Source organism: Cupressus sempervirens, chromosome 3, assembly GCF_028749045.1.
Source record: "Cupressus sempervirens isolate cs-2001-9-10 chromosome 3, ASM2874904v1, whole genome shotgun sequence".
Taxonomy (NCBI): Eukaryota; Viridiplantae; Streptophyta; class Pinopsida; order Cupressales; family Cupressaceae; genus Cupressus; species Cupressus sempervirens.
The window spans coordinates 134,713,393-134,785,481 of record NC_143120.1 but is presented as its reverse complement, the minus strand read 5'-3'; the positions used below and the strand labels follow the sequence as shown (position 1 = coordinate 134,785,481).

Here is a 72,089-nt window from a genome sequence, read left to right as displayed (position 1 = left end):
CATAGTTGTAAGAGGTTTTAACATGGTAGCTAAATTAGGAATAAATCTCCTCACAAAATTTATTCTACCAAGAAAACTTTGGAGACCTCTCTTGTGGTTAGGAAGAGAGAGAGCAAGTATGGCTTTGGTTCTTTCTGGATCAATAGTCAAACCATCCTTGGATACAATGTGTCCTAATAGTTTCCCTTCGTTAGTGGCAAAGACATACTTGGTTGGATTCAAAGATACTCCATAATCTCTATGATTTATGAATACTTATCTAAGATGGCCAAAATGATCTATTACATTTTTTGAATACACTATGATATCATCAAGGTAGACCAACACAAACCTTTCAATCATGTTCTTGAAGGTCATCTCCATTGAATTTTGAAATGTGGCACCTACATTTGTTAGTCCAAAAGGCCTTTTACTATAGGCATAGATGCCCCATTTGGTGGTGAAAGCAATCTTGTATTTATCAGCCTCCTTGACCAACACTTGATTGTAACCAGAGAATCAATCCAAGAAAGAGAATCTCTCTAAACAACTAACCTTAGATAATGTTTGTTCCATGGAAGGGAGGGGATGATGATCCTTAAGGGAGGCTTGGTTAAGATCCCTAAAATCTACACATAGTCTGATTTCTCCACTCTTTTTCCTTACAAGGACAAGGTTAGCTACCCATGATGAGTGCTTGATAAGAAAGATGATATTGGCCTCAATTAATTTGGATAGTTATTTTCTCATTAATGGCTCAATCTTGGGATTCACTAGGCTTTTTTTTTTGCCTAATAGATTTGACATTATCAATTAAATCTATGGTGTGTTGAAATAGACCTGGTTCAAAACCTTTTAAATTATCATATGTCCAAGCAAATACATCATTAAGTTATTGGCATATATGAACAAAACTTTCTTGCTTGGCTTCAAAACATACCTTCCACATGTTTAGTGCCCTTCCATTAGCAATTGTAACTAGTATATGATCATCTTTTTTTGTATCAAGGTTCATGCCTCTATCTCTTGCTTGATTGTTAGGAGTGAAAGCACTTTCTAAGATAATCAAACCCTTAGGCAACTTGTTTGAGTTGAGCTTGATGATTTGATCCCCGAACTAATCATGTAGCCTTGATTGGTTTCTCCATGAGAACTCTACTTCATTCTACAAGAAACTTACAATTTGTGCATCAGATTCAAATACCTGCCAATTAACATTGTTATTAGGGATAACAGGTATAATCATCATCCTAATCTGTTGTCTTCTCTCATCTTCAACACTGCTTGGTACATCATAAGATGAACCAACTATTGCAAGTCTATTAGCATGTCTATTTTCTTTCCTAGGAATGCTTTGAATATTAATTGCATTGAAACCTTCAAGAAAATCCAACACTCTGTGTTTTTAAGACTTGAGCAAACTATTCTTAGTGATGTTTGGACTTTTCACTTGATGAACAATCAATTCACTATCTCCATGTACACTTAAGGCTTGAATTCCTCTTTTTTGAGAAAGCAAGAGGCCTTGAATCAATGCCTCATACTTAGCTACATTATTAATGCAACTAAATTGAAGCCTAAATGAGAAGTAGTACTTTTCTAGTGTAGGGAAGACCAACATCACACTAGCCCTTGATCCATTCTTATTCATTGATCCATCAAAGTACATGCTCCATATTCTACTAGTATATTCCTTGATTTTCATTAGGTTGGGAACAAGAGCATCCTTTTATGATATATAATATGTGCCAAGGCCTGTCTCAATGGCTTCTAATTTAGGGTCACGCTAATATGCACTAGCCCATTCATCTAAGAGGAAATTAGGTATCTATATTAGGGAAGTAGCAGGCTCATATACTATGTCTCCCTCCTCTTCTTCATAAATGGTGCAATTCATGTTGATGGGGTTGGGGGTATAGGGCTCAGTATGATGGAGGGCTAGAGGCTTTACTTTGATTGAAGCTTTAGTTCCATATCATGTTCTAAAAGACATGTATGACCAATCAGAGGAGATATAGCCATCTATTTGGGAAGTAAAGTCTCTAGAAAGACAGATAGAAAAGTGTAGTTTGACCTCAGCAATTGATATAACTTGAACTATAGTACAACCAGGGCATGCACATAGGGTCATTGCAAAATTCCTAAGGATTCATACAGTCTTGATAGTACTACCATCTAGCTACAATACATCCCTAATAATGAGCTCATATTTCATTCCTAGGATATCAACAACACACTTAGGCATCACTCAATTACTAGCTCCCAAATTCATCATACATTTGTGGACTAGTTATGTCGTAGGTGTTCCCTATATGAGTGTGAGGAGCTAAAATATGAATCTAACAATGGAAAGTCGTGCTCACAAAATGACTACCATTGAAACAACGTGAAGCATCGATCTACTTTCACTTTTTGGTTGTCCCTAGCACATGATGTACATTGACTAGCATATTAAATGATAAGGTATGAAAAAAGTCTAGGTGGAAAGCAGATTGGGAGGATGCATGTGTATGAAGGACGTGGCATAGGAAAAGTGAAAGTAAACAAACTCGACAACTTAGGGCGTGGGAGGGGAAAAGGAAAGGGGAAGGGAAAAGTGATTATTTATGATATTTTAGGGAAGGGAAGGATGGGATCCAAGGTGAGAGGGAGGTGCAAAAGTGCCCCTAAATGGTGGCTTCTTCATCTGCAACAATGGCAGTGTTCACGAAAGATTAATAATTGTGGCATACATTGGCATTACCACTTATCTTGAATGTTGTTAATTTCTTGATCTCACCTAATGTTCCCAATGTTTATTATCTATATGTGTACTCTTTTTGTGTAGTTCATTGTAAGTCACATTAATGGATGGATGACAGATGGGTTCCCAATGTTCTTTATGCACTTAGAATTGACAAAACATAAGCTTGTTATTGTTGGACGTCTACTTTAATTCAGTGGATAGAAACTATGTATTATTGCTCAATTTTTTACCAAATACAATAGGGATTATCTCTTCAGAGGATGTGGAAAGGCTAATGGAAATACCCAAAAGCCATATAACCCATTTTTTTGTATTTATAGGAGAATGCAAATAATGTGATTGGGTGTTCAATTCAATAATTGAATGCTTGTATTGCCAACAATGAGAATGAAAATCAGAGGAGATTCACATATAGTTTTGCAAAATATGGATATGAATATCTATGATAAGTGCAGGTGTATATCAGATGGGCGCGAAGTTTGAGAGAATTTGAAGGAGCCTAATGGGTGAATAACATGATAGAGGTTATAGAAGCCATGGCCAAATTGAAGAGGCGATGGCAATTTTTTTGTCAAATGTAGAGAAGAGTTGTTTCAGTAGACGAGTTTATGTTCCCTACAATCCTCCCAGCCTATGCCCACATGGAATGCTTGGAAGATGGTATGGAAATCCATCAAAGCATTATAAAAAAGGAGTGTTTGGCTAATGTTGTTGTCGTGAATAAATGATTGGAGAAAACTTAGAGAGGGCATTAAAAAGTTACCCTTTCAATAAATGTACATAACTAAACATACATACTTCATGAGACACACATTTTCAAAGCATAAAGTTGCCTATGGATATAAATGTATATTTCTTAGCAAAGTCCTGGTGTGTTACATAGATGAACAAATAAACCCATAGTTAAAAGCCTTGAGCCTTTGGAGTAATCCATTAATCTAGATGCAATAGCGGCTGCAAATTAGAAATTTTGGTTTTCTCATTGATTTAGGTGTCAAGCTCCATTATCATCTATGTTGACTCCTTAAAGAGCTCATGGTCAAGCTTGGGCATGGAGTGTGCCAACTCAGCTACCATTACCTATGTAATCGTTGTCATCCCTGTCACACAAGAAAATATATGATAATACAAGTCAAAGTAAATGACCTTTTTTATTTTACTAAAATTCCATCTTTAATATGATTTAGATAAGTATACATAGTTTTCTTAAAAACTTAGAATAATATATAAAAAGATTAGATTTAAATATAATATGCAAGAAATCTTAACTCATTATAAAGTAAAATAGAACAACGTTCATTACTTAACTCTTTCACTTCTTCTTGTATATTTCTAAACAACTAATATTTCTAGTGGATTGAATTGTCATTGACATCACTTCAACTATCGCAGCCAATGAAAACCAATAAACTTCAAATAAGGAAGACAACATTCTTGATTGTAATTTCTATTGTAAATGAAATAATGGATATCTAAAAAGGAAAATATACATATTTTTTAAAAATTAAAGAGAACATGGGGAGATTCCTTAAGCTATTTTAGAATATTTTTGTGTGTGTAAATATAGCATGGTAGGTGGGTCTAGCTCAAAAAAAAAATGACTATCAAGAAAACTAGATTAATAGTTATATGAGATATTATTTAATACATCTCATTTTAAATTATAATCTTTGAAGTTTATTTATTCTAGAATTTTAAACGTTAAGAGTTGAGTGTTGATATTTTTAATATGTTTAGTTTTTCATTTAAAAAATTAAAAAATTATTTCAGAATTAGACTTTTAATTTTTTAATTATAATATATGATAGCTACATATTTTAAATTGTTTATATTTAAAAATGCTTTAAAGATTTCGATAATTATTATATTATATTAAAAATATAATATAAATAATAAATTATGTGTATACAATATTTAGATTTTATTAACAATGGATTTGTTTTTCAACTAATAACTGTGTTAAAGGTTTGAACTAGAAGAAACTTGCATCAAAATTCATAGAATTCAGTCACCAACAAAGTAGTGTACACCACTTTCATCAAATCCCCATCATCTGATAGTGAATCATTGCCGAAAGATAGGGCCTTGGCCAAAAAAATTCACTCACTGATGAAATTCACTTCTTATGATAGGAACTTCATACTAGATACTTTGAAGCCACACAAGTATTCAAACATACACAAAAGATCGTCATTAAAACTTCCATTGAAGACAAATAATGACACATACAACTCCTCCAATTAAACCCTTGACATTTTAAGCTAGCGGGATGATTTACCCTCCTTACTACCTCAAATCCCTAAGAATGTACATTGAAACACACCAAATAAACAAAATTATAGAGGAACATCAAATGAAAAAAATCAATACAACAATTAATAAAAATAAAAATAAAAATAAATCAAGATCATCCTTTGAGAAAAAAACATCAATTTGAATATCCTTGCCTCCTTTCTCACCAAATATTTGACATTATTATTTCCACTGGATCACAACATCTCTAAAACAAATAATCATTAATTTATACAGTGAGATATATTAATAGGGAGATAGAAGGAAATATAGAGAGCGGTGAAAGGGAGATACATCAAGAAATAGAGACATGTATACAAAGTAGTAGAGATGGTGTGAATAGAAGAGGAGGGAGGGAATGCCATCAATAGATAGAGATATAAAGAGATGAAGATGAATAGAAGTGATAGAAATAGATAGAAAGGGATAGATAGAGTTAGAGAAATATAGATAGAAAAATATAGAGTGATACAACAATGGATAGAGGGATAGAGAGTGCATAAAGGTAGAACCAAATAAAGGTAGATAGAATTATTCGGCATACCCATTGCACACCAAGGTGCAATTGCTAGTATATCTCCTATAATCAAAGAAACATAGAAAGGAGGAGGTTTGGTTTTCTTACTTGTTCCTCCTATGCTTGGTTGCACTAGGCTTGTCACACTTTCTTCTCTAAGTAGTTGATCACTGAGTTCAATGCTTTCCAATTCTTGTTGTAGCAACCTCTTTTGTGATGGTATGGTAGCAACAACATCCCACATAGAAATATTCACATTGGTCTTCTTCATTTGATCTATTACATTGAATGATGTGTTAGGTGCTTTGGTAGAAACCTTAGGAGTTGCATGTGTAGAAGGTTGAGATGAAATAGCTTGAGGAACATCCACATCTCTCCTACTATCATTTTGCCTCTGCAGGTGAGAAGCATTAGTAGGTTGACTAGCATTGTGTTGCTGGTCAACTACTCGTACATGAGGTATTGAGCTCGATGTAAGGCCTGATTAGAAGGAGGAGGGGCAACATCTTCTACAACTCTTCTTTTGCTCCTAGTATTGCAAGCACAAGAATCCTGGTTTACATCACAAGGCTTTTCCACCTAATGGTTTATGAAGGAGCAACTACCTTATAGAGAAGCATCAACATGTTGATTAGCATTGTGTTGCTGATCAACTATTTACTCTAGTATAGCTAATGCCAAGTAAGATTTTTCCTTCTAACACATATAATACCCACAAGAGTAGTTACAAGAAGGACACAAATCTTGATCTTCAAGAAGATTGTTCTAAGGGACTAAAGCCCTATTTAGGTTGGTATTCATAGCATGGGGGGGGTGTTGGTTGTTATCGATGGGTCTATTCTAATTGTAACCCCCATTTAGGTTGGTATTCATGGCATGGGAGCTATTAATAGGTCTATTCTAATTGTAAGGGGCATGACTCTAGTTTGGGGATCTATGATGAATGGAGACCTTGATACTAGAGTTGGGGAGGCTTATTGTTTTGAGCTTGTTGCCTCTTCATAGTCACCAACTCATTACCCAACTTTTGCATCCTAAAACCTCTTGTCTATGTTCTACATCAATGTTTGCATCATGGTCTTGATCTTATCAACCCCATTAGATGAGGTGGAAGCTATTGGGATCACAACAAGGAGCTAACTTCTAGAGGGAGTAGGGATAGGGGCTATAACAAACCAATGATTGGGTATGTTAGGGAAGAAGGGCATTGGGGGCCTTGGAGCTAACTTCCCTTCCTATATCAAGATATTTTCTACCCTTATAGCTACCTCATATCCATTTTGTAAGGTATCCCCTCACATAGGCTATAGAGTGGTAGCAATATCACTGTTAAAGGCTCTGAGCTAGTAAAAAAATGCATCACCAGGGGAGGGCTATACTGTAATAGGTATCCTATCCCATGTCTTTTGAAACCCATAAATTATTCATACATTCATGGGGTGCCCTCTTGATGGTTGTCAACAACTCTAAAAGTGAAAGATACTCACTTTTATCCTCAAAATGTTTGCATAGGGCCACTCCTAACCCATCATAATCAACTATAGAGTTACGAGGTAACCCTCTATAGCATTGTAATGTCTTCCCCTTTAAGGATGAGGCTAGAAGCCTGACTACTACATCATAATGTGAAGTGATGTTAGACACCTCTTGAATATGCTCAACAGGGGAAATGGAGGTTTCACTAGTAAACTTAGGTATACTTTTAAGGGCTAACACCAAAATATCATGTCTTTGAGCCAAAAGGAGATGGCTTCCACCATTGAAGGTGGAAAAAGCATGTGCTCTAGTGATATCTATGAGTGGCCTATTAATATGAGTAGATGGTATCCTAGGTTGAGGTCTATCAACAGGTGGGGTAGAGATGGATCTTGCAGGTGTATGGACTTCCTCTGCACTCCTAACTAGTGATAGAGACAATCTAGCCTTCTTTCTTCTAAGATTTGAATACTGAAAATTACCTATAGAAGATGCCCTTGTGTGTGCTTTGGACATGAATCACAACAACTTTGGTTTGGAAACTAGATATGTTTGAAGCCTAGAGTCGCCATGTACTTGAACAAATGAGCCTCTTTTAGGCTTTAATACTAAAGGCAATACTATCTCCTCAGCATGAACATGAAATCTTTCTTTGATGCTAGTGAACTTAGAATGTTTAACGAGGTCCCACTAGGCATGCCAAAAATTGTTGTCACACAAGCTTACACCCTTGTCCAAAGTTCTTACCTAATGACAACCTTGTGAAACATGGAAACAACCTCCAAGTTATGGGACTTGAATAATGAGGTTGAGTCTCCAAAGGAGGCTAACTTCCTTTGCTATCAAGGTGCACCTAAACTATACTTGGAGAGGAAAAGGGAGGAGGAATGCATAAAAGCAAGCTACCTAATCTATTCTAAGGAGGTGATGCACCAAAATAGAGTGTTTAGACCAATATCTACCCATTCATGCATAGTACAACTATCATGACAATCCAAAGATATATAGACTTAGACTTGTTTTAACTCAATAACCATATGCAAATTAGACAACCAAATGAGTGACACAAGGAAGAAGAGATTCACTTTATATCATTCATAGGCTAGAAGAGATATAGGCATGCAGGTTATAGATATCTACAGTAAATCAAAGAGAGGCAAATACAGTTTGCATAGTACATCAATGGCTAAAAGAGATAAGATGGAATATCATATAATTCAGAGGCAAATGGGGATTTACAATAGTATGCTAGAGCAATACCAAAAAAATAGAGAAGATCTAACCCTAAGAAAGATTACAAAATTTTCTTTTATAGCATAAGCATAACTTAGATAGCTTCTACCCTAAGATAGAACATCAACAACCACATTCAGGCTTATAAAGAATAATTACTGCAAAATTGGAAAAGATCTAATCATAACACAAATCCAGATGTAGGAAGATCACTTACTCACCAAACAAATCTTTAAGAGGATAGGAATGATGATCACTAACCTTCTAACTAAGTGGATAGATCAACAATTGGCGATGGAGTGTTCCTCATACTTATCAGGTTTGGGGAATGATGAAAGTGGTTGTAGGAGATCAAAAGATTGGATTCCCCATCAAAGAGTTTCTTATTCCTTATTACCAATAAACCAAGTCAGATAAAAAATGTGGGTCAACAATATTTAACTATCACTTTGTACCTTTCGTGCTACCTAATTGGTCAAAGACTCTTCTTTTTCCAGCTCGACTGGTGAAGCTGCTTATATTTTGGTCAACACTAAAACTCATGATCCTATGATTGTCAACTATGGTTAAAGGCCTTCATGTCACCTTTTCTTCATAAACCTAACCTCTACAATCTTACGATCGCCTATACCTCATAGCATCAATCCCATCCTTCATTCTCCTTATGATCTTTCGGTAGCAACAAGACCTACGATCTCATGACATAATGATGGCATGATAACACTCTTTTTGTAAGGTCATGGTACCATTAAAATCTGGTTGTGATGTTACAGGCGCAATTGATTTGACCTTGACGATCTTACGATCATAGTCTATCATAACATCAATAGCTACAACAATAACCCCTACGATCCTATGATTGTGATTAACTAACTTTTTGTCATGACCTTGACAGTCTCCTCATTTTCACTTGTGACCTTATGATAGGGGAATATTATAAGATCGGAACACCCGATGTCCATTTGAAACTAGCCTCCACCCCTTCTCACCTCACAATATTATGATTCTAAGATCATAAGACTAACCTTCCCCTTCTTAGCATTGGAGACATGTGAAGTCAACTTCGTGACCCTGCAGAATCTCTGATGTTATGACAACCCAACACTACGCCAATAGGAACCTTGTAGCATCTTACTGCTGCTTGATTCGCTTGATGATCCTCCGATACAAGGGTTATCGTAAGATCAAGACCATGTTATCTTGTTGTAGATCCGAGACTTAAAATATAACATGAAATGACCCAAAACTTAGGGTCAAAGATAACCTAAGGTTATAATGTGCACCTGTGCACTGTTCAAATGTTGGATCTTTGAATATTGTATATTTGAATTCAATCTTTTGGCAGGGAGAGAACTTTTGACCAACAGATAGCTTTGAATATCTAAGAGGTAAAGTAGGGGCTATTCCCCTATTCAATATTCATTAAAGGAAGATGTGTTCTTAGAATCAATTCATCATGTTTCATTTTAAATATATGTCTAAGGAGTTGATGCAAGAGTTCACTCTTTAGGAACCATACTAGAGTTGTGAAAATGATTATAATGTAGCAGATGTGATTAGTACATGAAGGTAAATGGTATAACTATAGAAAAAACACAAGAGAAAGAAAAGAAAAAGTATAGTTACAAGGGGACCTACTACTAATGGAAGTTATTTTTCCTTTGGCCTTGTTGTCAAAGGGGGAGTGATTGCCTAAGAGTTTCCTATGAGAGAGATTATATTTTGGAGAGATTACCCATAGGGGGAGTAGAAGTGAGAAGTGGAGAATGAAAGGTAGTATAGATCAATGAAGATGGAATAAAATAGAGAACCTAATAAGACTAAGTTACATGATATAGAATCAAGCTTCAAAAAGACAAGATAATTATTTTCATTGATGATTATTGAAGGAAATTTAGATGTGTTTCTATAAGAAGTGTTTCTATAGAAGGAGAGATTGTATGATAAGAAGAATGTGTTGCCATTAATGCAAAAGGTTGAAATTGTTAGCCCCAACTAATCATGCTTGAAGATAAGGAAGATTGTTAGCCCCAATAATAGAACCATAATGTATGTGGAATAGTTAGATTAGTTGTTATGTTGTCATTAATGTCAAGCCTGAAAAGGTAAGAAATTATGCTAATTCAGTAAGGTGGAAAATCATTAGAAGGATGTAGTGTTAACTAATGAAGAAGTTGGAAAAGACAAAGTTCATTGAATAATGAGAAAAAAAATGGAATGGAAGAAGGTGTTGATAAGTACATGACATTTAATGGGAACTTGATGATTTATACTTTGGAAAGATAATATTGATTTGATTAAGTGTTTAGATGATACACAAACAATTTTCTTTGGTTGGAAAGGAAGAAAAGAAGTTATGAAGTGGAAAGATAAAGAAACAATGAGTTGTACTGAGCTAATTAATGAGGTTGATAAATGAAGAACTAATAGTCACCAAGAAATCACAATAGTCATCGATAACATGTTAAGTAAGAAAAGAATTGATGTAGGAGCATTGTGGATTTTCTTGGTGATTACTTATTGAGTTCATGGAAGGATGCATGCTAGTTGCTTCGAAGTGTTATTGGGTGTTCACCAAACATGTTCGGTCAAGCTTGAGTTCATGTTCAGTAGATGTTGCTTGGTTCTCAGTCGAGAGGTGTGTAGCTTCATCAAAAACTTGGTGGTTAAATGGACTTGACGATCCTGGTGGTACTTGTATATGAGAAATATGTTAGCAAGAAACACTAATCTATCAAGAGAACAAGGCATTAACTAGCATAAAAACCATAACATATATGAGAGACTAAAGAGGAAACCCCAATTGGAAATGTGAGCCAAATGAATGGACTCTCCCAATAGGATTTAGCTCCTTGCTTGGTAGATGGGTCTAAGGATTGGGATGTATGCTCAAGCTTAAAACTAGCTTCAATGGAGATTTTTGGGATTTTTGGTGTGGATGCATGCAAAAGTATGGATTTGGCTTCAAAATGGCATTATAACTTTACTTGATGGATTGTGATTGAAATGGCTTGGGAGGGGATTCAATTTATAGGCTAAGGGCTTGAGGGATGGAGGGCTAAGATGGAAGGAAAGATGAAAGCTTAAGGAGGGCTAGGATGCACTCAAAAGGGAGCACATGGATTGTGCTTGTTTAGCACCAATCAAGGAGTGACACATGTCACAAGGTGAGTGGATGGAGGAAAGGGGAAGGATGAGTCAACAAAGGAGGCTCAAAGGATAATATCTTCATAAAGACCCTTCATTATGGCTTGTAAGAGTCTTTATGGCTTTTGTAAGAGCATTCATTGTTGGGTGGTTGGGATATTTTGAGGGGAGTTGAGATTGTTGACTTTCTTTGGCTTAGGAAAGTCTTAAGCTTGCTTAGGGAATGTGACAACATTAGGGGGTGGATTACGCTTGGGTTTAGGATTAGATTAGGGATGTTAGAGATTTGCAAGTGGATGGCATTCATGAGGGTGGGTGAGTTAGTGGCTAAGCTTAGTTAGTATGGGTGGATGGGGTGGATTAGGCTAAAAAGAGGGTTTAGGAATAAGTTAGGGGCTTTTAGATTTGAGGGTTTTATTTATCAAATAGATTTATTTAATAAATGGGGATTTTGGATTTGGATAGAAGAATAGGATTTAATTGATAAATAATAGGTTATTTGATTTATCAATTAGGACTATAGATAATTAATTAAATTAATCAGCTAGGGGATGGCAAAGGATTAATTAAATAGGAATTTAATTAATGATGTCTTTAGAGATAACTAAATAGGATTACCAAAGCAATGTAATCAAATTTAGGTGTCTACAGTACTTGGTCACCGATGGTACTCAACATATATTGGGAGCTTGAATTATACTGCATGACTCAGTTATTCTTGGTTGTAATTTTTCCCAAGTGGCTCGGTCAATAAAGGGGCTTCATTGCAGGAGGACTCAACATGTGTTTGTTTCTCAATAATGATTGGGAGTTTGCTGACATTCAATATTGTGTTGGTGTCGACTAGAGTTCTTGGTACATTTAATTCATGTTGTGGGTGATCATGACATGGATCGATCTAAAACTGTGTGAGGACTTCTGTGTGGTCTTGGTTACCTCTCATATCTGCATTTAATCATCATTGTAAACTTGGGGGCTTGTCCTAAGTATTTTGTGCGGTGGTATCATAGGTTAACATTTCGTATTTAATGTTTGTTGTGAGCTGACTTGTGACTTAAATATGCATTTAATGCTAGGGTTTATTTAATTTGTCAATTGATAGCCTGACTTGTGGCTTAGTTGGGTATAAGTAGGGGTTTTAGGGGGAGTCTTCAGTCATTCATTCAAGGGAGTGGATTGTGAGTTCAACATAGAGTAGCTGAGAGGAGTAAAGTTTGGGCAAAGCTAGTAGTTATGGCTCAGGAAATAAGGAGATTGCTTGGTGGCTTACAAGTACAACTTTAGATCCTATGGAGGTTTCTACCAGAGTGTTGTTGTATTATATGTCTAGCTAGCTAGGGTTTGGGATTGGATCTTAAGGGATCTTGCAGAACTATTGTAATTGATTTATATTTATTTATAACCAAGAAGGCCTTATAGCCTAACACATTGCATGTAATCAATTATTTTATGAATAAGGAGTTGTGTTTGGTATCAGATCTTATATCTTGTGTCATGCTTCCATTGTGTGGTTATTTGTTGGGGGCTACGACATCTCTTTTAGGAATTTCTTTCCCTATCTTGTGTTAGGTGGTATCAGAGCACAAAGTTCCTAAGCATGTAGACAGATCACCAAAGTTGAGGCAATTTGTACCAGGCCCTTGGGTTGGGAGAAGTTGATTTCAGGAGATCTTGATTTGGTGATAATTTATATTGCAGATTTGTGTTCATGGACATGTGATTTACATTCTTGGTTATTCATGTGAGGTGGTAGGTTGCAATCTAACTTGCAAATAATTCAAGTTAGTCACAAGGTGCATGGGTAAGATTTGTTGTAGACGATTTGCAAAAATCTTGGAAGATGCGTTTGAGAAGATTGGACCCTAAGACGATTGTGAATCTCCATGATATAGTGGAGGGTAGGATTAATGAGATGATTTCTCATGTGGATGTTGTTGTGGATGCTACTTTTTCTAAAAGAGTTGAGAAAATGAAGAAGAAAGTTATATGCTATTAGAGTTGGAGTCTACTGATCCGAAAGTGAGTTTTCTGGCTGGTTGGTAGACTTGTTCGTGAATGAAGATGGAATGATAAGGTTGAGGAAGAGGCTGGTTTTGTTGATTAGTTTGAGGAGTCTAATGTGGAACATGCAGAGAAAATTGAGGTTATTGCTGAGGATATTCCTAACCTTGTTGATGTTGGACAAAATATTTGTTTACATGATTAGTTGGTTGTATCTGACATGAAAATTGTAGAGCATCTTATTGTGAGCAATGAGATTGTCGATGTTGTAAGTTTGGTACGTGTTGATGGAGATCTACAAATTGTTGCTCACATGGAGTACATGTTTGAGGATATTATCATTGCTAGTTGTGATTAGTTACATGATTTACATGTGATGCATTATGTTCAATTTGTTCCTAGAAGTGAGCATGTTGATTGGGTGGTTGAAATTTAGGCAATTCTGGTGTTTGATAGAATGATGCAAATGTGGGTGATTCATGTAGTTGTTCTATTGTCCCTGATGGAGTGGAAGCCTTTGGTGAAGATAAACATGCTTTTGGAACTTTCTTTGGGCATCAAAGTCTAGGACACACTTCTCTATTTACCTAGGGAGTCTGATTTAGGAGCATCATGGGTTTTCTCAGTGACTAATTTGGAGTTCATGGAAGGATGCTTGGTAGTTGCTTCAAAGTGTTATCAAGTGTTCACTGGTTGTGCTCAGGTCAAGCTTGAGTTCATGCTTAGTAGATGTTGCTTGGTTATCTCTTGGCAATTCTCAGTTGAAAGGCATGTAGCTTCACTAATGAAGTTGGTCGTTGAATGGACTAGGTGATCCTAATGGTACTTGGTCACTGATGGTACTCAACATATATTAGCAGCTTGACTTATACTTCATGGCTCAGTTACGCTTGGTTGTAGTTTTGCCCAAGTGGCATAGTCAATAAAGGAGTTGAGTTGCTGGAGAAATTGATAGTTATATTTTTTGACATGTGTTGGTTGCTTGGCAATGCTTGAGAGTTTGCTGACATTCGACAATGTGTTGATGTCGATTAGAGTTCTTGGTACATTTAATATGTGTTGTGGGTGATCCTAACACTGGTCAATTTGGAACTGTGTGAGGACCTATGTGTGCTCTTGGTTATCTCTCCTATGTGCATGTAATCATTATTGTAAACTTGGGGGCTTTTCCTAAGTATTTTGTGTGGTTGTATCACAGGTTAACATTTTGTATTTAATGTTTGCGATGAGCTAACTTGTGGCTTAAATATACATTTAATGCAAGGGTTTATTTAATTTTCAAATTGTTAGGCCAACTTGTGGCTTAGTTGGGTATAAGTAGGGGGTTTAGGGGGAGTCTTGAGTCATTCATTCAAGGGAACAGATCATAAGTTCAATGTGGAGTAGATGAGAGGAGCAAAGTCTGAGCAGAGCTAGTAGTAGCGGCTTGGAAAACAAGGAGATTTCTTAGTGGCTTGCAAGCATGAGTTTAGATCTTGTGGAGGTTTCTGCCAAAGTGTTGTGTTACTGATTTGGGTAGCTAGGGCTTGAGATTGGATCTTGAGGGATCTTGCAAAACTATTGTAATTGCTTTCTATTTGGTCAGAATTGGGAAGGCCTTACAACCTGATAGATTGCATGTAATCAATTATTTTATGAATAAAGAGTTGTGTTTGGTATTAGATTTTATATCTTGTGTTGTACTTCCAGACATATCCTTTGGGGATTCTCCTACCTTGCATTGCATCAAGAATGAATAGTATTACGCAAGAAAGTACAATGTTAATCGAGCTTAGTATTGACCAAGCGAGTATAGTATTAATTGAGCAAAGGAATGATGAACAATTTCTAGAAGAATCAATTTAAGGATGACATTTGGAGAAAATATGGATTGATCGAAAAGCTTCTAAGATAAGGATAAAGTAAATGAGAGAATTTAATAAAGGGATAAAATTAGTTATGATTTGATGGTGGAGATTTAATGATCAAAAGAGAAGTTCAAAGTTCAAGGACAAATTATGTTGACGAGTGTCTGAATTCAATATATCCAAGCTAGAAGATGATCAAACAGTTATGGTTAAGTGGAAAAATATTAGAGAATCTGATTAAGCAACAATAATTTGTCTATTTAAGGGATCAACGAGATGTTTATAGATGTTGATCATAGTCATTTGTGAAGGTGATAATGGAAGAGGATATTGAGAAGAACAATATTGCAATATCAAGCAAGTGAAGTGCGAATTTGATGTGTGTTAGTGGACCAACCAAAGAGGACTAAACTAGGACAATAGATGAGAAAAATAGAGATCTAAAACAACACATATAGTTACATTTTTAAATTAGATTATTTCACATTTACTCTCCAATAATCATAGCAGAAAATATCTTAACCAATTGGACTTAACAATCTTATTTCTAAATCCTTTTTAAGGTGACAGTCCATTGAATATTTGTAAGTCCTTTAAAGAAGGCCACTCAATTGAGGAGTGATAAGGTCTAGATGATCTTTGGCGTAAATCCCCTAACAAGGTCACATTGAACAATGTGCATGCAACCTTTACCAGGGTTGCCTCCTAACTGAGCTCACTTAAGAAGAGTGAACATTTTGGGTTATTGATCCCGAGTGGTTTTTCCCTTAACAAGAATTCCACATTAAAAATGATTGTGTCAAAATTTTGAGGATGATTGTGTTACATTTTATTTCATTCTTATGTGATGTTTATTGTTTAATGTTGTAATTCAATATATGAAATTTATATTGAATAGTTTACCGGTAAAGATTGAATTGGATATTATTGTGAAGTTTGGATCTAGTTACCAAGTTTATATATTGGAATTTTAAATTGACAGTTTGTTGAAAATAGGTAACAAGGGCACGAGGATAAGTGATTCACCCTCTTCTTAGTTATCTAACAAAACTAATATAAGCTAAACACCTTCACAACTAAGAAAAACTTCAAAATGTGGAGGATGGATACTAGATATATTGGAACAAATTAGTTGGTAGATAATGACAACATAACCTTGTTTCCATATGATGAAAGTCAATCTTCTTGAATAGATCCAAGGGCAAGAATGGGGAGAAATGAGCTATACTAGATTTTAATTTTCATTAGCATTTTGCATGAATTATGGAGGACTTGAGACTTTGTCTCCTTGTTGGAAGGATCGATGATAATCATAATGATAAGGAACTAGATTTATGTTAGACATAGTTGAATGATGAGTATTGTAAAGGTTTCAATGTTTGGTAAATGATTATAATAAAATATTTATTATATTATATTTAGAACAACTAGTGCAATTGATGTTTGCCAAATTGTCCTCAAACTTTATTTTTTAAATTACTTGCATAGAAATTATGTATTCCTTATGCATCCAATCTTTTAATTATCAATTTTAAAATAGACAAAAAAAAAAAAAAAAATCATAAACAAGTTTCACAATTATTAATAATTAATTGTTATTATAATTTTTGGGTTCATAATTGGTCCATTTGTATAGGACTACTACGACAATTATGTACACTAATGACACCTTTTGTGCATAATTACTCCAATTTTGAGGGCATAATTATTGGGGCATCTTTAAGTATGTATCAATCATCACTTTGAAATGGTCACTTTTCTACCCTTCAACACTTATCAAACTTTAGAATGAGCTTACTTAATAACCTGTTACTCGCCTATCTATCCATGTTAAAATGCCCATGTCTAGCAAAAATAGGATGTAATTAATGTTTTCATGCTTAATGTTTGATCTAAGTTTCTTTCTCTTTTTGGCATCTTCTCCTTTTTGACTTTTATGTACTTTACCTTTTTTGAACCAAAGGGTTGAACCTATACTCAAAGTTCAACAATTCATGGTTGAAAGTTTGCTCAACGCACATGGATGTTTCACAACTTTATGAAGCATCGACTATTGAACTTGAACCTTTGAACCTCTATTTGGATGGTTCAAGGTGTAAGGTTCATCTATGTTACAATATAAAGACTTGCATTAATTTTTTTATCTTACTATGTACCTAGCCATAGTGTCAATTGTCTTATGTTTTCTATGACTAGTTCAATATAGAAATGGTTTGACTATTATAGATTAATGGAACTTACAAACAAATCATATCTAATTTTGTACTAATATTTTTTTGTGTGATAACCACATCGGTTTTCATTTTTTCTTGCCATTTTCATTCTTGTTCCATAAAAATTGACATTATTATAATCATAAATTTTATTGAATTCTTATGTTTTAGCTTTACTTTTAATTAAAATAAAAAAAATGTTTACAAGTTATATAAACATATATATTAAATTGGCAAAGTTGTTCGAGTTAGTTATTAAATTTGAAATAAAAAAATTCAGCCCTTTAGATAAATTAAATTAGATATAGTAAAATTATAGGTGTCATTTCATAAATTTGTTCATCCACACAGAGAGAATTTTCAGAATGGTTTCATATAAGTTAGAAATGATGTTCTAACCCCCTTTTTGCTCATTAGATTCTCATAACCTACACATATGTGTACCTATTCATATATATCTATCATTTTATCTCTTTCTATTTCTATTCCTTTCAAGCCCTCTCTATCTCTTTCCCATCCCTCCAATCTCTTTATATTTCTTAATTATATCTATATTTAGATATTTTTTATCACCTCTCCATTGAGACTTTCATTACACAAGCACACTCCTTTGTTGAATGTACTAATGTGGTTTGACCTCATTCACCACACAAAAGCATGGAAAAAAAATCAAATTATTTCCTAAATGGATTTTCACATCTCTTCGACTTACCCAATGCTACACTAAGGTGCGATTGTTAGTTACTTCCAATTCAATTTGAAAAGTTATAATCAACATTAGCCATAGTCATTAACAACTTTACTCTTTTATGGAAAATGTCTAATTTGTGGGTGTGTGCTAGCTTGTGGGTCTCATAGCCTTATATTTGTTATTAAAATCATTCATTCATTCATTCAAATGAATGAATGAAAGATTTTAATAACATCTATGAGGCTATGAGACCCACAAGATGATTTATTCAAATGAACAAATGAAAGATTTAATAACATCTATGAGGCCATGAGACCCAAAAGATGGATGAATGAAATATTTTAACAACATCTATGAGGCTATGAGACCAACAAGCTAGCACACACCCACAAACAAGATGCCAAGAACTTAAACAAGTTGTAACCTATTAAGTAAATCTTATCTGGAATAATAAATGTTGATAGTTAACTAATTGCTCTTCTTCAACTAGGTGGTTTAAGCCACCTACCTCTCAAATATCCACATGACTATGTCATCCTCTATACATTTAATACAACATATTATTATTAAGCAGACCCCTTATCTCATTGAAAAGAACCCTTATTATCTTTCAAATACAACCCCAAACTAGTAGCAACAAAAGTGAAGTTGTTCGAGGACTTGCAAGTGATTAACAACATTGTTCTTTTATGGCAAATGTCTAATTAAATGCATGCTAGTAGGTAGTGAATTCATTTGAATGAATGAATGAAATATTTTAATAACATCTATGAGGCTATGGGTCCCACAAGCTAGCACACACCCACAAATAAGATGCCAAGAACTTAAACATGTTATAACCTATTAATTAAATCTTATCTGGAATAATAAATGTTGATAGTCAACTAATTGCTTTTCTTCAACTAGGTGGTTTAAGCCACCTACCTCTCAAATATCCACATAACTATGTCATCCTCTATACATTTAATACAACATATTATTATTAAGTGGACCCATTATCTCATTGAAAAGAACCCTTATTACCTTTCACATACAACCCCAAATTAGTGGCAACAAAAGTGAAGTTGTTCGAGGATGTTGTTGAGAACTTGCTAGTGATTAACAATAGTGTTCTTTTATGGCAAATGTCTAATTAAATGAATGCAAGTAGGTAGTGAATTCATTTGAATGAATGAATACATGATTTTAATAACATCTATGAGGCTATGTGACCCACAAGCTAGCACACACCCACACACAAGATGCCAAGAACTTAAACAAGTTGTAGTCTATTGCTTAAATCTTACCTAGAATAATAAATCTTGATAGGCAACTAATTGTTTTTCTTCAACTAGGTGGTTTAAGCCACCTACCTCTCAAATATCCACATAACTATGTCATCCTCTATATATTTAATACAACATGTTATTATTAAGCAAACCTCTTATCTCATTGAAAATAACCCTTATTACCTTTCACATACAACCCCAAACTAGTAGCAACAAAAGTGAAGCTGTTCAACGATGTTGTTGAGAACTTGTAAGTGATTCCAAATGGAGTGAGGTTCTGCTAGTAACCTATAGGCTCAAACTACACAATGAATATATGGCATAGGGGTAAGGAGCCCTTTACGAATGATCTCATTCTTGAACCTATTTTTCAAATGTATCTTGTGATAGGTGTAGTGGATAATAGGTTAAAAAATCGTATAATTTTCCTAGCAACCCAGATATTACAAAGGTTCCACCTTGTAAATGTTTAAATGATTGATCACTGTGTCATAAAAGAATGCTTGACCTCAACTACTTCCATGTTGCATAATAGAATGTCCCTTTCCCACTCTTCTTTTGCCACTAGTTATCTAACTAAGCTGAATTGCTCTACATTTAATATTGCTCCTAACTACGATTTTCTTCCTTGTGATCTACAATAAATTTAAATTCATGATATATTTGAAAAGCCGTTGATACTTTTAATTAATTAATTAATTAATTAATTTATTAAATCGTGATGATATTAATTTGAAATAGAGTTCTACTTCATTCGTCTCTCGTAGATCCTGTGATTCTGTCCCCTAGTTACCTACCTTTGCTGACTGCGGCAAATCTCAAAGTGTTTATGGCTATGGATAATGACATTCATATTCGCCTCAGGAAATTATTATGGCTTTGTCAACTTCTCTCGCTGCTTCTCCTCCTTCTCTGCAATGGAGGAGAACACCCACAGTGAACATCTTACCACAGCAAAGAAGAAGAAATGTTTCAGTTAAAGCCATAGCGGATCCATTTGTGCTAGAGCTTGCAGAGAAGCTGGAAGAATCGGTTCTCCAGAACGCTAAGCCCACCAAAACGCTTTCCAATCTCAGAGAAAAATGCACGCAAGAAGCACTATCCAGCAGATGGCCCTCTTCAAAGGATGAGCCTTTTCGATTCACGGACCTCAAATTTCTCAAAGAAGCCACAATACAGGTGGCCTCACAAGAGGAAACAGAAAACCTCGATTCAAACTATATAGAACAATCCCTGGACGCGAAATCACACAGAATCGTGTTCATAGACGGCGTCTTGAGTAAGTCCCTTTCGCACACGGCTGGATTGCCCGACGAAGTGTTTGTCGGAAACCTCTCGTCGCTGCCAGAAACGTTTTCACTGCCGCCGCTGGAGAACGATTGTGGCGACCTGTTTTCTTCGTTGAATGGGATTGGAACTCACGACCTGGGGATTATATTTGTTCCTGAGGGTTTGAAAGTCGAGCGGCCACTGTATATTGTTTATCTTTCGCGTCAAGGTAGTGATTTGCAGTCGGAGATCTGGGTTTCGAATCCCCGGCTTGTTGTGGTTTTGGGTAAAGGTGCGGAATTGGATATTGTGGAGGAATTTCGGGGAGGTGAAAAGAGATCTTACTGGACTAATTCTGTGTTACAAGTCAACTTGGAAGAGGAGGCCAAGCTCTGTCATTCTTTTGTTCAGTTGCAAAAGCCCGGAGCTGTGCATATCAAGTGGACTTTTGTGCAACAGGTAGGCAGCTTCAGATTTGCCTGTTTCGATTTTGTGTTTAGGCGTCCAGTTTATTTAGAGATTTTGTTTGAATTTTTTTTATTCGATTATATTTTTGAGAACATCATGAGTCTACAGGATCTTTTTCGAAATGAGAATTAAAGGTATAACTTTATTTCTTCGAAAGATAACTAAACGCAGAGTTGACTGTAGTCTAAGATTCATCAACACAATTTTTTGTCTCAATTTTCACTTTCAGATTCCTTTCTTCAACTCTATTCAGAAATGCAAATGAACTTATGTGAATTATATGTGTTTTGATTTTGTATTTAGGTAGGTGTGTAGTGTATTTTGAGATTTGTATTTGATATTATTATATTTTTAGAACATGATTACTCTACAAGATCTTATTTTAAATGAGAATTAAAGATGTACTTTTATTCCTTGGAACGATTACTAAACACAGAGTTGCCTGTATTCTTAAGATTCATCAACACCATTTTTTTGGTCTCAATTTTCACTTTCAGATTCCTTTCTTGAACTCTATTTGGAAATGAAAATGAACTTATTGCGAATTATGTGTTTTTATTAAGGAAGGAGAAGGTTTTGATGGGACCCTAGAGTCCATTACAATCAGATTTTGAGGGGGATCTGGAACCCCACTAAAATGAGACGCTACGATATTTACAGGACAGCAGCCAGCAAACAGACAACAACCTTAAGCTACCGACCATCTGAAGCACCAGCTGTTTAGAATAACCCCACAATGGGTCGGAGCCTTTCCTCAAAGAGCCAATCTCATAAGCAATGAGATCCAAAGGGTTTTGATGGTGCCCTAAACCACAATATTGGGTTTAACATGTCTCCCAAAGCCATAACCTGAAATTACCACAAAAGATGAGCATCTAAGAACCAAAGACCTTCCCAGTGGTTTTTAATATGGCTCCCAAAACCATTGTCATAGTGTGTTGTAAGTGATTGATCAACAAAACCCCTAATGAAACAATGGGGTAAAGAAAGGAATCCCCAACCAAACAGTGATAAGACTTGGAATCCACAGTTGTCTTGGGTTTTAGAATGGCTCCCATAACCATAAACATGAAAAGAAAGAATCTCAAACAGAGACAAGCGGCAAAAAGAAGAAGAAACGTTAAAAACTAGCTGCATCCAGGGGTTTAAAATGGACCCCCAAACCATCCTGGAATGGGCAACAGGAAATTCCCAGAAGAACCAAAACTCTCCCCCAACAATACTCCCCTCCACTTCAAGAGGAGGGGAATCCACTTCAATAGGATAGTGAGAGGAAGGAGCAGTTATCTTAGAAAACCACTTTTGAAACCACCCCCACTTCCAGCAGACTGTGACAGGAAAGAACGACTCTAAACTGCAATCCACATTATCCTCAAAACACATCACCATCTCCATAGATGACAGTTCCACCTCTATAGGAAATAAGAGCACAGAAAATAGCAGCAAAAAGTGTCCAGTCCCCCAACAAATCACAGAAAGGAACCTTATAGGAACAAGGGAAGACCTCACCTCTATAGAATTCTTGAGAGGAAGAGAGGAAAAACCAACCTCCATGAAAATCACCTCTGAAATCACCCCCTCCTCCCAACACCAACTGCAAGATAGAGCCACTTTCTGCTACCGTCATCCTATTGCAAATTATACGTTTTTTCCAACAAAATTTTAGATATAATATATTTTGATTATTTGCGTACAATAATAAGTAAATTTCAAATGTCAAATTCAACATTTTCCTGGATATGAATGTGCATATGTTTGTGCTGCTGAGTTTTTTCTTGTTGGAGAACTTGCTTTTTGAGAAATTCACAGAGAAAAGCAACACCAAAGGAAGTTTATTTAACAAACAGACTGTACTATTTTCTTTTTTTAAGTGAAAATAAACGTATATTCCCACAAATCAGAAAGAAACAAGTAAAAGTAGAAATCTTGTTTTTTAAAACTTTAAATGCCTGGCAACGTGTAGATAAAATTTACAATGTGCATTGGTTTTATTCTATAGGAAAGTTTTCGCAAACATTTGGAATACTTTTTCCAATTTCCTTAATGTTTCATATAGTTATTTATTTATATAATAAATGGAACTACAAGATCGAATAAGTTTGTTTTTATTCTTCTTATGTACTGCAGCGCTGAAATAAGAACTTAGAAATGTTTGAGAGAGTAGCAAGTAGATTTATCTGATAAAGGTGCCTGGGACAAAATGGGAGAAAGAATAAAATGTTCATATTTTAAAAGTTTTTATCACAGCTAATGATTCCCAGAAGCATGTAATGTCCTGTTCGTCAAACAGGATTTAAAGTAATAATAAATTAAAATATAAAAGAATAAAAATAAATAAAAATACATAAAAATAAATAAAATATATTTTAGAATTTAGTTTAAGCTTTATGAATGGTCAAAAAACATGACATGAAAAGCTGTGATTTTCTCAAACATGAGATAAAAAAGGGGTCAAGAAAACTTACATTTAAAAGGGAAGATAGGAACGAAGAAAGAATGGAGCAAAGAAATGAATGACGTATTAATGGAACAAGAGAGAAACGGGAAGAAGATAACGAAGTGACCCTTTTAAGGGGCAGCAATGATGAAGGGTTGTGACCCTTTTGAAGGGTGGTAATTGAAAAAGGTTGTGACCATTATGAAGAGGTGCAACTCTCCCCCACATTTGAGGAATTAAAGGGGAGGAGATTTCATTTGTGATTTGGACATCCAAGGGAGATCAATTTGGGAATAAATACATTATTATCACAGACAACATTGAAAAGTGGTGACTCAATCCTTATGAAAGTAGTGACCATTCCACCAATTGAGTATAAAGGAGGGTTCGTTCCAAACATTGAAGGGGACTTGCAATTATCACACATCCATACCTCAAGGCATCAATCAAGGAAGATCAAACCATTGAGCAACAACACTTATCCAAGAGAGAAGCAATCAGAATCCAAAGAGAGAAAGTCAGCAGACTTGATATTTACAAGGTGCTTGAGCAAGATTTAGGGCAATCTCAAAAACAGGACATTACAATTGGTATCAGAGCGTTGATCCTACCAGCCTGCAAGATAAAGATAAGATGATGGATAAAAATATTAAAGGATAGTCAAAACGATGTTTTAAACATTCATGAGAGTGCTATACGTGCTCTATAAGCCTAAATAATAGTGGATTATTGAAACAAATTCAGTAGACATGTAAAGACATTGGAGAGCATATGGAGAAAGGTTTACAAAAGTGAAATGCAAAGTAAAAACTTTAGGAAGACAAAGCACTATGATAGGTTTAGAAAATCATTGTAAAGCCAAGTGTGCAAAAAACAAAAAAAAGATTAAGAAGAGGATAGTTGGATAGAGGTTCACAGGGAAAGATAGCAGCCTGCATGAGTATGAGGACAATCATGTCCTTGTTTATGAAAAGTAAGGCCATATAATGTATGGAACAGATAATTGTTATGGAGTGGGAATATGAAGAATTGCTGTTGCATTTGCATCTTCAGGGTGTCAAGATATTCAAACCAATGGAACAGACCAATTACTTTCATTGTGTGTCATAATAGGCCTTGCTGCTGTTGTAGGTATGGTAATGAAGTTGTTGTTAGTTGTCATAACATTGTTGAAGTATATGGATCCTTTTGTGCATGTTGAAGTTACAGTTGTAAGAAAAGCATACAAATCCAAGAGTTAAGAGCAGATGTAAGAGGGTTATGAGGGAATAAAAAGGGCTTTCATAAGCAGAGACCCATGAAGCATATTAGAGCAAATATAGGGCAGTCCTAGAGTAGAGAAATATGCAGAGCATTTCAACCTTGTCTTGAAGCATATTGAAATGAATCTATGAGATATTTTGAAAAAATGTTGGAAGCATATTGGAGCAATTTTTCATGTATTTTTGGGCATTTGGGAGAAGAAAGGCAGGGTTAGGTTCACTCTTTGGCTCAAGATGGCTTATGAGCAGCAAGATGGGGTTAGGCCAAATTTTTGGCTTTAGATGGTCTATGAGAAGCATGTTGGGGATAGGCCCACTGTTTGGCTCTAAATGGCTTATGCACAACAAGATAGGGGTTAGGCTCATTTTCTTTCTCGAAATGGATTATGAGCAAAAAGATGGGGTTAGACCCACATTGTAGCTCAAAATGGAGTATGAGCAGCAAGATTGGGGTTAGACCCACTTTCTATCTCAAAATGGATTATGAGTAGAAAGATTGGATTAGGCCACTTTTTGGCTCGAATTAGATAATGAGTAGCAAGATTGGGATTAGGCCCACTTTTTGGCTCAAAATGGATTAGGAGTAGAAAGATGGGGTTGGGCCACTTTTTTGGCTTGAATTGGATTATGAGTAACAAGATTGGGTTTAGGCCCACTTTTTGGCTTAAAATGGATTACGAGTAGATAGATGGGGTTAGGTCCACTTTTTGGCTTGAATTGGATTACAAGCAACAAGATTGGGGTTAAGACCACTTTCCACAAAGAAATGGATTATGAACAAAATTATGAAATGGATTATAAGCAGCGAGATTGGGTTTAGGTTCCCTTTTTGATCGAAATGCATTGAGCAGAAAGATGGGGTTAGGCTCACTTTCTTGCTTGAAATAGATTATGAGCAGAGAGATGGGGTTAGGCCCACTTTTTGGCTCAAAATTGATTACGAGAAAAAAGATTGGGGTTAGGCCCACTTTTTGGTTCAAAATGGATTATGAGAAGAAAGATTGGGGTTAGCCCACTTTTTGGCTCGGAATAAGAAGGGATCTAGCAACACATGCACTTATGTGTATGCTCTATGTCCGCATATATTTATGTGTATACTTAGTGTTTTTATGTTTTTGCTTCATGCTGCATATTTACATGTGTATAATTCGTGTTAATATGTGTAGTCTCCTTGTTTGGTTCATACCTAACATGTTCTACATATGAGAAAATGTATTGATGTGGGAATAGTAGGGGAGCTGTAATAGGGTACCTTTAAATACATCCTTGACCCTAGGCCCAAGAGCAGAACTTTTACTGTCCTTTGCCTCATGGTCCTTATTCATCTTTATGAGGTGCCATACCTAGTGAGGAATTGTTGACTGTTCTCCCTCCTTGTACTTTCCTCCTTCCTACCACATGATTGATTATTACAGAATTTAATATTGATAAATGTATAAAGTTACAAACATTTAGATTCATGTATTCATTTATCGTACATAATCAAGTATAAAAATGTAGGTATTCTCATCTATATATAAGCGTAAAAGATACCACATATCTATTCTTTCATACCACAATTATAAAGAGATTATAAAGGTCATTCTGCTGCATTCATGATTGCTTTTGCTGTTTGTTTGTTTGATTATCTCTACCATATGATTGATTCTAATTGTGTTCACTAAACTTGATTGATTGAATGAATGAATTCCTTTAATGTGATGATTTGAGGCATTGGCAAGTAATGATTAATTAATTGTTGATTAGATCATTGGAAATTGACAATATAATGAATGCAAGTTTGATATATTGTTAGATGATGATTGAATGAATGCTCACTTGATAGAGTGACAATTGATTGCTGAATTGTATGTTTTCTTGATCCCAAGATGGAGTGATGATTGATGTGGATTTGATGATTGTTTGCTTGATCTTGCTGATTGATCGTTTGCTTGATTGCTTGGGGGATTGATTGTTGCTGGATGGATTATGAGTGATGATTGATAAGTTCCCATTTAATGCTTGGAGTGAAATCTCCCCATTTAATGCTTTATTGGTGAAATGGTCACCGACTTTCGTAAGAATTGAGTTCCCACTAATAATTGTTGCCTTTGGGAATAATTTATTATTTGTCAAATTGCTCTACTTTGAATGTTCTCAAATGAAACCTCATCCCTTTTATATCTTCCAATGTGGGGGAGAGTCACATCTCTTCATCATGGCTGGCCTTTGCAATGGTCGCAACCTTTCACCATTACCACCCTTCATCATTTCTTACCTTTGGAATAGTAACAGCGTTCATAGTTCTCACTCTTTGTATGAGTCACAACTCTTCATAATTAGCACCCTTTGAAATAGGCAGAACCTTCCATTTTTTGTACCCTTCATTAGAGTCGCAACCTTCTGTAAGTACCACCCTTTTGATTAGACATCATAACCTTTGCCTTTTGAGGGAGGCATTTCTTTATTTTCTTCTCATTCCTTTTTTCTCTTCCATTAATTATTTCTTGATGCCACCTTCCCTTTTCTTTTCCTTCATTTCCCCCACCACTCAAATGAAGTTTCTCTTCTTCCTTTTGTATCCCATGTTTGAGGGAGTCACAACCTTCCATTTCACACCTTTTGACCATTCATTAAACTTAACTAAATTTTAATTATGTTGTATTTAATTTTTTTAATTTTATATTTTTAATATTAATTTTATTCTTATTCTTTTGTATATATATAATTTTATATTTTGATTTTGGTTTTATTAAATATGGTTTATTATTATATCCAAATTCAAAAAGGGGGTATTTGACCTTGACTATTCTAAGGGTTGTTACAACCCAAATCCTGGTTATATAAGCAATTTCTACTCTAGGCATTTTAATCCTTTAACATTATTCTATGTGGCTGGCTTCTACAGTGCCTGTTTGCCCGTGTTAAGGCAACTTTCTTAGTGTGTAGAGTTTGTCATTCTGAGGTGGCTCTTGTAGTATATTGGCTGTGAATTTTCATATTTCTTGATAGTAAAATTGTTTCTGCTGTTCCCAAAAACCTAGTAAACTGTACTGACTGTAAGTGTAATTTCCGTTCTAATAAGGGAAATAATCAGTTATTACGAATGTTGTGCTGGCTGATTATTTTTAAGAGTATATATTTCTGCATAAGTATATTAGTTGTTGCATCAAATTTGATTGGAATTAAGGTTTGGTCATTGGTCTCCCATGGATTTAAATCGTGGGCGTGGGACTTGTGTGTAAGTGTTACAAGCTAGAGTTGCTGCTGCACCAAAAGATTGACCTGTCAATGCCCGATACAACCAATAGTCTTATAGAACCACAGGAGGGGACGCTGGCCCACTGCCAACAACCCCCCTCCCAGCGTCACTCGCCATGGCCCACGGGATTTGAACCTGTGACCAAACTCTAATACCACTTGTTACAAGCTAGAGTTGCTGTTGCACCAAAAGATTGACTTGTCAATGCCCAATACAACCAATAGTCTTATAGAACCATAGGAGGCAGTTAAGCCATGTTGCGAACCCTACGAGGGACACTGGCCCACTGCCAGCAGTAAGATGACTTCCATCAACATTTCAATATGCCGCTGCCTACCGCATGGGTAGAATCAAGAGCTTCACACCTCAAAGTGTTGATATATTCCTGGATGTACTTGTTTAATTCATCAATGTACATAGCAACTATGTGCATGGTGAAAATCTTGCCCATCAACAAGCCAACTTGGTGGAAAATTTTCGGTTGTAATAGGCTACAATTTGTTGCTTTATTTCATCAAGGCCAAGAACCAGTCTTTCTTGGATATAAGATTCAAGATCAATGGAAGGAAGTCATAAAATCATACCCAAGTGGTTATTTCTAGTTTACTGGCCCATTTCAATTAACCCTTGTCCAAGTGGCAGTCAATCATATGCCACCAATCAAATGCCCTGCAAGTTGCAAAGTGGCAAACTATTTTTTTTAATCCAGAATTTACCCTTAACAATTATTATAAATAGGGTTTAATCAAATGTTTCCAAATTGTAAGAATAAATAATACATATCATTTCATATTAATTTAAATGATTATTAACAATAATAATCTATGACCATATTTGATTACTAGTTGTTAGTTGCATGGTTGGTGGATAGTTGATAATTAACTGCATCTCATGTATATGTTTCTTACAAACTTAAATAAACATAGTTCCACAATGATTGCAATTTGGTATCAATAATCAGAGTGAATTATAATTCCGTCCCAGTGGAATTGATAACAGTAATTTGGAGGATCGAAATATGTGCTGCCGTCTATGATTTTAGTTTTCTGTTTGCTAGTCATGCTCAATTCAAGGGCTAAGGGAGAGGTCAAAAGAGTCTCCACGCTTCACTCAATGACCAAACTTTCCTGAAATGGCTTGGCTGCTAATCGAAATATATGCTGCCATCTATGATTTTTTCTTTTCTGTTTGGTAGTCATCTCAGTTCGAGGGCTAAGGGATAGGTCAAAAGAGTCTCCATGCTTCACACAATGACCACACATTCCTGAAATGACTTGGCTGCTAACCTGAACTCAAACCTAGAATAGTTTGGATGCTGCCCTGGCTAAAAGACAAACTGAGAATTGTCAAGAAGCATTGCTTTTACAAAATATTCCCTACTATATTACCTAAGACTAAGTGTGGGAATGTATGTATTGTTCATTTCAGATTTTTTACGACTTGAATGTGAAATACTTTTGTAGATGTACAAAATAGTCTTGTATGGAACCACAATGTAATCACAAATGGACGACATGCATACACTTTAAAACACCTATCGGCCTCCACTAAGTAAAGCTTAACACACAATGACTATGAAACTTAATAACATGGACTGCCGGACACTTTTCTTGGTGAACTTTATATATAACTGTTTTTTACAAGATTTAATGTCTGATATCTGTTAATGTAGTGTCCTTCCTAGAAATTTTCTTTCAAATGTTTTAACAGAGATTACAAATTGTGCAAGAACCACATTGGGCAATTTGATTTGCTTGATGTGGCCCTAGCTTTATATAGTAAAGATAACATAAGAAATTTATAGTTTTCAATGGCTGCTCTTGTGGAGGATCCATTAGCAAAAACCTTATAGGGTGATAGAATTTCATTACATTGCTTAATCTAAACCCATTGAATTTCTTTCATATTTTGGTATTATTCATACCTTCAGTTTCCATCAAACTCCACCAAAATCCAAGTTAAAGTCTCCGTCCTCAAATACAAAAGACCAGTCCATCCCTTGTGCTAGAGCTGCAATAGAAGTGGCCTTGAGGAATTTGGTTCCCCCTTTTGCCTTTTCTTTCCTTTATGCTTCACTCTGGCCCACTGCCAAGATTACAAACGAGAGCCAAGGTCTTGTATATGGTGGATTGATGAGTGGCCAGATCTCATCACCAAGGTGAAAACTAAGACCAACCATGACATTGTTAAAATTTGCCTTAAGGCCCCTCCCAGCTGCAACTATGTTAGAGCTTTGACTATAGTTCTAATGACATCATTTCACTCCCTTGCCTTGAGGAAGACTGCTACAAACATTGAGTAAACATTTTAAACTAACTCTATAGATGGCAGCTTGAGATGAAAGTCTCACCAAAAGTGACTTTTATTGGACAGAGAGTGATGATTGCCCTGGTCTTGATTTTTTTTTTCTAACCTGAAATTAAAAATTTCTGAGAAAGAGCAATTTGCCTTTACTTTTCCATCCTCTGCACTGCATCATCCATTGTTGATTTTACTGGCTCTCTAAGAAGAGAGAGGAAACAAAGCAATTTTATAGAGACAAATGCCTTCTTGATGATTATTGCCATGATCAAATGTGTACGCTCTATTTCTCCTATCAGTACACTAGTTTGAAATTAGTCAAATGCAGCCTCAACGTTAGAGCAATAATGAATTCCGAGGTTAGATTGTTGGAAATTATATGATATATCTGACAATAACTGTTGCCACGTGTGGGGAACTGTTGATATACGATCCACATATTCAATTGCCACTTTTGCTAGAGCATCTGTGACACCACTTGCTTTTCTATAGATGTGGCAAGTCGTGAAATCTGTTAAGGGTCAGCATTGGAAAATAATATAACTGGTTTTTCAGCTTATCGAGGATATCATGTGGATGGTATTGATAATACTTGAAGAGCCCCTCTCAATATATTGTTGACCTTCACCCAAGTCTTTGCAAGTTTTGAGTCTGAGGAAAATGGCTTGAGATTTTTCATTGCTGCCCCAACAAATTTACCTTCGTTTTCTCTGATTATACATCCTTCCTTGAACAGCCAGGGTTGCTCTAAGAGCCTTGTCAAGCATGAGCTTGTACCAGCCTTGGAGAGGAGGGATCCACTTGTCCCCCAATCATGGTTTGGATCTGGATTAACCTTAGACACCCCATGAATGGTGGATACTTTTTTCTAGTTTTAAAAAACAGTGGAAATCTGGAAATTATTTCCAGTTTGCTTAATATTTCATGTCTTCTAGAAATGAATAGCAAAATTTGTAGAATGTTTTCAATTTTACTTTATTTACTAAGATAAATGTAACATGAAACTGTATTTATTAGAGGTAAGCATTTTCTTCTTTTTTCTTTCAAATTTATTTATTGTTACAATATTTTATTATTCATATTCATAAATGTGTGTTTACAAATGGAGACATCTCCTTATATGAAGAATAATTGAGAACAAAATAGAAACTTTCTAAAAAGCTGATAGGAAATTCTTTATGTTATCTAAAAACCTATGTTCCCTAGAGTTTCCGGTACGGGGACGGTGGGGGACGGCGGGACGGGTTTTCGGGATGGCAAATTTTTTTAGCGATTTTGGGGACGGGGGGGGGGGGGGGAGGGGACGGGTATATATATAGGGACATTTTAAAATATACATTGAAATTTGTAAATATACATGTCATTCATATGAAACTAAGCACAAAGCATGTCATTTAAACACTATAGAATCATAACATCCAACATTTGAATGCCATGTAGGAAATAATATTCGATTTCAGTACTCAATTGTCAAAATGCATATCAATATCAGTGAACAATATCATAATGATAAACATGATAAATCTGAAAATCTAAATCTAAATTTAAATATACTTAAAGCTATATGCCCAAAGGCTAGAGGGTTGCCATAAAGTAATAAGTATCAATGTATCATAAGCATGTTGACGTTCAACATAAAAAACATAACATAGAAAAATGAAGCAAACTGCTGCTCCTATTCTGCCTCTACCGGATTTGGAGGGGTGGGGCCCATCTCGGCAACCTAGTAAGGAACATTGAAATTATTTTTTAAATTTCACTTTTTAATTTTTTTGTATTTAAAAAAAATTTAATTTAATTTTTAAAAAAAAATTTTTAAAAAAATTTGGGGACGGCTGGCTGTACCCGGTACGGTTGGGGGACGTCTAGGCATCCCCTTTCCGTACCGCCGCCCCCCTTTTTTTTCCGGAGCCCTCCCCAATTTCAAGGACATCCCCTAGGAATTTGCCCTTTTTGGGGACGGCTGGGGGACGTCCCCTACCTGTCCCCCTGTCCCCAAGACGTCCCCGTTTTCGAAACTCCTGGTTTTAGGCCGGGTACGCGTCCTCGGGGAACATAGCTAAAAACCAACTAATAACCTAAATATGCCCAAATGACCATTAATATAGCAGTCGATACTTTATTACCCTTCCTTAATGGTTGTTTACTAACTGCCTCGCAAAAGACACAATGTCTTCTGGTCACAAATGCTAATTTCTTTATTAGATTTATAAATTTAGTTTACTATTATATTATATTAATATGTGATTTATATTTAGAATCCTCACTTTGTAATATCATTTAATATGATATATGTGTTTTCAAGAGAGGGTTCTAACTTTCTAAATTCTTTTATATCTTATAAAATAAAGAGGTGTGACATTACCCATTTGTAATATCGGTCAAATCTCACAACTCTTCATGAGACCCGAATTGGCGGATAACAAAACAAGGTTTTGATAAAACATGCTGAAACATCCCACGCACCCAATTTGATTTGCCACCTTCACATGACACGTGGAATCTTGCTAAACATGGCCTGTGAAACAGACTTGTCTTGTCTGCCTTGACTACCACTGTTCTGCTATGATCATACCTTCGTTTTATATGACCACTCATGATGATTTCGAATGCCCAATGTTGGAACAATAAACCATACAATGAAGACCCAATAACATAGTTGTCATAGTCACGTCTTATGATGTTCGACATGAAGGTGACATGGCCTCAATATTGATCAAATGAGGAATGGATCGGGAGATTGTTAACACACCCAATTTGGCCCACATTAAAGATTATATATATATATATCATTTAATCAAGGAGAAGTTTTTTTTAAAATTAGGTTTACAATCTATGTTTTATTTGACTGATGCTATAAGACATTAACAACAAATACAAAGAAGGCTGCCCCATTGTCATCAGACCATTCTACTGTTGTTGAGATCCTCCCTAGAGTTGCAAAATGTTAATGACCAAGAATCCATCCAACCTGATATTGGGTAGCAAAGCTATCCCTCTAAGATCATCTCTCTAAGATCATGTGCTAAAACCAACAAAAGTCTGAAACCATTATTTTGTCGAAAAATCCATAAACCCTTTAAACATGATTTGCCATAAAACTACAAAAAAAACAAAACAAAAAACATTTGAAGATGTTTGCCCCAACAACTCCAAGTGCAACTCAAAATAGATTACAAGAAACCATGATTTTTGTGGAAAAAGTTGCCAAAACCCTCCAATGATTTTTTTGGGTAAAATCAAAAAATCCCAAGACCAGTTAGTCGTGATTTTTTCGAAAAAATAGAAAACCTAGAAACAATTGTTGAAGATAAAATAAAAAAGATGAAACATGATTTTTGAGCAGAAAAATCAATCAAAACCAATTACTAAAAGATCAGCAAGTAGTTGGCACAAAATCTGAGACATGAATCGGCATACAAAACTTTGTTTTTAAGCGAAAACCCTTTGTAATGTCCCCATCTTTTTAGCCTCTTAGTGAAGTTCTTAGCCTTTACATTCTCTGAAGGTTAAGTGGAGAAATACAGAGAAATTGATTAAATTAATTTCTTATAAAGTCATTAAATAAATTAAAATTAAAAGGTGACTTTATATTTAATTAATTTAATTTTCTAGAAGCACAACTAATTATTTGTATTGGAAAGGGGGAAGCTTATAGAGAGTGCATTTTCTAGAAGTACAACTAGTTATTGCCTTGAAAAGGGGGAAGCTTCTAGAGAGTGCAATTAAGTAATATTTTATTTCCTTCTTAAAGGGTGAAGGAAAAGAATAAATGGAGGCAAGAGGTTCATTGTTAAGCATCCGATTATTGTCATTGCATTTGATATGAACTTGGGAGAAGAAACTGAGGGTTTCTGATTTTAGTTAGCCATTCCAGAGCATCAATTCTTCAATGTTGCAACTATTTGAGGTGGTGAAATATCCATTGAATTTGGCATTCAAGAGAGCTTCATTCCAGAATTCTATTTGTGCTTAATGTTAAGGAATAACCAAAGGGTTTGAAGAATATTGATGGACTATCAAGTGCAGATCTAAATATTCATCTTTGGCAACCATTAGTAATCATTTTTTTACTTGCTGCTACAGTACGCGTGAATAGGGCCGCGCTACAGTATTCATGCTTGATTTTGATTGCAATTTTCATCTCCATCCTTGGCCAACACTATTATCATGTTCCTCTTTGCAAATATTAGTAGTTAGCATTGCAATCTTAGGCATATAATTTTGCTGTTGTAAGTGATAACTCAGAATCAGATTTGGCATTGCTATAGTCATTACTGTAAGCCCATTTGTCTTGGCAAATTCATAGCAACATTGTACATGGGAATGAATTCAATAAATAAGATATATGTTGCATACCATTTGTTTGACGAAATGTCCATCTAATAGCATATATGATCAGCATAATAGTTGTATGCCAATTGTTTGTCAAAATGTCAGTTGGCTGTAGGTATGCATTCCATATCTAGTTTCCACGTATATGCATTGAAAATACCAAAAAGAACTGCACTTGCATATTAGTTCATTGAAAAAGGTATTGTAATATCATTTGCAAACATTCTAAATATTTCAACATCATTCAAACTACATCAAACAATCTGAAACACAAAAAAATCAGAAAAGAGAAAGGCAGCATTACAAGTGTTTGATAATATTCTTTGAGCTAAAATCAGTCAGTTTGGGCAAAGAAGTATTACACCTTTTTACAAAAGGATTTTTGAGGCAAAATAATTGCACAAAACCCACAATAATGCTTCCTAGACAAAAATTATAAAACCCTCCCAAAATTTTAAAAAATTATGAAAATCCAAAATATAAATTTTGAGAACAAAATAATTAAAACCCACAATAATTTATTTCGAAGGATAAAATAATAAACCTACAAGCTAATGGTTTTTGGGATAAAATCAAAAAACACTTACATTGCAGAAAACAAGTCACAACTGCAGTGAAAAAAAACAAGCTATCATAGAAACCTTCATGGGGTAAAACACCAGACTTCGCATGGTAAAATACCCTAGAAAACTGCCAAATTCCATCACACGGTGAAACAAGAAAACACTTAATGCAGAAAACAAGACATGCAAGCAACCTGCAACTCGCAAAAAAGTATATGCAAGTACATGCTATTAAAATTTTCCAATGTTTCTTTAATGGTCATCTTAGTTAGTCTTTAGTTTATTAGGTGGTTTATATTTTTCTCTCTAGTTCATGATTGTTTCTTTAGAAACATCGTCTTGATAAATCTATATAAGGAGCTTTCATTTCCTCTGTTTAATACAACACCGATTTACCATCATGGTATCAAAGCAGTGATTTTCTTTTTTGCTAATTTGTTTTCCAACTATATTAGATTTCTCAAATTCTTTCCTTTTTTTTGGTTTTTCTCGTCTTGTTCTTGGGTGAATTTGTGCTAGAGTTTTATGGTGTTTATCCTAAAAAAATATGATGCATATGTGCTGCAGCATTTTAAGTTCTGCTTTCTACCTCAACATTTTATCATCACATAGAAGTGTGGTAAAGTTTTTGTATAGCACAGTTGATATGTAATACTGTATCAGATGTGATTAAAGTGAAAAATATATTCATTTTTACAAGCCCATCAATGGAATTTTACATTTGGTTCCTTTGATGCAGGGTCCATCCAGTAGCTACAATTTTGTAGAGACAAGTACTGGAGGCAGATTGAACAGGCATAATATGCAGATTCAACAGTTGGGCCCTGACACAGTGACAGAGTTGTCTACTTTCCACTTAGCAGGTGAAAACCAAACACAAGACTTACATAGTAAGATCATTCTAGACCATCCAAGAGGCTATAGCAGGCAGCTTCATAAGTGTATTGTGACACATTCCTCTGGGCATGCTATCTTTGATGGTAACGTGAAGGTTAACAGGTGAGCACACATAAATTCTATTTTTTTCTAATTTATTGTCATGTTATGGGAAGTTATTAAATGTCAAGTCAGTTTTATATTTGTTATGGTTACTAGTTGTATTCACTGCTGACATGAATCTCGAGTCTTCCTGTTAAATAGGAGGAAATGGAGAGCTTGTTAAACTGCATATGAAACCTTAAAGATGTATTTAGATCTTTTGATGTTATACTTGTTGTCTTTGATAAATACTGAGAAGTACTTAATGGAAATATCATTACTTTTTCATCCTCATTTCCTTGGATGGTTTTAAGATATGAAGATTGTTCAGATTGCAAGTGTCATGGCAAAATAATTGATAGTGTTGATTCTAATCTGTCTCTGTGTGCATAGTTAGAAAGCTTCCTGACACAAGGCTTTAAACGGTTGCACAAATAACTGCAGTTCATTTCAGTTAAGACGTTAAGGTATGAGGAATAATTTATTCACTTAAATCTGCACAGAACTTGCACCTGACCACATACCAGTTATGGACACGTAAACTCGACTATTCACATTTGGTAAATTTATCCATCATTCATCTGCTCCTGCTATCCCCTTGATTAAATAATTCACAATAATTTAATTTATTATTGATTATTCTTCAATTTCTTAGCAAACTCCCCAAGACATTTTTAAAGTAATTTACCTGTTCAACTATATCCTATAGCCCACTTCATCTATTAAATGAAATAAATGCTCTTATTTATTTGATTTAATTTATTTTTCTCTTTTATCTCCAAATGGAACTGAAATTAATTTTTGATTCCCCACTCATTTTCCCTCCAAATGTCCCATCCTTCTACTTTTCCCACTTGTCTCCCAATCCATTCCTATCTGCTTAATCACCCTTCTAATCATTTGCACATTCCTAGGGATAAGGAAGGGGTCAACATTTGCCATAAATGGCCTCAAAACTTGCCCGATCAACCTTAATAATTTCCACATTTGAGAAGGCAATCCACATGGTCCTCTCCCAAGTTGTCATAATCAAGGAATTTTAAATTTCTTTTATTCCATTTTCCCATGCAATTAGAGTACGAGGACAAGAAATTTTATGGCAAGATCTTGCCCATTCCTTGGGGGTACATGTCCCAGTCACCTCCTTCTTTGCATCCTTTCCCATGTTGCCACTTGGCAATCTCTCATGTCTTGAGGGAACCAATTGATCCTCCACCATTGATCTCCATCTTGAAATAACAACCTTCATTTCGTCCTCTTTTCATTCATATGATCAGACAGCCATTTTTCACATATCATGTGCATTTTGTTCCCAAGAGCATTATTATGCTGTCGGAATACACATTGAATCTAATATTGCTAGGCAAAACTCCACAAGGAGGTCAGCATATTCCGTTTTCAATGGATTTCATGTTGTTTTGATCTCTTTTCTATCATAATCTCGAGTGTTGTTTTATTTTGTGATTTGGGATGATTAATGCTATTTCAATTCCGTTGAAACACATTTCACTGCACGCACCATCTAAACTTATTGGGACCTTGGCTCAGCAGGAATAGAATCCCAGTGGGCACTACAATACTCCTAGCCTACCAATAAACCATGGCTCTATTAAATAATAACTTTCTCCTATTTTATGTGATGTGTTATTGGGACCCAACTTAGCAGTTCTGGGTCAATTTTTATCCACCTATATTTCATGAGTAGTGGGTGCTAGAGAACTCCTTACCTTCCAATAAACCTTAACCCTCTCAACTTCCTCCAATTTTCTAAGATGTATTATTGGGATTCAGCTCTGCAGTTTTTGGTCAATCCTATCAACCAATATTTCATGAGTAGTGCTCCAGAAGAACCCATCTTTTATAAGCATGGATGGTGTACTTAGCATTCATTACATTTAGGTGATGCATTAGAGTTCCTTGGGACGTCACCCATCATGGTACTTATTTTAAATGTCTAACCATGGGGTTTTCCCCAAGTTCATCTCCTCTTACTATAAAATTTTAGTGAATGGGACAGGCCAGTAAAATATAATATTAATCTAGTTTACAAAGGTATTTGTTATCTACAATTACATTGTTTCTTCATCACGAGTGAACTTTCCTAGAATAATTTATTTTATCTATCTTTATACAAGTTTAGCTTCAGAGATTGCTAATACATTGTTCCGTAGCACATTACCTTTAATACTCGTAATTCTACATCAAGTTCTTATATAATTGGAAATGACTAAAATTTGTATTTCTCTTACACTCTATTCAGTTTCTTGTAAATTAATGAGCAAAATTTGTATCATAGAATTTATGTTGGAAACCATTTTATCTTATTTTTAATTCTGGGTCGTATCAATTAGCTTATATTTGTCATTTTATCAAGATTTAACTTCAACGTTTTTATGTCAAAATGGTTGACCTATATTTTGGGAGTAGTGGTGATCACTAACCAATCTTTCATGAGCAAGAAAAATCTTTGCACTTGTTGCATCTCGGTGGTAATCATAGGGGTGTAGTATCAAGACTTTCTAGAAGGTCATCCCATCTTGGTACTATTCCAACTCAGGCATGGAGTTTGTCCAAGATCAAGCTCACTTAGCTTCTTACTTTCTCTGTAAAACCTTTGGGAAGTGCTGTACTTCCATTCACTACAAAGCCCCTTAAACTAATGTAATGACAACTCATATTTTGAGATTCAAGTTTTACCTATGCTCCATGGGGGTTTGTCCCCAACCTTTGAACTCCTGTCTCTAACTCCAATGGCATATTGGATATGGTAGAAGGCAGGGGGGCTTCTCTTGACCATCACCAAAAAGGAGGGAAGTTCTGAAATGTTTTAGAAATGCGTTGCACTAACAAGGAATAGTGTGGGGATGTTTTGCTATTCGTGAGGTTGGGGATTTTTGAGATGTCCCTTGATTGGCTCGGGGATGGCTATGTTGTTCGACAAAAGGGGTAGTTAGACAGTTACCGGTGTGGACACGGTTGTGTTGTTTCATTGGCACCATTTTGGACATTATAAATGTCGTGAACACTTATGTATTTGGGTATCATTGTCATTGTATGAAATATCATTGTTGTGTATGGAAAGCATTTGATAAATGAATGATATTTTGCATTGATTATATGTTTCTTTCCTATTCACCTCTAGGCTGAACATTTGGCGCCGTTGCTAGTTTGAATTCGGAAGTAGTATGGAAGGACAAAGATAAATGGGAAGAATAGTACAAGACAGCCAAAAGACAAATGAGGACGGTGAAACATAAATTTTTGAAGGAGAGCATAGGGCAGCACAAAACTTTCACATCCTGTACCGTGTATGCCTTGAAACTTTCGTACGGAGAGAAGCCGTGGAAAACGAGGATACGACAAACAATGTGTGGGATGCTATGCACGCAAGCCCAACCACGAACATATTTTTAGATCAACTTCCCTGTTTAATTGCACAAGCCTACGCGGCAAAGAATAGACGTTGGGAGGAAGTAGAACGCGAGGAATGCCGTAAGGAGATCCTCAAGAAATTCTATGAGGAGAGAGACGCACGGTGTTAGAAAACTGAACCATGAGCTGTTGCACCATGGTGTCAAGGGCACTCAAAAAGTTTGTAATTGTTGTCGCATAAGTCGACACATTATGTATACAGTGTAAATAAATAAAAGAATGTTCTGTTTTGTTTTGTTTTATAATTATATATGTCAAATGCCCAATCTTTTAAATAAGAATAGGAATTTGAGGGAAGTTTTCGACGAATTACAAACTGTGTGGCGAAGCCAAACAACGGCGGAGAATAAGACAGCTTGCCGGGGAACAGACTGAGGGGCAGCCGGAGGAATCACCTAGTGTGGTGGTCGTAGTGGGGTTCACAAGAACCAACGAAGGGTGCCACACTTCACCAGAATGGCGGGGACGGAGCAACGAGGAGTTGCTCGAGGAAACATGACATAGTTTAGCAGTGCTTGAGGAGACAAAGAAGCAATTTTTATATTCATCACGTACACCACTATGAGAGGGAACCTATGGAGAAGTAGGAGATGCGGTGAGGCCAACAGAAGACACTAGGGCAAAAGGAAGTGCCAGAGCGGCACTGCACGGTGGTCAGAGTAACCCGTCGGGACCAACTTTGAATAGTTCAGCGACATGATCTAGTGGTAATCAAAGGGCAAGAAGCACAATGTCTCAAAAGAAAAAACTCTCGAAGTTCATGAGCAACGAGAAGGAAGATCCCGTGCAGCATTGCTGTACGTGTGAAACAATATGGACCGCCAACTCGGTCATAGATGTGGATGAATGGTTGAATTGGTTTCCAGCCAGCCTATGGGGAGTGGCGGTGGATTGGTTCTCTGACATGGACAAGGCAAAGATCTCTACATGGGATGATCTAAAAAAAGAATACCAAGCAGAATTTTGACTGCTTTGGGATAACGACGAGGTTGTAGCGGAAATCTACAACTGTAAATAGGGAAAGGACACTATTCGAGCCTACAATCGAAGGCTCAAAGATCTTCTTAGTCGGATGGGTACTCAACCTACAGATGAACTAAAGAAATGCTAGTTTGTAGAAGGCCTTGGTGGGGCATTGAGAAGGAAAATGAAGATAGTTCCGCCCACATCATACATAGATGCATATGATTGTGCCTTAAATCTAGAAAGTGAGAGCAAAATAGCAAAGAAGAAGAAGAAGAAGAAGAAGAAGTAAATCTTTATCCTCTTCCGAGAGTGATGAATCCTTTGATGAGGGAAGTAGTGTAGACAACAAAGAGGCAAGAAAGTGCAAGCACTCCAAAATGACAGAGCGGATGAGAAAGGAATTCAAATCCATGATGGGAACTGGTGGCCGCATGGAGGAAGGAGAAATCTAGTGTACGAATTGCAAAGAGAAAGGTCATTCAAAGGGAGTGTGCCCCAAAAAGGAATGTGTGATATCTACTAAGTCCTTGGTCATTCTACAAAGGAATGCTCGTTCAACATGAAGACAAGAAGCCAACATATACTGTTCACACAGGAACAACCATACACTTCTGGCACAAACAATGAGACCCAGGGCAACAATAATGCTACATTTGTCGGCTACCGGAACAACCGCCGAGGACGGGGCAGGAATGACAATAGGAATCAGACACAATATGATTCCAAGGGAAGGCCCATAATCCAATGCTGGGCATGTAACCAATGGGGGCCACTTTGCGAAAGAGTGTCCGAAGAACAACACTCCGCAAAAATTATGTCGATGGTGTGGTCCAAGGGACCACGAAGATGCTAACTGCTCGAAACAAGCAAACCTCATTAACATTGACGAGGAAAAAGTTCTGGTTGTCACTCGCAGCCAGGCTAAGCAGGCCACCTATATTGACCCCCGCACAAAGAAGCAAAGGCTGTGGGAGGCATGGGAAGACGTAGAAAGGGCAATGAAGGCTACGGAGGATATGAAGGATACTATTCCTCGGCGATCGAAGGGAGAGAACAACCTGATCAATCAAATTCTGCAAATGGAAGTGCTCGTTAAAGTTCAAAACCTATTACAAGTGGTATTGCAACTAAGGACAACATTATTGAATGCTGACGCAAACCTGTCGGAGACGAAGGAACAACCAATGGTATTAAGAGGGTCGGCGACAGATCCCATGTTGCTGATAGTAAGCAACGACCATCATCCGGTGGTGGTTGAGATGGGAATCCTCGGAACCATCCTGACGGACACCATTGTGGATGGTGGGTTTGGGTTGAATGTTCTTTTGAGGAGGTATGGAAGAAATTGGGAAAGCCTACCCTATGTCCGTCCACATTCAACCTACTCGATGCCGACCAGTAAGGGATAAAGCCCTTAGGGACCTTGGTGGCTCAACAAGTAACTATTGGGATGTAACCATTTGTGTTGGATTTCGTAGTGATTCCATTGAAGAAAAAGGGATATGGCGCCATTCTTGGAAGAGGATGGCTGGTGGCCGCAAAAGTAAATCACAACTGGAAGAAGAATATCTTGTCAATGGAAAGTGGAGGGTGGAAGTTTGCTATTGATCTTCGAACTCAAATGGTAAGTGAAGAAATGGCATCGTCGTCGGAGTCTGAGTCAAACAGAGAGTATCGGATAGATGAGGGAAGAATGGATCCAAACGACGAAGGCGCTTTAGAATTGGAGGAGTGTTCAAGAGACGAGACCAGTACACTGAATGTACTTTTTCATTGGCAGATGGAAGGCTGAACTCTTCCATACGTACATGCTTGGCATTGAGGAGCCTGAAGATGAGAAAGAGGTATTCCCACTACAGTTTGGGGAATACAGACAAGGAAACGCGGAGATCAATGAGAGTCCTGCCCATTGCTTTGCAGGAAAAGAGATAAGATATGAAGAGCTGTCCGTAGAGGCTACTAATCTTGGTGTTGCAGAGAATTCGAGGAACATACTCGTGGGAGACGATTGGAACTCGGTAATGAAGGCCGCGGCATTCAAAATCTTTTTGGAGTACAAAGATGTATTTGCGTAGACTTAGAAGGATTTAAAAGGAGTCCTGCCGGAGATGTGTGTCCACTGCATACAGTTGTTACTCGGAGCCATACTTGTGTGAAAGCGCTTGTATAGAATGAACAAAAACTACGCAACCCGCGTAAATGAGGAAATACAACGAATGTTGGAAGTCAACATAATATTCAAAGTTCAAACAAGTGATTGGGTGTCACCAATTGTGATATCGCTGAAGAAGGACAGGATCCAAATTCGGATATGTGTGGACTTCTGGTGCCTCAACGTGGTCACAATAAAAGATCCCTTCCCAATTCCATTCACCGACACGATTTTGGAAGAAGTGGCCAGACATGAGATGTATTCCTTCATGGATGGATTCTCTGGCTATAACCATATCTCAATTGCTGAGGAAGACAAACTGAAAACTACTTTTGTGGTGGAGGATGGAGTGTATACGTACAACCGAATGCCCTTTAGATTGTGTAACACACTTGCCACATTTCAGAGGATCATTTTGCACATATTTGACAAAATGTTGATGGGCAACTTTCGCGCATTTTTGGATGATTGGTCCATTTTCAGTGGACAAGATAACCACTTGAAGGCACTTTAGGAATGTATGGAGAGGTCTTGACGGGCAAGGCTGGCATTGAATCCAAAGAAATGTTGGTTCATGGTTCCTCAAGGAAAACTACTTGGGCACATTGTTTACAAGACTGGATTAAAGACCGACCCTGATAAAGGGTGATAGTGGAAATGGAAGCCCCGATGGAGGTATCTAGAGTCAAGTCTTTTCTCAGGCACATTGGGTACTATAGACGGTTTATAAAGAACTATGCCCGAATTGCTCTGCCCCTGGACAATTTGACACAGAAAGGAGAACCATACATCTAGACTTCCGAATAGGAGACCGCCTTCACATAATTGAAGAATAGATTGTTGGGGGCACCCATATTGGCATATCCAAATTGGGATAGGGAGTTCCACGTCCACGTGGACGCTTCAAACTTCGCCATAGGTGCAACGTTGGTGCAGACTGGTGATCATGGCCTCGATCACCTCGTGTATTTCGCAAGTCGGCTACTGTCAAAAGCCGAGAGGAATTATAACACTACTGAAAGGGAGACTCTCGAGATGGTGTACTCGGTACAAAAGTTCAGACATTACCTATTGGCTACACCATTTACCTTTTATGTGGATCATTGGGCGATGATGTACCTAGTGAACAAACCAATCATCCAAGGTAGAATTAGCAGATGGTTGTTGCTACTACAGGAATTCACCTTCACCATCATTGTGTGACTCGAGAAGAGTCATATGCCAACCAGCTCTCCCGAATCAAGTTCGGGGAGCCGCCAAAAGGGGTCAATGATGATTTTTCGGATGCACACTTATTCAGAATCTGCGAGTATCTATAGGCGAGTATCTATCAATGTCTCAATTTCTAAGAGAGATGCTGCCAGGCGAATGATGGAAGCTAGTTTAAGGAGCCAGACTTTTCAACTAATAACTGGTCTTCTCTATAAGATGGGTCCTAATCAAGTACTACGGCGATGTGTAATGGAAGAAGTGCAAAGTGTTCTAAGGGAAGCACATGAAGGTTCAACAGGTGGCCACATAGGACTCGACACAGCAGCACAAAAGGTTCTGCTTGCTAGGTTATGGTGGCCCACACTTTACAATGATGCACACGAATGGGTGTTGAGCTGTGATTCATGCCAGAGAGCCGACAAACCACTCAAGAGAGACTTCATGCCATTAAACTCGTCCCACGCCCAAGAGTTGTTTGAATGTTGGGGACTAGACTTCGTTGGTCCACTGAAGGCGAGTAGGGCCCGACGCTACCAATGCATAGTGGTAACTATGGAGTATTTAACAAAGTGGGTAGAGGCATGGGCACTACCCCAATCAGTATGACTAAGTTCTTGTATGAACAAATCATCACACGGTATGGCATACCTATTCAGTTGACAAGTGACAAAGGGGGTCACTTTGTCAATCACGTGATCAGATTATTGACAACGAAATTCAAGATCTTTCATTTGTTGTCAAGTCGCTACTACTCACGAGCCAATGGTTAGGCGGAAGCCACAAATAAAATTTTGGTGGCCATTATATATAAATCATGTGGCGTCAAATAGGTAGACTGGGAGGAAAAGTTGCCTTTGGCACTGTGGGCCTATTGTACTACTTTTAAAGTCACAATTGGACAAATGCTGTTCTAGCTGATGTTTGGCCAAGAAGCCGTGATACTAGCCGAATTTATGGTCCCAAGCCTGCAAATTGCTATTGACAATAGACTCGGAGATATGGAGAGTTTAGGAGAATGCCTATATCCATAGTTGGAAAACTCGCCAAATGCAAAAACTTGCCAAGCCCCCAAAAAGTTTAATCGGGAAAAACTCGGCGATTTAAAAAAAAAAACTCAGGAACCTAAAAAACCGCTGAAATTTAATTAAAAATACATTTATTTTGCAAAATTTAATGAGAAGATGCATCTAATAAGTTAATTAAAGACAATACAAAAGAAAGAAACAAAGTTTAGATATATATAAATGCATAATGCGTACAAAATTGCATTCTCATGCAGAATGCTCATGGTATGAAGCAAAATAGTAAATTACTAAATAGTTTCAATTTGTCAAACTAGAAGTAAATACTTAAAGTCTAAATACATCAATACAATGTCAATCACATCTTCCTCTTTCCACTTGCACTAGCAGGAAAGCGAGGGGGTCTAGTCCTAGAAGAAGTGCCCCGCACTGGGATAGGGCGTGAGCTGCGTGACTGTGAACTTTGTGGCTGTGCCTCCTTGCTCGACATCCCTACTGACTGGCTCGACGTCCTAGAAGAGGATGCATCTCCTCCTAATGGTAATGCCTGATCCTCGCCTGAATCATCATCATCCTCGTCCTCATCCTCAATGTCATCCATAGTGAACTGAAAATCAGTGTTAGCCTCCCCCCCCATGGCCTGCCTCTCCAAATCAGCGATCTCATCTGGTGTAAACAATGGACTTGGCTCCTGTGCTGTCCAATCAGAATAAGGATCTATCTCATCTAGATCGAGTGGACCAGGTAGTTCTAAGAGCTGTGCTTTTTTAATGCGCAACTTAAGATTATAGTGCACATAAACAAGGTTATTAAGCCGTTTTTGAGTCATTCTGTTTCTTTTCTTTGTATGGATGGACTCAAATAAGCTCCAATTGCGCTCACAATGGGATGAGCTACAAGGTTGGGATAGGAATCTGAGAGCAAATTTCCTTAAATTGGGGGTATTGCCACCCCAACTTGCCCACCAAGCATCTGCAAAACAAAATTAAAAAAGTTATAAAGCAATAAAAAAAAAAATCAGAAGCACAACTTATCAATTAGCAAAAGTTTTAAAGTTTGACGCTTTACCTGGTGCTTGAGTAGATCTTGCTCTCTTTGCTAACATAGAAGAGAACAAAGGACCCCCTGATTCCACATAGATTTGTTGTTCGGTCACAATAAGGTCTCTCTCCTCTTCACTTAATATCATTCTCTCAATGCATTTAGAGAGACCTTCCATGACCTCTCCATTAGGATCTGAGTAGGAATCATCAGCCCTAAAACAAATAGAAAATGATATCAAGTCTTACTACACAACCTTAAAAAGTAAAGTAAAATAAAGACTTATTAAAATCCCAACTTCAAGGACAATCAATTATCATAGTACCTGAATTTGGGATTGAGGAAGTAGCCTGCTGCATGAATAGGTTGGTGGAACATATTGTTCCACTTCCTATCAATTATTTCCCAAATGGGGTCAAATCTGAGATTGTCCCCATGATAGTAACTTCTAACAGCCTCTTTCGCCCTATGCATGGCCTCATAAAGACCTCCCATTGGGGATTGCTGCCCATCACATGTGCGCAAGACTAGAACCAGGGGCAGAGACATCTACATTTGAAATTTGAAAAATACAAATTAGTTAATAACATAGTAAGTTATGAATTGATAATGAAACTTGAATAAACTAAAAATATAATGAAGTTACCTCCACAATCTCCTTAGCCTTTGCAAAAAAGCTATCATCAAAGACTATTTGTGCCACAGCCTCTCCTTCGGGCTTCTTTGAGTAAGGTGAAGCAACCCAATCAGCACACACAAACATTTGCTTCAAAGCCAATATGTGGTCAAGAATACTTTGCAACGTCAAGAAGACTGTTGCAAACTTTGTTATAGCAGGTCTCATCAAATCTTTGCCTTTAGTGGCTTTTCTCATCAAACTGAGAACTCATGGGTGATTATAGATATATTTCATGACTCGCCTAGCATCTTCCACAACTGGACTCACCCAATCAAGTTTTCCTATGTCCTCCAAAAGAAGGTCAAGGACATGTGCTGCACAAGGTGACCAAAAAAGTGTGGGATGCCTCTCTTCGAAGATTTTACCTAAAAGATTAGCAAAAAATCAATAATTAGTAACAAACTTTCCATATTTAGTATTTACAAATTACATCAAATCTAAATTGAATAATACCATAGCATTACATTCATGATTCATATTGATTCAAATATAAAAAATTAAATCTACCTGCTGCCACATATAATGCTGCATTATCTGTGATTATTTGCACCACATTCTCTATTCCCACCTCCATGACAACATTCTCCAACATTAAAGCCAATGTGGCTGCATTTTTCACTTTGTTGGAGGCATCGACAGATTTCCAAAACACCACATCATCTTTGCAAGCAATCAAAAAGTTCTACTTCTTCCATTTGTCCACCCATCAGATAAAATGGTGCAGCCATACTTCTTCCACTCTTTCGTTTGGTCTTCTATCAACAGTGTTGCCCTACCAACCGCTTTGTCAAGTAACCTACAAAATTTAGGTGTAATATTAAATAAAGTGTAAGTGTTAGTAAAAAATTAGGAAATAAGTTATAACAACTAAGATTTAAAACATAACAATGAACTAAGGTGAATCACAATTATTTACAATTACTAAATAGTAAAATACTAACCTTCCACTCATATCCTTGCGATTAGGCGGCTTGTACCCTTTGCCTGATATTGTCATTGCATTCACCATATTGACCCAATAGGAACTATCAGCGGCATTCAATGAGATATTGTTGAAAAACCAAAAATCAGCTGCTGCAATATCAGTTTGCTCATGCACCTCCTTAAACCATGCAGTGCCCTCTAATGATGGTTGTGCTCCAAGTGTGTTCCTGGGCACAAAATAACCACCTATCCCTGATGGGGATCCAGATGGTGATGATGAAGAAGTAGGAGATGTAGAAGAAGTGGAACCGGTAAAAGAGAAATTTTGTTTGCAGATCCGTGGGCCACGAAGAGATCCTAGAATGTTCTCAAGTGCTTCTTCTTCCTCTTGCATATCAAAAGGAGCTCCTTCAGATTCAGCTATGGCTGCCCTCATAGCTAATTTTGCCCTCTCCCTATTCAATTTTTTCTCTTCAGCAGCTGCAAGTAGGGCATTGATGAATCTTTTTTCTTCGTCAGTTACCTTGAGACAAGGATTTGAGTCATGTTTCTTTATGCCTGCAAGGTGATATTTGAGGTGGTTTATGCCTACAGAAATAATTCTCTCACAGGGAATGCATATCACCTTCCCAATATCATTTGGACTTGGAGCTTCATAGGCATACCGCGATGCCTTATCTCTTGCATTTTTAGGCCGAGTGCCTATATATCCAGATGGGCATGGTGTTTGTGGCCACTCTTCTTGCGGGTTTGTCATTTTTTTAATGGTTGACCGCTGCCCTACACATAAATATATAGAAAAATGAATAAACAAAGTTAGAACTTAGAAGCTAGAGTTTCAAATGATTCAAACTTCAAACTTCAACCATATCCTTAGCAAACAACAAACTTCAACCATATCCTTAGAAGCTAGGGTTTCAAATGATTCAAAATGATTTTAAATGATTTGAAAACATTTACAAACAATAACAAAAACAAAAGAACATTTGTTATAAAACTATAAAAAGTTTTCAAACTATGATAAGATGAACATACCTGAAAAGAAATTTGTCTTCTAAAATCGGTTAGAATCCTCTATAATCCACTCAAATTTGCCTTGAATCACTTGCAATCAGCCAAGAATGCCTCCAAACCTTCTTCTCTTCACTCCTCAAGGCTCTAAACAATGCAAATACAACAAAGAATGAGAAAAAACACACTCACTACCGCTTTAATCTGTCACAAGCCGTGTTCACCAGTAAATCGCGAGTTTTTCATAAAAACTCGCTGAGTTTTTGCCGATTACTCGCCGAATACTCGGCGAGTTTTTACCAGACTGCTGAGTTTTTAAATTGGCGAGTTAACTGGTGAAAAACTCGTTGAGCTAGGAAACTCGGCGAGTTTTCCATCTATGCCTATATCACTTCAACAAATTGGATGGGCGTAGATTAACAGCGCAATGGGCGACAGATGTGGCCTAGACCCATCAAAGGTATGGCATGACAAACATTTGAAAAGAACAAGGTTTCGGCCAAGCCAACTAGTGCTTTGGTACAACGGCCGCAATGAGATAAAACTAGGGAAATTCAAGGTTAAATGGCTTGGACCATATAAAGTGAGAGAAGTAGGTGATAATGAATCCATAAAACTATGGACTCTTGACGGGTGAGAAATCCTTGACCCTATCAACAGGTCTAAACTTAAAATTTATTGTGAACGACAAGGGAAAATGGGTGGTAATATCGGACGGGAAGAATTTAAAAAAAACAAAAAAAACTAACAAGTAGAAATGGGTGGTAATACCCGATGGGAAGAAGAAAAAAAAAGTAAAAAAAATTATTTAAAAAAAAAAAAAAGAAAAGAAAAAACTAGCGGATTAAGTGTCCCAAAGACACATGTGGCCGTGGACACTTGTGTCCCGTGGACCCATGTGGCCATGGACACTAAGTGTCCCACGGACACATGTTGCTGCAGACACTTGTGTCCCACGGACATGTGTGGCCGCAGACAAAAGTGTTCGGCGAGTTGAACTTAAATACATGCCACGGAGGTTATAAATATATGATTTGGGAAGTTTCTATTTTTAATTGCCAAGGTTAATCAGCAGCATGAAGTAAAGCCATGGGGTGGGGGGGAACGAAGAAGTCTACAAAGAGTCTACAAAGAAGTCTACGCTGAGGATAGAGAGAGGCAGCCCGCAGAAGCAATATTAGTGATAGTATACAGGAAGAGCATCCGCAGGAAGTCATACAAGGAGTATCCCCCGAGGGAGAAATACAAGGATAAAAGAAACTTGGAAGGAAAGAGAAGAGAAATCTGCTGAAAAGGGTTGGCCGTAGGAAAAACTATAAGCCGCCAGGAAGAAGGAAGTATTTTGCGGAGATTGGCAAGGACACAAAGGGCTGAAGTAAGTTGCTGAAAAAAAGAAGAAGAGGAAGCAAACCCTAACTGTTTCTTTTGGTTACATTAAAAGACAAAACAAGAGACCGTTACAATGGAGTTTGCAGGGAAAAGAAAGTAGTGGAAAAATCAGTTGAAGGCAAATATGGAAAAGAATGCCAGAGTGTTGGCTTCTGAAGTCCGAGTTGCAGGGCTGACAGCTTCCAACAACAAGAAATAGAAGGTGAAGGCTGACCTGTCACACCTCACAGTTCAATTTGAAGGGTTGAATGGTAGTGAGTGCCGAAAATGGTGGCAAGAGATTGTAGATACAGATTTAATCAAACGAATTTTGATACGAGCGTAAGTACATTGGGCAATACAACTCTCGGTATTTTCTTTTCGGTTGTTTGAATCAATCTTAAGAACTACGATAGAAATGTATAACAAGAACAATAACACAAGTACATTTTTTTACAAGAAGCACTGTATGATAGTCTCTTTCAAACTGCGAGATTTCAGTAGGGTTTTTGGCATTCTTGGCCAAGGAGGTCGCAAAGTGGAGACCAAGAATCACAAGTTGACGCAAGAACACAAGGAATATTGGGTAAAATTGGTGGGCCACGATCTTACACCAGAGGAAATGGAATTTGTGGTGAAAGGTGCCAAGAGTCGAGGACTATGGAGAGATTTCATTCGAGAGGGCCATTGGAGATGTATTATGGATGTAATTAAAAGCAGGTTGATGGGGGCAAGTAGGGCCTCAGATATCACCTTGCCTCATATTACATTCATGAACGACATCATGAATAGTACTGTGTATGATTGTGCCATGGTCCTTGCCGACAAGATGGAGGAGTTTATGACATTATAACATTGGACATTTTTCATGCCACATCATGCCATCGACTTATTTTTGGAAGCAAGCCTTCATCAAGTTCCATAGACGACTTTGAAGTTCCACCGAGGGGTAAGTTGACGCCAGGAGAACCTCCAGCATTCTACTGGAGGCATTTAGATACGGGTGGAATCGCGGCCGGTTAGGAGAAGCTATTGCAAGGGTTGGAAGCATACGGGGACATAGACAGTGGAAGGGAGGAAACCATAGAGAGCAGTGGAGCCAATTCCGAGGAAGAGAGTACCTCGATAGAAGTTGGGAGTGAGCAGTTCGAGAGTTCACATTTTTTACCCCTCCCCAGTTGCCTACTTTGGCACACTTGACAGCCACTACCTTGCTTATTCCTCCATTTGGCCAGAGGCATGCGTCAATTATCATGACTCCACCAACGGCCATGACAGATGTTACGACTGCCGACATATGTTATGACTCCACAGAATGTTTCACTAGATCTAGTTGTACCAGTAGTGCCAGCAACAGAGATAGTAGAGATGCACGCGCCAAAGCTCGAATCTTGATGTGATTGGCTGTGACATTGTGGTCACTATATCTTCATCTTTGTTGGCCGAGGCACAGCCAGCACAACCAGTTGAGAGCATTGAGACGACACAGACAACACAACCTGAGAAGGTTGTGGTGATGGACAGAGCTAGTGCATTCCTGTGACAACAATTCTCACTCATTCCTGCAGAGGTCAGTCCCTTCATTCAGTCCCGGAAGCATGGAGAGGTATACCCAGGAGTAGCTGCCATATTAGAGCCATAGGAGGTGGGAGTACCACAGTCCGAGGATGTCCTCGGAGAGGAGGTGGTGACATCGAATGTGGACGTGGCTACCATAGGAGAGGCAAAGATGGATACCTATAAGGAGTGGAATATTGACAATGTGGGAAAAGAGGATTATGGGTTAGATGAAGATAGATGCAAGGCATACATCAGAGTTATGGAGGTTGTGATGGAGAGAGGACGCATCGTTGCATATTAGGCTTTGACTCATAGGATGGAGTTACATTTGATCCGAGTCCATATTCGGGGGGTTTGTCTTGAGCATTTTCACTCCTGCTTTGAGGCCAGGGGATGGCCAATTGTGGAAACACTAGAGATGTTGGCTACTTGGGCTATAGAGCCTAAGTTGGGACCCTGCAACATTCCTATGGAGAAGTTGGTACATGAGATAGTGGGGGCATATAAAGGCATCTACTATGCTCATAGACATGCAGAGGCAAATAGGGCATCAGAAAGGATTGCAACTGAGAGGTCTATGATAATTGAGAGGGAAACTAGAGAGAAGTTAGTTGCTAAATTGGTTAGCTAGCAGACAGCATGGGCAGTTGAGCGTGCAACGCTCTTGCGAGATAAGGAGAAGGCCGAACAAAGAGTATAGGCATCCGAACAAGAATTGCAGACAGCTAAGGCCCAGGCCATGGACGCAACACTTCTCTTGAAGGAGGCAGTGGAGGTTAACACATGGACGCAGAAGGAATTACGCATCCGCACTGATCAAGTTTATGAGTTGCGTTGACAGCAGAGCACTTCAAGGACGCAACCTCCTCCCTAGTCTATATTGTTTCTATGTTTGTATGTTTGTTGTCTCCTACTTTTGTTAGTTTTGAGTCACTAGGAGATGACTTTTCTTTTTTGGGGGAATTATGTTGTCTAGCAAAAGGGGTAGTTAGATAGTTATCGGTGCAGACACGGTTGTGTTGTTTCATTGGCACCGTTTCAGACATTATAAATGTCGTCAACACTTATGTATTTGGGCATCATTATCATTGTATGAAATATCATTGTTGTGTACGGAAAGCATTTGATAAATGAATGGTATTTTGCATTGGTTATATGTTTCTTTCCTGTTCACCTACGGGTTGAACAGGCTAAGCATCCCTGATATCAAGGCAACTTTTTAATATTTTTTTACATCACTGCAATTTGCAAAATGTTAATGATCAAGAGTAGCTAAGAAAAAAAATAGAGAAGGTGGTCCCCTTGTTTAGAACCATTGACCCTCCTAGAATCAGCAAAACTGCTACCCAGAAACCATCACGGATGACTACAACTTGATGTTGGAAAACAAAATTGTCCTTCCCTGGAAACAAAGATACATCGAGAATAGTTGCAGAACTCTCCAAACAATTGTAGACGAGCAAAATGCCCCAAGTGTAGTGAAAAATACTATGATTCAAGGAGTACAAAGCATTGTTTTATCTAGAGAAAAATGGTCAAAACCCTAAAATAATATCCTATGCAAACTTCATGTACTCCAAAAACTAGAAACAATTTTTGAGGAGAAAAATCAACCAAAATCAAACATGATATATGAGGTGAAAAATCAATTTAACCAAACAAAAAATGTAATATATGGATCAAAGAGTATGAAACTCCATTTTGAGGAAATATAGGAAAACCCAATGGAATTTTTGCAAGGTAAAAAATTATGAAAACCCTTTGCCACTTTCTTGTCCATATGTTTGAAAAAAGAGCATAGACTTGAAATCGCAAATATTACTGCTAACTTCCAAAAACTCGCAATTACAACTTAGAATAAGAAATCTTAATTACGTTTCTCACAGTTTTTTTTCAGCTACAAATTACGAAAATACTAATTTCTAGAAAATGTTCCAGAACAAAAGAGGCTATATAAAAAATTTGCCAATTTTTATAAAACCTCATCGACCTGCACTGATACCATGAAATTGGAGGCTATTGGCCGCAAGATGGAGAAACAAGATATGGTATTTATTACGTTGAAAAGATGGCTTTGATCCTACGAGCACTTCATAGAGACACTCAATACCACTTCTACTAGTGTTGCCCGAACATTCTCTGATCTCTACAACAAGCTTTTACAACAAGATAGATGGAAGCAATAGTTTGGAAGTCCTGCTAGTTCATCCTCTTCAGAATAGGTGACCTTTGTGACTAAAGCGTCATATGAGCATAAAGATAAACCTCAATCCACCAACAGAAAGGGTCAGGTAAGCCTCTAGCTTCTTCAATGAAGAAGAGTGTTTAGTGTAATTAATCTCAGCAATATGGTCACCTTAAGGTAGGTTGTAGAAAATAGTTAGCTGGCACACTCTCTGTCAAAAAGGTTATCAGAAGAAGGGCCCAAGCTGCTACACAATCTGATCAAAAGGAGCCTAAGTCCTATGCGGTCACGGCAACATGCCCATCAGATCATGACGCATCCTTAGCTTGGTACATTGACTTTGGTGCCTCTTGGCATTTCATACATCATTGGGATTGGTTCATAGAGTTCATACCTTTCTTTGATTCGGTTGTTTTTGGAGGAGAGGAAATGTACAAATTTCTTTTTGTGGGAGGGATTTGACATTTCTCAGTGTGTACTTTTTTCCTAGCACTAAGCTAAATCTATTGTCAATCAGTTAGATTATGCTTAGTTATCCTTAGTTGGATGTTGTTTTTAGTGCGCACTAGTGTACTGTTGTTGATCGAGAGTCTCATACTACAATTGCAATTGGTCTTGAGGATCATAGTCTCTACAGACTCATTTATACACGTGATTCTTCTGAGCAGACCATGGCAGCCAAATTTTTTCCATCAATAATCTTTGTCACCAACGGTATGGGCATTTGATATCTATTGTCTCTCTCGGTGTGAGATAGTCTTGTTGATGGCTTACTTGCGATTCCGACACAAATGATGGAGTGTGCGGAGAATGTCAGGTTGGGAAGCATCATCAAACTCCGTTTTCAAATGGTGATGCTTGGAGGGCATCCAAGCACTTGCAATTGGTACATGCAGATGTTTGTGGGTCCATGAACACTCCATTGGTCATAGGTTGCCGATACTTTATTCTCCTTGTTGATGATTTCAGGAGGAAGATGTGGGGTATTTCCCTCAACATAAATTATATGTTTTTAGAAGTCCAAGGCCTTCGTGGAAAAAGAGTTTGGTTGTTAGATTATCACTCTTAGGTCTGACAATGGTGGAGAATTTTGTTAATCTCAGTTCTTTGACTTTTGTACATCACATGGGATTAAGCTTTAGTTTGCTACCCCTTGCACCCCACAACAAAACAATGTTGTTGAGTGTAGGAATCATACAATCACTAAGATGACTCAACTGATGTTGGAGCATCGCAATGCTTCAAGGAAGTTTTGTCCTAAAGCTGTCTTTACATTTGTTCATCTTTTGAATTAGTCTCTCACACAAGTTGTTAAGAAGATGACTCCAAAGGAAGCTTGGTCTAGACGGAAGCCCAAATTTGGTCATCTAAAGGTTTTTGGCTATACAACATATGTTTGGATTCCAGATGCCCAACGCACCAAACTGGACTCCAAAACTCAAAGATTGATGTTCACAAGATACAATGATAGACATAAGGCGACGATGTGGTGTTTGATGACAACCAAGGTCCATTTCAACTTTCTCTTGGGGACCAACCTCCATAGGCTATAAAGACGGATGCTTGTCTTCTATTTAGTTTTCCTGGTTGGAGGGATTCAATTGGCATTGTGCCACTAGCTCCTTTGTAGGATATTCAAGTTCCACATCTAGTGATTCGAGGGCCTATTGATTCTATTACAATAGATGTTGGTCCTACTAATCTCAGGCCTAAGTGGTGGGCCAAGACCATTGGTGCTCTTCATGATGATGAGTTAGTTGAGGGCAGATCTTCGTGAAATAAGAGCAACATGCCATAGTCAGTTTCGTTCTTATGGCCAATATTCACAGTTTTTTTTGAGCCCTACAACTAATTAAAGGCTAAGGGTATAGTGTTTAGTGTAATTACTGTCACCAGTATGGTCACCTGAAGGTAGATTGCAAGAAGCAGTTGGCCGCAGTGTAGTATTCACAGAAAGGGTCTTAGTGGAAGGCCAAGATGCTATGCATTTTGATCAAGAGAAGCCTACCTTCTATGTGTTCATGACATGCCCATCAGATCCTGACACATGTTCATCTTGGTACATGGACTCTAGTCCATCTCAGCATTTCACACATCGTCGAAATTAGTTCATAGAGTTCACACCTTTCTATGATTCAATTGTTTTTGGAGAGGAGTATATAATTGTCAATGAAGGAAATTATTGTTATTTTTGTAGGTTAATTACAATCTAATTTTATTATTTTAGTATTTTTTCCAGCATGTTCCGCTTTCCCAGTTGTGCACCTTTTGCCTAGAATTCCGAGTCTTCACTAGGTTGACTAACAACCTCCATTTTTGTGATGGCATCTTTGACTAACATTATGTTGGAAGACAGTTAATGGTTTATTGGCCGTGGGTACAACCCCTAGAAACAACACATAGTGATGAGATTTGAATATAATTGCCTTAGAAAGAATTGTTTTGGGTATAGATTCACATCCTACGATTGTGTAGATAGATTAGGTTTAATGGGATGAATGTAATCGTGAAGTTGTTATGCTGATCAAACTTTCAGTTACAGATGATCAAGTCCCTCTGATGCCTTTCGGTAAAATAGCTAAAAAAATCTGGGACATCTTACAAATCATTCTGCAGTTTTTATCGCTACAAGACATGTATTGTCTTCTGCAGGGTAGTTGATAGAATGGTCATTAAGGGTTCATTTGGTTCGTGGAATTTTAAAAACTTGGATTTCTACAAACCTTGGTTTAGCCAAATCAAGGTTTTGCAAATCTTCATTCCAATTTTTGGGATTTTACTTGAACCGTTTGTTTCACTCGGAAGATGCATGTGAAGACACATTTTTATGTGTAAGCTTGGAGTTGAAGGCAATTTTCAAAAAGTAGTCCAATCTATTGTTTTTACACTCCTTAAAAAACATAACCAGGTTTTGATTTTCAATTCCTACTTGCTAGTAAGAAGTTGGAAAACCTGGTTTTGAGGCAAAATTGGAAGTCTGGTATGCTAATTCCGTTTTGCCAATTTTGAAACAAACACAAAAAATTTCAAATCTGGATTTTAAAAAAGCCAATTCCTGTCATCTTCTAGGAACCAAACGGACCCTAATAGTTTTAATATTTTAAGTATCTCACTATATTTATCGTAGTTCTAGTTAATGACCATTTAGGCTTTCTTTCTAGTTTTTTTCAGTCTTTTTTTACTAGGCTATGTAAACTATATTTAAGAGTTCATTGTTAATGCAATTATTATTCTGGTTTCTTCTATTCATGTGGTTTTTGCAATTTCACAAAAACTGTTACATTTTTAGCTACGAATCTGAAACATGGTATATTTATTGCTGTTGGATGACTACCAGAGCTGTTGTCATGACATATTTATTGCTGCTATACTGCTGTCACTTTATTAATTTTGGCGTTTATGAGTTGAACTCATAAAAATTGCTCTCTAATATATGTATCAATGTATGTATGCATGTATACTGCTGCCCTCTCTGCAATCTCCAAAAAATGGCCTATAAACTGCTGTTCCTGAAATGCATCTTCTCCCATCCAACGATCCATGTATCCGAAATACTACAAGAAGATGTGAAGTTTCAATATTCTTTAATCAAATGTCCTCAGAACTGTTATATCTTATTCTGGCTACTTGACAAGTCTCATGAAATTTCATGATACTACAGGTTTAAAATTGACCTAAGTTACCGATGCTGGTTCTGATGCTGATGCAGGTGCAGGATTCTGATGCATGAAAGTTTTTTTGGGGGGGTTTTGGATGCGTTTGTATGCGTATATATATATATATATATATATATAAATGCAACGAAATGCAATAAATATGCAAAAATAAACCATTCCATGTCATGATACTTTACCATTGATAGTAGATGCTTGCTATGATTGAATTCTTCAAAGCAATCAATCAATAGGTCTGACTTTAATAAATTATATCAGTCTTTCAAATACCAATCAAAATAAAAGAGTTATGATTCTCAAAATCAGTACCGTCATCTCGCTCAGAACAATTTCAGAATTGCAATACAAAACTTCAGCACTTCTATATTGTGTGATAAAAAATAGGGCTCACCCAAAAATACTGTTACATCAAAAATAATTGAAGAACTGCGCATAAACTCTCAGAGCCGAATGTATAATCTCTCTCAAAGAGACTATCAATGAAAAACATGTATAAATGATAAATCTCAATGGCAGAGAAAGAGATATTGCTTTGCAGCTAAAGGGTTGCCCTTCTACTTCAAGCAACGATGGTTACAAAGACACATGGCAAGGAATAGAATACTAACTGTTAACTATATAAATATTAAAGAGGATCATCGATGAGAGCATGAGAACCATTAACTTCATAAAACACACTGCCAGAAAATCCAAAATATTCGCTTGGTGCTTGTAAAATAACAATATCAACAAATTTAGACTGCTAACAGTAATCTATTATCACAGGGCTCCTACAAACTAATTGCAAATTTATTGAAAATAGATCTGATAGATAGTATTGTTAACATAATTGAAGGTCCCTTCGAAACCTGTTATACCTTTGATCAAAAACATTAAAAAAACCTAAATCAAAATAGACGTTCATGGGATCAAGGATATTTTAGTTGTTCATTCTAAATAATTATATTTAATGGGTTCTGTCAGTACTTTATTGATGCGGTAATAATGTACTTATGGCTTATATTAACTGCTGTGACTGTAAATTTAGTTTTTAAAGTAACACTTTATCTTCTATTCCGTTCATTTTATTTCTGTAGTTATTTCTTTTCTACATGTGCAATTGTTATGCACAAGAGAATATATGGACATTTTATAGTTACGACTGTATATTATATTCATATTTTTTTGATCTATTTAATTTGCTCGCAGGAAAGTTTTCCACCTAATCCGAATGTATATGTGAACTTTTTTCTCATAATTTTTTTTTTCTTGTAAAGTACTACAGTTAATTGTAGATTTGTTTTTTTAATGCTAATTAATTTTACCGTCTTTCAATATTTCCTTCCAATATGGCGGGATGGTCTTTAAAATACATGATGAAGAGCTGTTTTACAATGCTCCACTTTTCCTTTTTCCTCTTTTTGCAGATCTTATCAGTTGTTAAATGTTTTTTTTTTAATCTGCATACAATGTATGTTTTCCTTTTAGATGAGGTTCAAGGGGGAATAATGGACAAGGCATGTAAGGCAGTCCTGTGACAATTGTCTGTGCTTTCTTATGGCAGGTATGCACAACTTACTGATGCTGGTCAACTCAGCCGATGTTTGCTTATGGCACCTCGGGCTACCGTGAATGTGAAGCCCAATTTACAGATTATAGCTGATGATGTTAAATGCTCTCATGGGGCTGCAATAAGTGATCTTGATGAGGATCAGATTTTCTATTTTCTAGCACGTGGAGTTGATGCACAAACAGCCAGGAATGCACTTGTATTTTCATTTGGGGCAGAAGTGATGGAGCGCATTCTAGACAAAGATCTACGGAGGAGGGTTGAAAATGATGTTAGAGAGTTACTATCTGCAGAGGGAGCGATTCGTTGAACTCTTTCCAGTTTATTATGGATGGTGGCTGAAGTCTTGACAACATAGTTGATTCTTGTTCTGTTTTGAAATGGATAAATATAGTACTAGAGATACGTAGTTCTCTGGTAATAGATTTCAATAAGTACCTATGAGTTATGAAATTTTGAAGAAGCCTTTTTTTAGTTATGCTTTGATAATTTATAGACCGATTTATTGCAGATTATTTATTCTTTTTGTAACAATTTGAAGGAAACAATCCACATGATTTCAGTTTGATTTTTGTGAATGGTCATGGGTAATATTGATCTCAACGAAGCTTCAAAACATGGTCTACCGACTATGAAGCTTTATGTACACGTGTGCTTATCAATGATCACCTATGTTGGCTGGCATTGAAGGACAAGAATTTGGCAAACACCATGGGCTGTCAACTCTTATGCTTATTGTTTAGTTATGATATTCTCTTCTGTGTATCTGATGAGTTGATTTCTCATTTTAGATATCCTAAGCCAACATTGTGGTATTGTTTGGCCTTGCTAATATCACTTAATCACAGCTCCAAAATATGAGAATAAAAGGATTACAATGCAATTAAATTGAAGAGTCCAGATTTAAAAAAAATTCATGCTGTAAATTATGAATTATCTTAGGCAGTTCCATGGGAGAGGCTTGGGCTCTATTTTTGTGGAGCGGATGGCCCCATATCTAGGGGGCTAAAGGTTTATTTAGAATTTTTTCTAATAAAATAGGAGCTCCGGCTTTTTAGCCCTCACAATTTGAGCGGAAATAGCCCCACCAGCTTGGTGAAGAAACCTGCTACTTCAACCTACTCTTTATTTTCCCACTAAAATGAAATATTCTACTCCAAAAAATTATATGAAGAACAATTTTTTTTTTTTTTTAATATACGAGAGCACCAACTTCCTTGAATTTAGGAGCTAATTTTTTAAAGCGGATTCACAAATAAAATTTATGAGACCACATCCCTTTAAATATTTCTGAAAATTCTCAGCAGCATCTGCTCTGTTTTTAAGGAAGTGCGTGCCCATGAGACCCAGCATTAATATTTTGTTATCCTGCACATATTTCTCAATGGAAACTGAAAACATAATGTGTGGCATGTCTTTACCAATTGACTACTTCAAAAATTAAGAGTTCAGGCATCTAATTGCATTTTTAGTTGCACCTTTTTTTATTGCTAAGCTTGTGTGCATTTCTTGATCTTGTTAATTGGTTCCAACCTTCAATTCCTTCATAGTTGCTGTTATCGAAGTTGAAAGTTTAAAATTGATAAGTAATGTCATATCCATACAAATGACATGTGAAGAGTTGGGGAATAAGGATCACTAATAATCAAATTCACTCTCATTAACACTCATTAAAGAATAACTTGATTGGCCAAAATTTAAAACAATACGGGTTGGTAAGAGTTGGGAAAAAAATGATTGTATGAATTATTCTTTCTTACTATGACTGAAGATGTAAATTTGATAATAGTCAACATAAACAATAAGCTACATAAACTTAAAGAGTGTAAATTTGGAAAAAAAGAGAATTTACAAAGGAACTTGTAATAGAAATTTGGCCTTGAAAACATGGGACCTTGGCTAAGGATCTAGTTCCGCAATGTTTAATGTAGATATTGAAAATGGATTCCAACTTAGGGGTTGCTTTGATCACCTCCTTGTAGTTTAGAAAAGGTTTTAGACTAAGTGACAATGGTCAAATTCTTAAAATTCATACAATCTAATATCTCCATTCTTCGTTCGAACTTAGACAAGATTGGAAATCCATGTAGAATGTCTGATAGGCTTTATTATTCCCGAGTTTCATATGTTATTGCATTTTTGGAGCTGGAGTAGGTTTAATAGGCCTTTTCCTTTTACCAAAAGGGTTAGCCCTAAATTATAATGGGATTTCATGTTGGAACAAGTCATCTCTGTATGCTTTCAAGTTTATCACAAGGCCATGCAAAGACATGCCTATATTTTGTAAGAAGCGTGATGAGTTTAGCCCTTCTTCACTTGACTCTTTCCCAACCTTTTAAGAGATGTAAAACTCTTCAAATTGACTTTCTCTAAACCTTTATCGTTAACAATAACAATTCTGATTAAACTTTTATCATTTTCATAAAAGATATGTTTTAACACTACCAAATCCCTATGGATTTTATCTGTTTTTAGTTAGATGAACTCGTTACCAAATATTGTTTGCTTGTCATCAACCACTTGAAACTAGCAATGTAAAAATTTCAATTATCCATATCATCTTAAAAAGTATGCCAGTTGCATATATTGTCAAGAATTAATGGACTAGTTTTAATTTTTATCTCAGACATTCCTACCAATCTAACATTAGATCTTAAAAAAATATTGACTAAAAAATCTGCCATAACATTCTTATTTCTATCAATCTACTCAATTGAAAAAGCATCAAAACATTTAATGATATCTCACACTACAAATTAATATTGCTTCATTCTCTTATGTTAATAAGAATATAGAGATCTCACATGTGAAACAATTTGCTTCAAATCATGACAAGCTCTTAACATCTCGATTTCATGCTTCATTGCCACATTTAGGCCTAAAAGTAGAGCCTCATACTCAGCAATGCTATTAGTGCATTTATATTTCAACAAAAAGGAATACTTCAGTTTTTAACATTTGGAGAAATAAAATAACTCTTGCACTAGATCCATCTTTAGAGCACACCCCATCAAAATACACACTCCATCATCCTTGTTATTCAATTTGTACGTATTCAAGTCACTAGTTTTTTCCAATTATGGTTGACCATCCTTTATTCTAAAAGTATCCATATAAATATCACGTAAGCAATTGAGCGCATTAGGTGAAACCTCCTCCACCAGAAGTCTAGATCGTGGTTCTCTATAAATTCTTACACCTCTACCTTTTATAGGAATATTAGCATATGAGAGGTCAAACTATAAGTGCCCACTTACTGCAATGCTCCATTGTCTTTATACTAACATATTATATTGGGGTGCGATGTTCATTACTATAACATCTATCTTATAAGCCCCTCTAGACATATAGAAAATCTAACTTTAGGTTCTTCATCACACCTATAATTGGCACTACCTTATTATTCCTGGTATAGAATTTTCCATAAGAAATGTACACCATAGACAGTTGTTGCATAATCTCTAAAGACATGGTATCGATGGTTGCTCCTAAATAAATCATAGGATTCCTGACCAATTTATTATGGATGGTTGTGTTAGCATGAAAGCTGATGATATTCCTATGGGGGAGTATATTAACATTGTTGAAGACATAATTCAGTGGTTATGTGTTGCATGCATGATAGCGTTTATCATTAATGTCAACATACTGGTTATTCTGTGAAGGCTGACAGAGTTACAAAGGAAGAAACATTTGGTGCGATTCGTGGATTGAAGATCAACTTATGCACACTTGAGGTTATGTTCTATAGTATGTCTAGATGCTACAACGAAGACCACATTTGGAAATACAACGATTGGACAATGTTATGAGGATTCTATTGAAGGAAGCTTTCAGACAACATTTCTGGAAAGAAGGTACTGTTGTTTTGATTCTATCTCATCACATGGATGGAATTGGCTTAAGAAGACTGGGACAGAGGTTGAAGACATGTTAAAGATGCCTTGGCAAAGAGGGTATAATCAAAAGATCATCAATTGAAAAGTTGTAAAGTCTATGAGCCAACAATTTGCTTGTAACCTTGAGAAGATGTAAAATTGTAATGTAACATGTAGTGTCATATCTTAAGATTTTCCAATATAATTATTGTAATTTGGGAAAGCCTCACAACCGACTCGATACTTATTCTTTATGACTTAGCATAAAGGAAATGCTATTTCCTTGTGGTAGAGTGGGTTTTTGGTTTCATTGGTTATGTGAACTTGAAAGTGAGATCTAGTACAGATGGTTATTGCACAAGTGAACCTAATTGCGAATATCTTTTGATTAGAGTGAAGATTGGTGTGGTTGATACACAATGAGCTTAAAAGGAACTAATTTAACAATATAAGTTGTTAGTTGGACAGTTGTAACTTCATATTGTATTATTCAATGAGAATAGTACTGAGGCTATTTGGACAATGGGTTTAGTTGTCCTCCTTTCAACTCCTAACAAGGTTGGAATCTCCTAATAGGGATCCAAAGTCTCCTAACATGGACTCATATGTACTGATTGTATTTCATTGACTACTAATAGGGTCTATCCTTTCACAAGGAACTTTTATATTAGTACATCATCTTGTAGGCATGATTCCCACTAGGCTTTTCTCTCTTATCAAAGGTTTCCCTAGGTAACATATCTGGTGTTATTATGCATGGTTATCTTTCTATGGTTGCTGCATCTACTATTTACATGTTTTTAGAATAAATAAAGATATTTAGAGTTATTTTAAATGCATAACTGATTCACCCTTCATCCCCCTCCCTCTCAGTTACCTTGGTGGACCTTACTTTCTAACAAATTGTATGAGAGCATTAGGTCCTTCAAGGAAAAACTTTATAGATTAAGTAGATCTATGAGGCATCTTATAAAAGAAAGTTCGAAGTTTGATGGAGTTGACTATGAAAGTTGGAAAGAAAAGATGAAGACACATATGTTGTGCACGAGTCCAGAATTTTGGTTGGTTACACTAAATAAGAAGACTGCAATGAAGAAGATAGGCTTGTTGTATGTGAAGAAATGGAGAATAATCTATTCATGTAGAATATGCTTGTTAGAAAAGCACTATTGACAACCCTTCCTGAGGTAGAATATGGCCAGGCAAAGTCGTTGAGACTTGTTAATGAGATTTGGCTTGCTTTTCAAAAAATATTTGAAGGTGATGATCATGCAAGAAAGACTCAATTACAAAGTTGGATATGTTTATTTCATGATGCTAAGATGTTAGAAGATGAAACTATAAGAGGATATTTTGTTAGAATATCAAAATTGTTACAAGTATTAGAGGTTGCGGAGTTTCTAAGATAGAAGATGAAGTTGTATGGAAAATAGTGAAGATTTGACACCTTACAAACAAACAAAACAGATGATTGAGCAAGTTATTCCTTTTACACCTAACTTTACAAGAGAAACTCTACTTTCAAGATTACAAACATCTAAGATGTGAAACAGAATGGAGAATAGCCTAGAGTTGAAACTACTTTCAATGTACAAAGAGACAGACCTACATTGACAAGGACTACAAGTACAAGTGGAGATTATGCCAATAGCAGTCAAGCAAAAGAAGAAGAATACAAAAATATTAAAGAAGGTCCTGCCTTGCTTATGAAGAGAGAACCTAAAGGTAGCAAAATTCTTGTTTTTTGGACATGTAAAAAATTTGATCATTATTCTTCTAAATGTCCTAAGAGAGTAATGGAGTTTAAGCCTAGAAAGCCTTACAAGTCAAAAGCATCTAAGAATTATTTCTATGTTGATAAGTATGGTGAAGTTGATTTTAAGATGATAAATTTCTTAGAAGATAGTGATAATAAGGATGATGAGATTGGATTTGTTGCTGTTAAGGAAAAAAGCCCTAAAAAAGAGGAAGAAGTTAGAGAGGAAAAAGCATTAGTATCACAAATTAAAAAGAAAAAGTTTGGTTGGATTATATATAGTGATTGTTCCCATCATATGCCTGGAGATATGATGAAATTTGTTGAATTCAATAGTTATGATGGTGGAGTACTTAGAATTGGAAATAATGCAACATACCACATAAAAGGAAAATGATCAATTACACTTGATGGGTAGATTATTGTTGAATGTGCTAATGTAAGAGTTGATGAAAATTTTAGAATTTAGAAAAGGATACTTCATTATGATTCCAATGGAGAAAATAATTAGAAAACTAACACTCGGAATGCTGAGCAAGAATTATTTTATGAAACTGACACTAATTTGTATATTGAATCATAAGGAAAAACACAAAGAGAAGAACCTAGATATGAGCCTAGAGAAGAAATCAAAATTGAAAGTGTGACACCGAACATAAATGTGGCAAAGAATCACGCTGTTGAACATATAATTGGAAGTAGGGAAAAAAGCTATGACAAGGAACAAGGTTAGTGAAGAATTGTGTTGAATTTCTCGAGTTGAGCCTAATAACACTGATGAATCTTGTAAAGATAATTATTAGATTAAAGCTATGAAAGAGCTAGATCAGATTAAGAAGAGCAAAACTTGGGAATTGGTTCCTAGACCTAAATATAAGAATGTTGTTGGAACTGAATGAGTATTGAGAAACAAAATGAATGAACAGGGTGAGGTTGTGAGAAACAAAGCAAGATTGATATGTAAAGGTTATTCACAACAAGAAGAAATTGATCTTGAAGAAAATTTGCACCTGTTGTTAGATTAGAAGTAGTAAAAATATTTTTGGCATATGCAACTAACAAGAACTTTATGGTTTATCAAATGGATCTCAAATCCACTTTTCTAAATGGAGAACTTGAAGAAGATGTATACATTGAACAAAGTAATAGTTTTTCTTTGATATATAAAAAGGATATGGTTTGTAGATTGAAAAATGCACTATATGGACTAAAACAAGCACCTAGAGCATGGTATGCAAGATTGGACAAACATTTGACAAGTTTGGGATTTGTGAAAGGTGATGCTGGTAGTAACTTGTATATGAGAAAGAATGATAATGGCTTACTAATTGTTGAAGTATTTGTGAATGACATTATTTTTAAAGGTAATGATGAAACAAGTAGGATATTTCTAGAAGAAATGAAAAAAGAATTTGAGATGAGTAGGATTTGAGAGATGAAATATTTCTCGGGATTGCAGATTGTATAAAACAAAGATGAATTTTTCATATCAAAATCTAAGTATCTTAAAGATTTATTAAAAATATTTGGATTGGGAAGTTGTAAACCTGTTAGAACACCTATGGTAACTAGTTGTAAATTGTCTAGCAAGATGAATCTCCTAGTGAACATTAAAAATATAGATCTCACAAAAAACATTATTACATCTCACAAAGCACAACTAAAGCAAATTATGTAGCAACAAAAAATAATTGTAATCAATTTATTTGGATGAAGTAAATGTTGTTGGAATTACAAATGGGAAACATGTACTTCTGGTGGGGGGGTGAATTAGAAGTTCAAAATTTAACTATTAAATCTTTCACCATTCATTACATGCATGTAATAAATGAATTGAAAATAACATGTAGGGCACATACATCTAAATCATGTAAGCATATAATCAAACACACACTCACTTAACACCATATATGATTACCCAGAAACTCTCCAAAGGAGAAGGTAAAATAGGGGTGGGGATGATACCCACAAATCTTCACTACTATAGTTGTAAAATGTAGCCAATTAAGGTTATAATGGTTTAAGCATGATCATGATTTGCCCTGTGAAAGGCCAACCCTGTTAAAGGCTTACAAAGACTGTTAAGTCCTATCTTGTTAGAGGATTTCAACACTCTGTTAGAAGTGTGCCAATCTAAAGGACTTTAGAACATCCACTTGGAATGTCACCCTATTAAAAGATTTACTACAACCTGGTAGGACTACTCCACCTAGGAGATTTAACTAGAATCACCTGTTAGGATGTTTCAGCATAGATCTTGTGACTAGCTTTGGTTGCCTAATTAAAGATCAAATTAGTACAGTGTCCTTCTTGATCCTCTTTGATCTGATATAATAATTTTTGTATCCTCCTATTCTTTGTTCTCCTCCAACTAATTCTATAATTCACTTTCACTGCTAAGTCACCTTGAATGCTCTGTGAACAAATTTGATCATTCACCCCTTGTTACCTCCTATAACTTGATCTCTCTCTCTCTCTCTCTCTCTCTCTCTCTCTCTCTCTCTCTCTCTCTCTCTCTCTCTCTCTCTCTCTCTCTCTCTCTCGATTCATTATAAGTGCTGGGGCTTTGTCTTCGTCATAAAGACTTTGGTGGCTTAGGGTTAGGTATGAATCTACGACTAAGATTCATCCTTTTTGTGGCTTAATCCTTCCTATTTTTTGATTGGCTACATGTAAATACATAGGGATTCTATAAATAGATTCATCCTTATCTTTAAAGAATCTAAATCTAACCTTAGGTCAGCTTGAAAATGGTTTACATAATTGTTTGTGCAAAAACAAATATGTCCAATCTATGTTACTCGACACTTGAAGTTACTGATGCTCGTCACATACTATAATTTTATTTTTGACTCGACATCTGAACTACTTGGCATCTACTATTCACTTGGCACTTGAATCACTCGGCATGGTCTATATACTCGACACTCATTGCAAATTAGCACGGTCTTGTATTTACATATTATACTCGACATGCATTATTAGTTTGGTATAAACTAAGTACATGTCTTAAGTGTGTTGACACTCAATTCTCAAAACCAATCTGAGATCAACAATCTCCCCCTTTGACATGAACATCAAAAACACTTAACTGTACAAACAATCTATTCTTCTCGAGTATAACATATTCAAAACTTGGCTTATATACAAAACTTCAAAATTTTAAAATTTTGTAATAAGCTATATACCTCAAAATTTATAACTCCCCCTGAGTTAATGTGCCTATTTTGTATAAAAAATCTATTCTCCATTCTAAGTAGATTTGTCTCTTGCTAATACTCTTTGACTTCAATGTGCGTATACTCTTTCATCTGATATGCACTGTTCTTGTTCTTTTTCTGTTTTGAGCTTTCTTTCTCCTTTGTTTATTATGTTTGCTCCCCCTATCATTATTCTCTTCATGCTTTATCTGCTCCTTTCATTATTTCCTTTTCTTGCTATCTTACTCTCCCCTCTTTGACTTATTTCCCCCTTTACTCTTTTCTTTCTCTCCCCCTTTTTTGACACTTATGTCAAATGGGCTATATACTTAGAGTATATTTGTCCAAAAAGGATTGGTGGACTTCCATGATTATCTTCAGAGCTGCATCCCAATTGTCACATGCAACATCTAGTGACTTGAGTTGGATTGCCAACTCGGATGCTAAGTGAACTAGTCCTTCTAGTGTTGAAAGATGAGGATCTTTCTTTAACAAAGTTTCTACATATCCTAGCTCTTTATGGAGTATTTCCATATGTGTGGTGAGGGAGGCTTGAATGTTTGTAAACTTGGCTCTTATATTAGCCTCTTCTATTGTTAACATAACTAATTGACTCTGTGATTAAAGCAATGCGTGAAAATGCTTCTCACTTAGGTAGTTGCATACCTAATATATTGAGATTTCCCTCCACACTTAGAATTCTATCTCTTGTGTCTTGAGTGAAGAGTGTAGGGTCACACAATTTAGTGTACAATGAAAAAATATTCTCAAGTACCTTCTTCACATCTTCAACCTTTGTAGTTAGTGCAACTTGAGTAAGTGCTATCTCACCAGATATTTTCTCGTTCACTTTACTCTAGAATTTCTTCTCTGACCACTCAAGAAATTTTTCACTTCTGCCAATATCTTCATTATTGACCTTTTCAACAATTTCTAAAAATTGTTCCAATAGGGGCTTTGTTTCTTTAGGTGTAGGCATGCTAAATGCATTTAAGAAGATTTCCTTGATGTCTTGTAATGCTTGCTTTTGCCTAAATTCCTTTCTAAGCACTTCTTGGTGCTTCTTCTTTTCCAAAGCTTGTTGTAATATTCCTATTTCCACTATAGTCATAGTGTCATAATCATACTTAGGAATAATGATCTCTTCATCTAAAGTTACATCACCATAGTGAGTTACCTTGTCAACTTTTGTAGAGCTTGAGCCTGGTGCTAAAATTTGCAATGGTATAGCTTCCATACTTAGCTTCTGAAGGATTTTTGTAGGAGTGCTTGATGTTGGTAATGTTACCAATGCTTGAATATCTTCTTGCTCCTTTTATTTTGATGTATCCTTGCTCTCTTCATATCTACTCTCATCAATCACAATGATTTGAGTTGCACCTTGTTCTTGTGTTTTTTCTTCAAGTATAGATACATCTATCTCTCTTGTTTGCTCTTCTGTTGTCTCCTTTTCTTCTGCTTGTCTTTGTTCAACTAAATCAACTATAACATTTGTGTCAACCTTAGTGGATGTGTCTACTGATGTTTGAATCAAAGGTTGAGCACTAGTAGCTAAAGGTATGACAGAAGGTGGTTCTTGTGGATTCACCTCATCCCTTGTGATTTCAGCTACTGCCTTCTAAAGTTCATCTACACTGACCAATACTAGATTTTCACATAGTCTTGCTTGTAGTGTAGATTGGTCAAGAATCTTCTTCAAATCTTCTGCAGTTAAAGGATTGATGTTCTGAGTTGAACTATTAGGAACATCCTTAATAGTTATGGTTTCTACAAGTATACTAGTGTCATGAGGAGGGCTCATACTTGGCATTTGTGTGTCTTGCACACTCTGTTCTTCCTGATGCTCTTCAGTTGTAGCAATGTCTTCATCTTTCTTTTGTGTTTCCTTTTTAAAAATATTTTCTTTTTCCTTATCATCCTCCTTATCATCATTATCATCACCATCATTTCTTCCCTTAAAGGGATCTTCTTCTCCTTCTTTGATAGTTGTCAATCCATAGATTAATTTCCACATTTGAGTGGATTTATTCACAACATCTTCATTGTTATTGTGAAGAATGTTGAATGCCCTATATTTTGGTGCAAACCTTCCGCCATATTTCTTGTTGGCCTTGGTAATTTTCCCTTTTGTCAATTCAAGCATTACCTGGGCTAATGTGAATTCTCTAATTTGTTTCTCCAGGTTTAAACAATAATGCCATTTATTTTCAACAATAGTATATAATTCCTTTTGCATAGTATTATCTAATTCAAGTGGGGTGTTCTTGAACTTAGACATCATTTCATATATTATTCTTTAATCAAAATATGCTCTTCTCTACCATGTTTTTCAAAATTAATACTTTTCAAACTAGTTAGATCTACATTATTTCTAACATTCTCACAGATATTTTCAATATTAGATTTTGGTGGATGACTTACCACTCTAAATTGGCTTGTATCCTTTGATTTTGTTCTCTCATCATCAGTTTCTAGTTGTGCAATGCATTTCCTTCTTTGTTTCTTCTCCTCCTGACCTCCTTGTTCTGTAGTCTTGGCCTTTTCTTTGGCTTTCTCCTTGGCCTTTTGTGTGGTGGCTCATGTTCTCACCCTAGTTGTTGGTGCTATTGGATTTGCTAGGCTTGGCTTAGCGATTATCTTCTTTGCCTTTATTTTTGCCATAGGCTATGCCTTGGCCTTTCTCTTGTTTCGTGCTTCCTTGGTTTCTTCTTCCTCGTCACCTTCTACCTCTTCTTCATCCTTATCTTCTCCCAATCCTTGGGTTAATGCAAGAGGTTCTTGAGCTTGTTCCTGTTCTTCCTTTTCATCCTCTTCATCATCATCTTCTTCTTCTTCAATTGTACCTTCACCAAATTTAGCCTTTAATTTCTTCACCAATTTGTCTTTCTTCTTCAATGTAGAGGTTGTCTTCAACTCCATTTCTACTTTGGACTTCATCACATCATAATTTCAAAATATTTTGGCTATTTTATCAACTTCTTCAGCTAAGAGTGTTGTGATGGCAGGTGAGGCTTCATCAACATTAATATCATATCCTAAGGGTCTTAGCCATCGTACATTAGGTATGGCAGCCTGTACATATGTATTATCAATATCAAAAAGAAAGTATATGTCATTGTAATACTGTTCAAATAGTGAAATAGGTATTCTCATCCTCTGCTTCATAGACTTCTTGAAGTCTTCAAAATAGCTGGTCATGACAGTTTCAAAATTAACTCCCATTTGCTCAATGTATTCATTGATTTGTATTGCAACTGATCTATTTGTCTTCCAACTCACCTTGCCAAAAGATGGGAATGTGTTCTAAACATAGAAAAACATGCAAATTAGGATTGACCCAAATTTGTACTATGCACTCTTGGTTTTTCTAATGGCACCTAGGTTCTCCATTATTTGTTGCAATTGTAGTTCAGCTAGATCATAGGTATGATCCCTCTTCACAATTTTGTAGCCCATATCTACTACAATACAAAGTACACTATTCAATCTACTTGATTGATAAAACTTATGAGAAATTACCCTTATGGAAAAGTCTAATAGAGGATCTGTGATGGTATCAATTGTCATTCCATGTTTGTTTCATTTGGCTCCTGTGTTTTTCTCTACAACCTCCTTTGAATCGCTTTGTAGAGTCTTCGACCGATCTAGGGTTGGAAAACTAGTCACCCTATGAACTATTCTTTTTGAAATTTTGATAGGACCATCTTCCAGCCATAAACATCCATCATTTATTCTGATCAACACTATCTTGATCCATTCTATTTTGAAAACTGTGGGAAAGTCTAGGGCACGATTCAAACCCTTCTTTTCAACAATCTTAAATTCTTCTTTTAGAATGTTGTTTTCACACAACTTGTCATAGGCTTTCCTTATTTCCATGTCTCCTATTCCTCCTATCTTGTAGTTGTAGCATTTTTTGAAGTCTTGGATCATTATGACTTTCGAGGGGAATCATGGAAAGTGTGCCTGACGAGTCTTGTTTGTATGCAACATCTGGAATTGCTCTAAAATTTAGCCATTTCACTTCATTGAAAACTAATTGAACATTTAAAACTTCTTGTCCCTCTACATTCCTTGAATTAGACACCATTTGATAAACTAGGGTTTATACAAATTTTAAACTGCGTGACTCGGCTTATGAAGAAACCTTGAAAATTTAAAATGATGAAAAATGAGTGAAAATTGACCTTATACCCATCAAAAACCTTGCAATTAA

At 36.4% G+C, this 72,089-nt stretch overlaps 1 protein-coding gene across 1 annotated transcript; it reads left to right on the top strand.

Annotated features, from left to right (window-relative positions):
- The first annotated feature begins 20,267 nt into the window (after positions 1 to 20,267).
- On the top strand, positions 20,268 to 59,804 carry ABCI7 (non-intrinsic ABC protein 6). Its single transcript, XM_089818668.1, has 3 exons — positions 20,268 to 21,138; positions 36,026 to 36,285; positions 59,034 to 59,804. The coding sequence occupies exons 1-3, from the start codon at positions 20,284 to 20,286 to the stop codon at positions 59,347 to 59,349; spliced, it is 1,431 nt and encodes a 476-aa protein (XP_089674794.1). The 5' UTR covers positions 20,268 to 20,283; the 3' UTR covers positions 59,350 to 59,804.
- Positions 59,805 to 72,089: the final 12,285 nt, after the last annotated feature.

Bases quoted from the DNA above. Each gene is read 5' to 3' on its own strand.
- ABCI7 (XM_089818668.1), top strand. From the start codon at position 20,284: ATGGCTTTGTCAACTTCTCTCGCTGCTTCTCCTCCTTCTCTGCAATGG. The intron at 21,139-36,025 runs GTAGGCAGCTTC...CCTTTGATGCAG, and splicing joins AGTGGACTTTTGTGCAACAG to GGTCCATCCAGTAGCTACAA. The intron at 36,286-59,033 runs GTGAGCACACAT...TTCTTATGGCAG, and splicing joins GGTAACGTGAAGGTTAACAG to GTATGCACAACTTACTGATG.